Source organism: Semicossyphus pulcher, unplaced genomic scaffold, assembly GCF_022749685.1.
Source record: "Semicossyphus pulcher isolate SPU_LCO1_2020_fin unplaced genomic scaffold, fSemPul1.0.p SCAF_14, whole genome shotgun sequence".
Classification (NCBI taxonomy): domain Eukaryota; kingdom Metazoa; phylum Chordata; class Actinopteri; order Labriformes; family Labridae; genus Semicossyphus; species Semicossyphus pulcher.
Genome location: NW_027211648.1, coordinates 5,092,449 through 5,164,036, shown reverse-complemented (window position 1 = coordinate 5,164,036; position 71,588 = coordinate 5,092,449). Strand labels below are relative to the sequence as shown.

The 71,588-nt window shown below is 40.6% G+C and overlaps 4 protein-coding genes across 4 annotated transcripts; 2 read left to right on the top strand and 2 right to left on the bottom strand.

Moving 5' to 3' along the window:
• Window positions 1-23,931: 23,931 nt before the first annotated feature.
• cfd (complement factor D (adipsin)) lies at window positions 23,932-25,562 on the top strand. The gene is made up of 5 exons (XM_069661673.1): window positions 23,932-23,995; window positions 24,267-24,423; window positions 24,774-24,915; window positions 25,021-25,311; window positions 25,398-25,562. The coding sequence occupies exons 1-5, from the start codon at window positions 23,932-23,934 to the stop codon at window positions 25,560-25,562; spliced, it is 819 nt and encodes a 272-aa protein (XP_069517774.1).
• A 220-nt stretch (window positions 25,563-25,782) lies between these two features.
• On the bottom strand, window positions 25,783-28,876 carry LOC138591414 (GTPase IMAP family member 5-like). Its single transcript, XM_069662005.1, has 3 exons — window positions 28,788-28,876; window positions 27,807-28,646; window positions 25,783-27,369 (listed from the first exon to the last, which is right to left on the bottom strand). Exons 1-3 carry the CDS (start codon window positions 28,795-28,797, stop codon window positions 26,657-26,659), a joined length of 1,563 nt encoding a protein of 520 aa, XP_069518106.1. The 5' UTR covers window positions 28,798-28,876; the 3' UTR covers window positions 25,783-26,656.
• A 1,196-nt stretch (window positions 28,877-30,072) lies between these two features.
• dnaaf9 (dynein axonemal assembly factor 9) lies at window positions 30,073-51,966 on the top strand. The gene is made up of 37 exons (XM_069661471.1): window positions 30,073-30,218; window positions 30,986-31,065; window positions 31,241-31,366; window positions 31,455-31,579; window positions 31,953-32,049; window positions 32,222-32,328; window positions 32,496-32,573; window positions 32,822-32,923; window positions 33,227-33,282; window positions 33,393-33,528; window positions 33,850-33,931; window positions 34,137-34,173; window positions 34,286-34,370; window positions 34,458-34,534; window positions 34,652-34,696; window positions 34,858-34,903; window positions 35,030-35,141; window positions 35,409-35,479; window positions 35,683-35,730; window positions 35,838-35,928; window positions 36,076-36,179; window positions 36,378-36,521; window positions 37,763-37,848; window positions 38,057-38,158; window positions 38,786-38,903; window positions 39,050-39,138; window positions 39,264-39,398; window positions 39,682-39,807; window positions 42,322-42,359; window positions 42,953-43,088; window positions 43,497-43,583; window positions 44,315-44,421; window positions 44,718-44,792; window positions 45,627-45,808; window positions 45,899-45,964; window positions 46,645-46,738; window positions 46,884-51,966. The coding sequence occupies exons 1-37, from the start codon at window positions 30,163-30,165 to the stop codon at window positions 46,988-46,990; spliced, it is 3,453 nt and encodes a 1,150-aa protein (XP_069517572.1). The 5' UTR covers window positions 30,073-30,162; the 3' UTR covers window positions 46,991-51,966.
• A 1,554-nt stretch (window positions 51,967-53,520) lies between these two features.
• Window positions 53,521-59,848, bottom strand: ky (kyphoscoliosis peptidase). The gene is made up of 7 exons (XM_069662235.1): window positions 59,796-59,848; window positions 58,250-58,848; window positions 57,483-57,597; window positions 57,272-57,389; window positions 55,977-56,168; window positions 55,509-55,699; window positions 53,521-55,245 (listed from the first exon to the last, which is right to left on the bottom strand). Exons 2-7 carry the CDS (start codon window positions 58,826-58,828, stop codon window positions 53,927-53,929), a joined length of 2,514 nt encoding a protein of 837 aa, XP_069518336.1. The 5' UTR covers window positions 58,829-58,848; window positions 59,796-59,848; the 3' UTR covers window positions 53,521-53,926.
• Window positions 59,849-71,588: the final 11,740 nt, after the last annotated feature.

The window sequence follows — 71,588 nt, the reverse complement described above, 5'->3', positions numbered from 1 at the left end:
CATGGAACCTGTGATACATTATACGGATATGAGGAGGGAAAGGACAAGAAATAAATCGTTTCTTTTGTGGGTTTACTAACTGTAGATTTGTCAAAATTCGTATAAAGAGAAAAAATAAATCACTCAATTCCGAAGACTTTCATTTAAATAATTGTCTGTTAAGTCACTAACTATCCCCGAAAGAGGTAACACGATGGTGACAGAGTCGATGGCCCACTGATGAAAGCCTTTGCATTTGCAGTATTACAGACTGGGTGTCTGAACAAGCGGCGCCCAGTTAGTGACACGTTTTCTATCACCCAGCAGGGATTGGTCTGCCAGAGAGGGTAGGCGGAGCTAAGCGGCTGTTTTTCCGCTCTCTGCAAGTGTTGCGAGTAAACAGTAATCTACTATGGCTGAACAAACAAAGAGAAGATGGATGACTACAGATACAACTTCAAAAATAAGTGAAAATACAAAGACAAAGAAACAAACTCGACGCTCAGATGAAGCAAACAGTCTGAAAAGGAAAGCGACCGTCAGCCAGGAAAGTCAATTACCGTTTATCGGCATAGATGCCGCCAAGGAGAACGAAACTGAGATCTTCAAGATTACCACTTTAAGAACAACAGTTTTATCAAATATCTCCTTTAAAAAAAGGCAAAAGGGGCGCTGGTTTGGCTCAGTCGTTAGAGCAGGCGCCCCATATACAGAGGCTACAGTCCTCGACGCACTGCTCGCAGGCTCGACTCCCGGTCTGCCGATCATTTGGTGCATGTCATCCCCCTCTCTGCTCCCCATGTCCTTCCTGTCCTTTCCTGTCTCTCTTCAGCTGTCCTATCTAATAAAGGCAAAAGGCCAAAAAAATAAAAATAAAAAATAATAAATAAAAAAAGCAAAATCACAAAGTTGGCATGACAAAAAAGTCAAAAAGTTAACACAGGTCATTGTGGACTTTGCTAAAATATTTTAAACTCAACTTCTCCAGAGCTTTTAAGAATATCTCTTGGCCGTCACTAGCGATTGGAACTTGCTCGGGTTTGTTACCTGACGACTGATTACTCACAAATTGTAATTTGGGGTTGAGATTCCCGTGAATATTCTCTGAAAAAGGCCGGGATGCTCGAGGAAAGAGCTTGTAAAAGAACTTTAAATAAAGGTAAATTATACTGAATCAAAAAGCCCCACTCGGGATATTAGACAGGCATGAATTGCTGATCAAAGCAAAGGAACAAAAAATAAAAGCAAAAAGTGTGAAAATTCCACCAAAGTTCATCTTTCTGTTGTGGTTTTCATGTGATGTATAAGAAGTGTAGAGGTCATCATCTCTGCCCCTGACTCATCTCTGATCCCTCTGTCTCTTAGTGAGTCTTGACATCTCTATAGGCCTATTTGTCACCACAAGAAAAGCTTCTCAGCAGCCCGTGGAGCCCCCCCCATCCTTCCCCTTTAATAACCCAGGTTTGCATAAGACGTCATTCATGTTGAGAAAAAGCGCTCGGGCCGGGCTGGAAGAGACTCGCGGCGGAGCATGCAGCAGCACACACCAGCCACCGTCTCTTCCCTCCGCATCCTGGCCCCAACCGAGACCCAGACATCAAAGGCAGGTGGAGTGAAACCATGAAATTACAGGTAAGGTGTCAATTACCCTTTGAAACCAAGCACTCTCCAAATCCAGGCAAGACCGAGCCGGTCCCTGGAATTAGAACAAATAAAGAGGAACTGAAGGGAGAACGGCAGAGGAGGAGGGGGGAGGAGTGGAGGAGGAGGTTTTACGGGCCGTGTTGACAATATAGCATCAGTATAAAAGGTCCTAATTCAGCTTTAAATTACCCCCCTGCACTCCTCTCCTCACACAACTGTACAACCGCCGCCTGTTTGGGTGTGTGGGAGTGCCTCGTTTGGGAAATAAGAGGGGAAAGGACGAGATGCAGGTAAAATCTGGATCTGTGCAATTGTTTTTACTGACGTTGACTTTCTCCTGCAGAGTTTTTGCAGGAAAAACAATACTTTTCCACCCAATTACATCCCTGGTCTCGCTCCCCTGACAACATCTAAGGCAAATTTCAGCATGTAATAGAAGGTGAATCCAACCGAACAAGATCTAAATTACAGGTACACCTTTTTATGAGAGACATAAAACTTTATAGGGTTTATTACACTAAGTAGCATCCGATTAATCTTAGTGATTCAAGTTTACAGTCGTTTAGGGAGCGAGAGGCATAAAACTAGCTGTCGGCTTGTATAAAATATTGATTTCTTTGTTTATATTTGAGTTTTTAAAGGGAAATTATTTCAGAAATTGTGCTGAAACAAACAAAAAAAGCTGTGGTAAACACCAGCCTTATGATAAAAACACAACTATCGCATATTTTCCTCAGATTCCAGTTTAAAAATATCCTCGATCTATTATTTTCTCATAAAGAAAACTGTCACTGTGGGAATTAATTGAATTAATTATTGTTCTCTCTCTTCCCCTCTCTCTCTTTCTTTCTGCGTGCCATGAAGCCAGTTGACAGCTCATGTGGGAAAAAAATCCCACCACAGCTTTGGGTTACACAACACACACCCGCCCGCTGAGCCACAGACAGCGCTAGCCCGGTCCAGCCCAGACGATGCAGAACACCCACAACGCTTCCCCCCGCCCCTGGCCTGCCAAACTCTGCCAGGTGGCCTGCACCGAGCCTGGCTCTCAGCTATCTGGAGGAAGGTAAGGATGACCAGGGAGGAGGGAATTTACAGTATATGTGCACTATGTTAATCTGCATGTGTGCAGGAGGAAAGGTGAATAAACCTGGGAAAGCTGAGGTGATGAAATTGCTTACACTGAAAGAGATGAAAAATGTAAGTTATTAATCATCCTATTTACTAAAGTTTAAAGTAGAGCAACAATCAGAGCAGTATAATTCACACATGGTGCATGTTCGCATCATAATTGTAATTTACAAGTACACTTCAAATCACATAAATGCCTACAGGTTATGTTCGACAGCAAACAAGAAGTTAAAGTCAAAATTGTATGTCAGTGTGTGTGTGTAATTACAGACTGAGTTGGGAAATGTGGGTTTTTGTTGTGATCTTTTTCCACATTCAGAGAAAAGCTCAGGATCATAGTGCCATAAAGACGCACCACATATTTGGATTGTATAATACAGTTAAAATTTTTAATGTTTTTTGCTTCATAGCTGAAATCTTTACATTTGAAATGGGTTTAAAAATGTTTAATTAAGAAGCTACTAAATGGACCTTGTGGTCAACGTCCTTTCTCACTATTCGAAACGGCTGCAGGCACTTCATAAGGGCCTGTGTCCACTAACAGCTTTTTTTGCACCCGCAACCTCAATTTCAGAGCGCTTCTAACCAGTACTCACTGTTGCTAGGTTACGGAAGTTGTCTGGTGTCACTTCCTCTTCCCTTGGTAGTGACCGTTAAGTCTGTTTAAATTTTAAATTGCTCTGTGTGCTTCATATTTGCTTTATTCAAAGTTTTACAAAGAAAACAAAAACAATGGAAATAGTGTGCTGGCATTAGCAGCAGCTCTACACCTGGGAATTGTACCCTCGAAAATACGACAGGATTAGCTTCTCCTCCGCCATTGCTGTTGACAAAGTTGATATTAGTCCCGCCCCTTCTTGGTTTTGATTGGTCGGTGAGGGAGAAGTGACATTGACGAGCGCAGCGGTGTTCCAAAAGTTGAACTATTTTCAACTGTGAGCCCAGCAACAAAAAACTGCTGAAGCAGAGGGCGCTTAAAACGCTGAACTGTGTTGGTTCTGTATAGAAAATAGGTGCTGCCAGCGCAAAAAAAATGCGGTTAGTGGACACAGGCCCTGAAGCAAAACTGCTTGGATAAACCCACTGCATTTCAGTTGCCCAGCATTGAACAGCAGACAAACAAAGTTAGCTTCTAGCTGGTTAACAAAGTAGACCTTTGGCAGCTGAGTGTAGTTAGAAACACAAATAATATCCTCAGCAGATGGTGGAGACCAAAACAAAGCTGAAAGCAGAGTAAATAAAGGACTTGGTTGGATGGACAGAAACCTGACAAAAACATAAACAGATTGGCTGAACGCTCAAGAATAGTTGAAAATGGACCTTTATTAATAGATTGTTTCTTTAAGTATCCTATACAGGTAGATGTATGTATATTGTAAATAATCTACCAATTAGTTAGTGTCTTCTTCATGATATCATAATGCATGCTGTGTAGCCATACGCACCTTTATATCCTAATCATAAATAGCACTGCACATCAGTATTGTCAGAGGAGCAGCAGTTTACCTAAACTTGTGTGTTTTTGTTTGGTCTACTGTCAAACAGTGCAACTTGTCTGTGCTGTATGTGAGGTCCTTTTATTGTGTAACTTTCTTGTAATGTGCCAGCACCAATTAATGAAGTCGCATTCCTGGTACACCACTTAGGCTTGGCACAGGGACGCGATCCTGACAACAGAGCAACAATAAAAAGGCTAATGTCTGCTAGCTAACATTATTTGGTCATTAAATAAAATGTATTTATTTGTTAGATTAAATTATACAGGCTGGCTTCATAGTTGGTTGTGCTTATGCAGCTTAGCATTAGTTCCATATTTTTAATGCTAACCTAGCTAATAAAGTTGGTTATTTAGCTAATGTTTGCAAGTTAATGTGTGTTGTTATTTACATTAAATGCACCCATACATTACATCATGCATCATAGTTCCTCTTTAACTCTAATCTAAATGGGTCTTATATTAGCGAGCTAACATTGCAGTTAACTCTTCTAAGCAACAGTTACATCCTGCATTTACTGAGTGTAACTATCTGGAAAGAAATAATCACGTTGTGGGAACTGGTTTGGGTGGTTCAACCCGCTCTAATTTAGTAATGGGTACATTTCCACTACGCTAAGACTTTTACAGCTTGGAAAAGGGGCCAAGAGATGGTCCAGGGTCTTACTCAACACTAGCAAAGAGTGAGACAGTATATTGCACTATTGACGAATCAAACCCAGGTATCAAGAATTTTGCTTGAATACTCTCCGCATGTGTGTTTGAAGTGAGTTTACCTAAAAAAACAAATGGTTATAGACACAGATAGGGTGTGAACAAATGTTGAAGTCGTTAAATTAATTAGTAATATCCTAATAAAGGTGAATGGAATGTTAATAGGCATGTAAACAAACTAACAGAGGAGATGTAGACAGATCAGACACATCTGTCAACGGCCCCATGACAATAATAAGTCATCCACCTTTTCAGCTTCATAAACAACTTCCCATTATTAAAGATGGCTGTGATTCATTGTGGGCTGCGGTCTGCAGCTCAGTGCAGCCAAGTGCTTTATGCATGCGTTGTGCTGAAGAGTTGTGTGTGGCATAGTTTCCAGTGGCCTGCGCCAAAAATGTGTCAATTCATTTTACACTTCCTAATGAACATTTTGGCTTCGTGTCTCTCATCATCACGTGTTTGTGCCTAGACACGGACACTGGTTCAGTACTGGGCATGGATCCTTCTTTTAAGCCCAAACTTTGCTTTATGTTTTCAATTTGTTAAGCCGCTTTCCCGCTGGTCAAAAAACCCACTAATGCCTGCTAACACCCGGCTTTTCTGCTTAATGGGAAATGCTACAATCGGCATTCAGACCCGGGTCAAATGACTCTGCAGTAGACCCGGGTAATTACCACGAGTCGAGGTGGGAACACAATGGGATGGGAACACAAAACCCGTGTTGACACGCTAATCGCCGCCCCCTTTCCAGAGCGATGCTATGCTCTGTTGGTAACTTCTGCAACTCCTCGAGTTGAACATCGTTCCAAATTTGTCTGCACCGAGTTTGATAAACAGATTGAATGATTAATAGATACAATAAAGACCTAACCACCGTAACATCTTCACTGTTTACTAACCCTGTTAGAGACCAAAAGGAGTATACTTCACTGGCAATGGGAAAAGAGACAATCGCCATTTATAAGTGGGTCTTCCTGGGTCTGAAAAACGGGGGGTATTACAATCGTTCCCGGGTGGTGTGTCTGTGAGGTTTCTTCGTAGATGCATTTAATCCATAGCTGGTCACATGTTTAGAAATTTCAAGATGAGCTCAGGTGGCTAACTTTGCCTAAAACTAGTAGTTATCGACATTCCCATAAGAAGCCTTTAACTTTAAATGTCATCCTAAGTAACCCTTGATCAAGTAGCCGTTAGAGGGGCTGAGCTTTTAAACAAGGTGTGAACTCACCTTTGTCAGAGCAGCACGTTTAACAACAGGTGAGTGACACTTTTTGTCTATCTCAGAGGGGAAGTGATGCAACTTCAAGCGACGAGACTGAAAAACAACACGGAGCAGAAAATCAAAGGGGCCAAAGGCTGCCTCGCTGACAGACGAGGTGCTTCGGTGGAGGAGTCTTGAAAGTCTCTTACTTTGGTGTCACTTCTCTGGTGTCACTCACACACATTTAGATCTGTCTCTAAATGGCCTCGGTGTTGATATCCTTGTGTGCAGAAGCCAAACCTCTTGGGCGAATGCGAACAAGCTCCCCAGCTGCTTTCCTACGCAAGTGGCTGTGTGTGGTGGATTTCCATTTTATGACTCAAACATAAATTATAGATCGAGATTACAAAACATCCCATCACTCAAGGTGTGATGAGTAAAATGCAGCTGAAAACAAGTGTTACCACAGATAAACCCCTAGAACACACGTATATGAATATTTTCACTCTCTGGAGGTCTGTTGTTGTAGCTCAGCCGGCACAAGACAGCTGGCCCCGTGCTGTGCCCTTACACTGAATCCCAGCAGTAATGGAAATAACCTGTCGTTCTGGACCAGGTAGCTCGACAGGCCCATAAATCAAACCAGCGTTTTTCAGGAGGCGGGAAGGGGGGTGTCACGGGGCGGGTGGATATAAGAGAAAAAGTAGGGTAAGGAAAAGAAGGGAGGAGTTTCCTGTGCTTGTTGACAGGCTCAAACGAGGATTGAGCAAACAGGCTCTTCAAGGTGTAAGGAGCTCAGACAGACATGTAGGAAGACAGGTTCGAAGCAGGGAGACAGGCGGAGAAACTTTAAAGTAGTCCATCTGCAGCTTATGGAAATAGGAAATACCCTAGCAACAGCAGCAGGAAATGAGGTTAGGGGGGATAGGACTGTTCAGAGAAAGTAGAAACTATTGGCAGGTATGCAATGTCTTCAGTATGTACCAACCAAAGACAAACCATCCTAGGTCATGGATTTAAATCACCTGTATAGAGCACCACTTATTATGGCACTGCTTTACTTATTACTGCACATATTGAAATTAAAACATTCAGATGCCCCAAATTAGACAATTACAGGACGTACATTTTAAAATGGTTGGCCTGACAGAGTCTCATATAAACAGCATGCAATTCAGATATTGCATCATGCAAATCTTAACTCCAAAATGCTAACTCTTACTCACAACTTGTCAACAGCTTTGTACGTGGCCCTTTGCTTAAAACTGTGCAGCTGTGGGCGTCCCTGTAGCTGCGTTTCTGGACATTCACAACAGCCAGAAACCACAATAGAGGGACATTAGACATGCTTTAGGTGTAGGCTAGAGGGACGCTGTAAGGACACTTAAGCCTAATGCTTTTATTTTAATGCAAATTCCTGTGATGTAGCTTAAAAAGTCAATGCTAGGAGGATGTCGGGATGGTTAGATGGGTCAAAAACCAGATCACCAGACTCTTCTTTTTATGTTACGTTATGTAATCTACTAACAGACTCTTTTAATCCAAAACATGGCAAGTTGGGAGAAGGAATGTCTTAGATTGCCCAATGTAACTGTGCTAACATGCTGAGGTTCTGCCGGTATATGTCCACAGTCTTAGAACACAAACAAGCATGCTTGTAGCAACAGCCGCTACTTAGCATTAAATGCGAAATACTGCAAAGGCCGATGTGAAAGTCTGGTATTTGATCGTGAACCAAAACCAGAGGAAACCCAACTCCCGCCTGATGATGGCTGGATGAAAATTCAGGATTAACAAGGATTAAAGTGACTGCACTTCATATGTTGGGGTCCAGAAATGTCAGAACGAAATTTCATGGTAATTCATCAGATAGTTGTTTTCATATTTCAGGCTGGACCAAAGAGCTACATCGCTAGCATTGCTAACAAAAGCTCAAATTGTTTCCATGAAAGCAAAATAAATGAATGACGGTCTTATCTGTACAACATGCAGTGCACCACCCCGACTCTCTAACCTCAGAGCTTTACCAAAATCGTTGGCTGTTCATAATTAGCAAGCAAGCGTACTCATCAGTGGTTTGCTTTGAAACAATTTGTCAAAGAGCAACTTGTGGCAAAAGACGATCTCAGATTTGTTTTACTTGGTCGGGATTTTGGTGATTTGTCTCTGTAAAGGGGTTTGAATAGCTGTGGTGATGTTACTGAACAATCCTACCACTGTTCCTCTTCCTGAGTTACGGCTTATTAGGCATCTAATTACAATGTTGCAAACTCAAGGGGGTTGAATCTGTGTGATCTCTACGGTTTATGTTGATTAGCGATCATAATGTTTCATTGTTTTGGGTTTAAGAGAAAAAAATGTCAAATGTTTTTGAGTATCTGCGATGAAAGAAAATGTTACAACACATGCAGGACTTTATGATGGAATTAAGGACCTGACAGCCAGAAACAATCTCACATTCAACACTTAAAGAAGCAGCTTTGTACTGTCATGCAGAAAATATAAAAGACAACCTCAAAAAGAAGCAAAGAAAGAAACTTTAGCCCACAAAATAAATCCTATTTGCTAACGATTTAAGGGATGTCTCTGTAGTTGAACACCACCCTTAGTTAGGGTAAAGCCAATATCTCCTGATACCTCTACCCACGACAAAAAGCGTGATCTGTCTTCAATATAACTATTCTTATAATGTGTCACATTTTTTTTAACATGACACAAAATGTGTCACAACATTAAAAAAATGGTTCAACTACATTTTTAACTTTTTTAAAGATAATGGTTCAAACAAACCGACTTTGCTTTAGGTAATAGTTAAAGTTGTCTGCTCTATAAGCCCAAGCATCAATGTAAACCTCCCCCAAACGAGCACATGCAGACATGTACGTGGAAGCTACAGGATGGGAAACACATAGAGGAACAAATAAATAAGACAATTATGTTTCCAAATGGCAAAGATGTGCATCAAAGGGCCGAATACACTCGCAAACAAACTGTTGTACAGTTTCCTCCCATAGATGTGCTCACACTTGCAGTCAGTGCACAAACTACATGGGGACATGTGCAGACATTTTTTGTGACAGGCTGGTAGACAGGCACGTACCCAAGTATAATTTGTGCTAATAGAGTTTTTGTGTGTCTGTAAATTTCAAATACAAGTCATTAGTTATGTTACTAAATTCAATTCTTTGACAAATTTTAGCGAACCTTTGAAATGTTGCAAAAAGAAATGCATATTTGAGCGTCTCCACCAAATAAACTACGCTCGGTGCAGAGTGTAGGTTCATCAGGAGTGATATTTATTGTACAGGCTGCGCTTTCTGCATGGCTGTTATCATCAAGTAAACGTCATCAACCCATACGACAGGAGAGAAACCGAACTTGTGTATTTGTGTTATGGCAACTTTTGATTGTTCCATCTTGTCAGCTAGAATAACTCGTGTTTTAATGCTGTCAGAAGACAAGTTGCAAGTTAAATATTAGCTACAGTGCAACTTTCTCATTTTTAAATCCCATTAAGCATAAAATCTTTTTCAACAAACACAAAAAACATCTCAAGCGAGAGTGAAATGATTTGCCTTGTTGAGGATGTTCTCTTTCTTTTCCATACATAATTAAAGCAAAAGCTCAACCTCAAAATGCACCAAACAAGTTTTTCAAAACACAACTAATGACACTTGATTCTTTACTTCTGTTTGCGATACCTTTCAGCTGCAACCGTAACCAGTATCAAAGCATTACATGCAGTATATGTAAATAATTGCTAGTTTTGGCAGTGTGTGTGCAGAGATGAATCTAATCCAACTGTGAGGATGATCCAACAGAGATTTTATGTTTGTGAGAAATCCAAAGGGAAGCCACTTAGAGAGCCGCATTAATCACTCCCATTAGTAAAAACCACTGAGAAAAACACAGGCGGTTACCGAGCACAATGGTGCAATTGTTTCTGTCAGATAGGGAGGATAATATTAAGTGATTTAATATTCACGTATATCTGTTACCAGTTTGGATTGCAGGCTTCCCCTCCTTTCACAGGAGGTCTTGTTTAGCACAGAGCCCTGCGGGGAACAGGTGGATGATAGGTGAGTTCCCTCGCTGCGTCTGCACAAACCCACACACACCAGGAGACCGCATCGCAGAATGGATGGCATAGTTCAAATGTTTTTAATTAGCTAGTAATAGTGCCTTTGTGTCCCTGATCTGAGTCATTTGCATACCTCATGAGTCGGAAAAGGGCGATTATGTTCCATCATGCCACCCATCGCTGTTTTCTTTGGGCATGCGATGCTATGTGTGCTTGGCAGGGGTGCCAGGTTCCTGTATTTCAACACAAAACATTTTGTTTTAGTGCTAATTACACGGCAGGCAAAGGCAGATGGGCCCCGTTTCTTCCTCCCCTCTGCGGGTGACAGTTATTGACAATCTGCGCTGTCTAGCCATAATACGCCAGAGGCACTCAATAAACCACTTCCAACGTCAACATTGCAGAGAGAGGAGCTTCAAATGGGGCAGATTTTACCCTGACAACTGTAACTATGTTCAACAAATTAGTCCCAGAATCCCCAGGTGTTTACACTCCTTGAAATGAAAGAGATTGCCTTTCCTCTGACTGACACCAGGAATCCTTCAGATTTGGAGTTTTGTTTTCATTGCAGCGTTTGTGAATGGGCACGGCGGATGACATCCACTCCAAGATGCCAGTCTGATTCTCCAGATCTGACGTGTGACTTTGATTGTGTATCGGTGATTGTGTTGTATTGCCAGAGGGTCAAATTGTATTTGTAAATGGTTCTTGGCATTTGTTTTAACCTGTTTTGCATTCCAGATATGAGTCAAAACTATTTTGACACCATGTGACAACATGGTGTCAGTTTGGCTGTCGATTAAAGGAAATTACACCCAAGTTTATTATTCAAACAAATCTCCCATGAACACTTTAATTTCCTGTCAGTAATCCTTAAATATTCTTCTTGCGTCATAAAGTGTGTTAATGTCCTTGACGCCGGGATCAAAGATCAGCACCACAGCTCTATTTACACACAAAGATCGTCGGTGTCTTTCCCCGCTGAGTGACTCCCAATCCTGTGTGAAAGCGGTTGGAAGGGTCAGCGCCTGTGGGTGACCCTGAGCCTTTCCCTCGCTCCTCTGATTGTCCCACGTCTGCATCAAACACTTACTCGCACCAGCTTCAAAGCAGGCGGCCCGTCGCAGCCCGCACATCAAACACACACCGTGGACATCGATGTCAAACTGCACAAGTCAGAGGAGTCAGACGCACCTTGCAAAAGCACGCACAGATGTCACATCCTATTGTCCTGAATAGATGGAATACAACGTGGACAATGTTATATTGGTGTGCCATGTCTTCCTGGGAATTGAACCGGCAACCATTTAGGGACAAAACAATGCAGCACATTTAGGTGCAGATTAGGGATGTGCATTTAGATTTTAATATCCGGTTAACCAACAAGATTAAAATGAGACAAAAACAGATTAAGAAAACGAGCGGCTTGTCTCTCCCTTGGTGAAAAAAAAAAAAGCGGTTGATAAACTTGTGCTGGACCCGCCGGTCTGGATGCTTGTGGATGTTTGCTTCGCATGTGGTATTGCATTGTGCTTGTACCACCGCTGTATTTAAGCACTGCATTGCACAATTTACAAGCAACATTGTCGTCGTCCTGGGTGAAATTGTCCCACATGCCGCTTTTTTTTTGCTGGCTACATTTTGTTCTCCTCTCAGGCTCAGCTCAGCCAGCAACAACACAACATGTCTCCCATATTTATATGTGTATTACAAAAAATAAAACATTTTATTTAACCGTTTAAATGGTAGTATTAAGCGGTTAAAAATTCTGAACAGTCGGTTAACGGTTAACCGGTTAAAGTGCACATCCCTACTGCAGATACAAAAACATGTCACTGTGTAACCAAATGTTTCCCTTTGCAAAAGGAAACAGAGCAGCAGAACATAATTTGCCTGATCAAGATGACTATACACTTTTTTTGTGAAATCAAAATAAAAGCAGATAAATAACTTAAGTTGTTTTCTCATATTTTCTACTAGATGTTGGCTTCAAGAAACTGCATTGAAGAGAATGGAAACCTTTAACTTAAGCCAATAAATTCAAAGTCAGTTTAACTTTTAGTCTCAGTATTAAATCGAAACTTTAAGGGGTGCTGGCTCAGCGCTGTCTGTAGAGCAGGCGCCAGTGTTTAGAGGCTACAGTCCTCGTTGCACTGATCGTCACACTTCCTGTCTCTCTTCAGCTGTCCTATAAATAAAGTTTCTGATGATGCCTATGTTAAAAGGGCACTCCACATATTTAGCTTTGCCCTTTAATTAATTTGGGGGACTCGGATATAATTTAAAAAGATGACAGGATAAAATAGCCAGGGTATCCTCCTGATTGAGGCTCCTCTGGGTCAGCCCATTTCACAAGCTCAAGCTCAGTCCTTTGACAGCTACCAGCTGGTATTTCTACAGGTTATTATGAATGTTTTTTTAAATAAATATTGCTCATTAATACTTTCTGTTGTCCTTTTTTTCTTTTTCATAAATTTGTTTTGTATATTGTTGTCAGTGCCATTCAAATCAGAACACTCTTCTGCTGCTTTCATTAATGGAAGCGTGTGATTAGTTAACTTTTTCCTTTAATATTAAGAGAGAATTCGAGACAGAATTTCCATATACTGTGAAGGTGACCTGTGTTACTTTTAATGCCTGCACCATATGAGAAAAATCATACTATGTTAATATGCACGATAAAGCGTGCATATTAGCTATAAATCTTTGTTTCTATGTCTCTCTGCTGCTCTGCATGTTTGACACACACCTGTGTTTGCAACATGTCCCTCCTGAATCCAACACAAACCCAAACAACTGAATTTTTCACCACTAAATTGACTAAATTGAGTTTATCTGAGGGCAGCTTGTTTTTCAGCTGATCGCATCAAAATGGTGCGAAAGCATAGCCGTCATACCCAGTGCGTTTATAGCGAATTTAATATCGCGATAACAATGAAATCGTGATTAATTGCGCAGCCCTAATTACTTATATATGGATTGTATTGAAACTCTGTTAACACCTTACAACACCTTAGGAAATGGAGCTTTTTGTAACTTGGCAGGAATGAATGCAATACCTCATTCTTGGGAGTCTATCCGAGGAATTTCAGTTCTCTCTTTAAACCCTTTATCTCTTCCTTAATCTGTTCCTAAAACCAAAAGATGTATAAAAAAACAGGACGAAAAATAAAAGGCAGCAGAGACACAAGAAGAGGGAATAGAGAGAGAGGGCAAGAAGGAAGTAGTGCCTCTATCTACAACCACCTCAATTAAATCATTGACAGCTCCCAATCGATTCATCTTCCTTAGCACTGACAGCTGCTTCAGGCCCTGTGAATACCTCGGGGCTGAGACACACACACACACACACACACACACAGGAGGTGTCAGTCTGTCAGAGGAGCACTGCGAGCCGTTTCGGGCCTCAGATCTCACGCTTTAGTAAAACAGCGGTTTTCTCTCCTCGCTCTCAGGAGTTTGGAAGTCGCTCACATGAGCTGAAGTGCAGGTGGTCCGACATTCTGCCAAAGTGATCTGAATCTGTATCTGCGTAAATTACAGCGTCTGAAAACCTCACTTTCACGACGTGTTCAGACGAGGCTCGCGGCCACAGATCCTTCTCTCTCTCTCTCTTTGTCTGCACGCTCAGGTTGTCTTTGTTTCCCTCCTGTTTTTCTCTCTACTTCTGCTGTGCCTCTCTCTATCTGCTCTTTCAGCCTCACATCACTGATGTTTGCTTTGGTTTCATCTACATTCTTAATTAGTCGTCCACGTTTTATTGCTCTTTCAGAGAAGCAGTCCAAACTACTAAAAATGACCTTTTATAATACAAAAAGGTCAGGGTCACCTCTGCCACCTTAGCTTATAATTAAATATGATATTTTATTAACACTGAGCACAGCAAGGAAAGGGACGTGAGCATCTATCAGTACAACAATTAATCCCCAAAGTTAATTGGTGTATTAAAATGTATTGCCCATGCTCAGTCTTACATCACACCAATCAATTTATACAATTATAAGTTATTTATTGATTTCAGTTTTACATGCATTATAACATTAAGGTTATTTACTGATGAATGATTGGAGTGAAAAACTTTCACTTAATAGAGATTCCATTTAAAAATATAATTACCCAAAATGTTTGTATCACTTTTGTCACACTTACCCTGTTTATGTTAAGTCACAATTCAGAACCCAAATCAATACAATAATTCTACTTTCAGACAGATTGCATGAGTAATATAAAACATATTTACTTAAGCACACATGAATCTATTATGACTTTATTATTTATTACAATGAATCTATAAATTATTAATCTAAAATGTACACACACAGCAAAAGCGACTTCATGCAAACATCTCTGTTAGTGCCACAGATGCACTATTACTAATAATAAAATATAATAACTACTTTGCTTTCAATTTCTTTAATACATATTTTTCTTTGAAACTCTGAAAGTTAGAATTTAGATGGCAAAGAAACAGTAATTTCACAAAAGATAAAAAAGTAAATATTTCTTTGTTCAAGCCGATTAAAATCTAAGGATTTGCTGCTTATATAAGATGAGATAAGATAAGATAAGAAAACAAGATATCATAAAATAAGATAAGATAATTCTTTATTGATACCCATAGGGGAAATTCAGGTGTTCAGCAACACAAAGACAAAAATAAGTAAGTAAATAAATCCAAAATAAAAATAAGAATAGTTAAACTACATTAAATAAGAGTATATACAACTGGTATACAAGTATTATGTGTCATTTATGATAGTTGAGATAAGATAAGATAAGCCTTTGTTCGTCCCACAACAGAGAAATTTACAGTGTCAACATTACAATAAAGAGCATATAAAAATAAGTAAACAAGAGCTAATAAGATAATACGGAGCAGACCAAATGACAAACTAAGTCAGCAAGTGTACCGCATGAATGAATGAACAAATGGACCACCTGATGTAAGTGAGATGGTGATATCGCACATTAAAAAAAAGGCTCGTCAGTGAGCAGGACGCCACGTTGGTTTTTGTGAAATTGTAACGAGCTTTTTTCACAACATTTTGTCACTTAGACCAGACGAATAGACTAAACTTTAATCATAAAATCATGAAAATAATTTGCACATTAATCAATTATGATAATAATTGTTATTGCAGCCCTTTCAAATGACATTAAATGAAGTAGGTAACAAAGTTGTAGCAGGAATGTTGATGCCCTCTCACAAGAGTTTTCTCTGTTTTCAAGCCTGCAGTGAGATACTTTGCTATAGCTTCTTTCCACAGATTATTTTCAAGTTCGGTTGTTTATTCAAGGATTAATTTTTAGTCCCCCAAGTTAATTACATGTACGTCTCATCATGTGTTCTGTCTGAATGTGTTCAGAGCACATCCATTGTGGGAATGTGAGCAGACAGTTTTCATGTTTGTGGGACTGTCAGGCGTTCTCAGCCTGCTCTCTGGGTGTACAAACAAACTGAGCGCTGTGCGCAGATGGGGACAAAAGGCAGGCTTATGGGCGAGGCGAGGAGGAGTCAGGTGGATCAAGGAGCCATGTGGGAAAGGTGGAATCTCCCGCCGATCCTGCTGGGACCACCACCAGGAAGCGAAATGTCAGATTTACAGGATTCAGAGCTCTCCTGGGAAACAACGAGGCTTTGACGCACGATTGTACAGAACGGGCTTACACACACGTTTACTGGGAAAATATTGAAATAGCAGATAGATGCTTTTGCACTTTTTTACCAGTGAGCCTGAGAATACAAGCTGATGTATTTCACACACAGGCAAATTCAAACTTGTGCAGCCGCACATTTCCTCGGAAACCTTGCTGCAATAGTTGGCATCCTGTTGTCATGTGATTATGCAACTATACTAAAACACACTCTCACCTACATTCATAAATAACGTCAGAGAACAGGAGGAAAAAAATTCAATTTCCATGTTCAGAAATGGAAACTGAAGTGTCCGGTTCCTTTATTTATATTTTAAAATGTAATTTATTTTGTCTTATATGTTAGTTAAAATGTATCTATTATTTAATTATTCATATTTTAGCATTTTCTTTCAAAGTAAAAGCATATTTCCATAAAACAAAGTTAATCTAAGTGTCTATAATCCAAGATTTATCATCACCCATCAGCCCTTAAATATTGAATTATTTATTTTTACCTAAGGAGAAAAAGGAATACACACGCCTTTTAAAAGTGCCACTGTTTCCTAAAGTGAAAATACAGGCTGTCATGTGTTTCAAAGGTCTTTAGGAGAATTATGAGTGCAAGAACGACACGTCTGTGGGACCCCGGCCTGCAGTAGTCAGAGAGATTAGAGAGATTACAGTTAAAGAGTATCTCGTCCCGTGGAGCCCCTTCTAAACACCGGCTCCCATCAGAAGGGCCTGGACTGCTGGAGGAAACAGCAGAGATTATACCCGTTTAACAGTAATCCTCCAACTCTGGAGCAACGCCAGCACGGTGCAGAAGACCACCGCTCGACTGGAGAGACAAATGGAGGCGCAAAGAGACGCTGAAAGTCCACTTTTTAACTCTTAACTTTTTCAACAGCTGCATAAGGCCGCTCCGCACTGGAAGAGTGTACCCCTGATGACAACTTAAAGTAGATATCTTGTTTTATGGAGCTTTATACGACGTTGATTTCCTTCCTGAGATTTGTCATTTCTTGTTACCTTCTCCAGTGCAGGTCCTTTTAGGTGTACATCCTTAGGCTAGGCTACTATTTGTGCAGTTGTTTTGGATGGATAACTGAACGGGCCTACTGGACACAGGCTCAGGTCTTCAGGTGGTCCCTGAGCCAGAGCTATTCATGTAATAATGATAATAAAGTCTATTTTTAGAGCATCTTTTACTTAAGAAAGGCAGTATAATGTGTATTTTTACATGTTAAATCCATGCACTACTGCTTTCATAGCCTGGGGCCTAATTAACAAAGGCTGAACCCCCAATATTCTTAACTTCTGTTGTTAAAACCGCACAGACATCGGGTTCCTGGTTGTGTTTTCTGCTTTAATATTGAATATTTAGTTTCTTCATCTGCAGCATGAATTTAAAAAAAACTATAACAAAGAACACAACAATTGCAGTCCTTCTGTGTCTCTTTAAGTTTGGGTGTAATGCTCCTTTTATATCTCAAGGGAGCCATTGTCTCATAATCTGTCCATGTGCAGACTGTCTAAAAGCCCTCTGCAAGAAACTTACGTGGCCATACAAGCTCAGATTTCATTGTGAGTAAGTCTCAGTAAGGTGGGATGGGAAGCTCCCTAATGCAATTGTTGATCCTCAAGATTATGACTCACAACATAAAACATAACCGTAATGTGGCTGAAGTCTATAATATCCCCTTTGTATTACGTAATGGTAGTTTTAGAGACTGCACATGTAATTTCTTCATCTGTTTCTCGCCAATGATTTTTTTTGTCTGTGTTGTTATCTATTGTTTTTGACACTTGTCCCTTAAATACATTACTTAAAGTTTGAGTGACTAATGTACCAGTGACTCTGTAATTTGTGTAAATCACATATGACACATAAAGCTACACAACTGAGTCATCCTAAGTTAAATATTTCTGCATATATTATCACAGCCTCTGACGTGTCTATGTTTTAGGTTTCCCAGCTGAAAAATAATTGTATTTAAAGGCCTATTTCCACGATGTAATAAAAACATTACTGATTTGATTCTGCCTTTCAATCTGCCTTTAGTAGTCAAAACTGATGGATTTTAGGCCTTCTTTATAAATAAAGAAAACTGTCTCTTTAGGCCTTTTTAACATATCACAGTAGGAAATGCTCAGGTGTTTATAGTAGCATTAAAGATGGCTGTATTCCATTTACCTGCTTCAATTTCATGGCCCTGGTTGTGTGCATGCTGACTGCCTGACATGGCTTTCTCAGACACCTGAATAGAACAGAACTATTGTTAAAGTTAATATTAACACCTCTGCTTTTCCTCCTGTTAGAAGTCGAAACGTGAACATGTGAAAAAAGCCCATTCAGGTGTCTGAGTAAGCCATGACAGGCAGTCCGCATGCACACAGCCAGGACCATGAAAGCTAAATGGAATACAGCCATCATTTACGCTACTATAAACACCTGTGCTTTTCCTACTGTGATATGAAACTCTTATGTGAAAAAGGCCTAAAGGGGTACACAACAACAACTACTAACAATGAAAACACCGCGGAGCAAAATTGGATATGATGAAGCAGATTTATCTCCTGCTCATTTAGATGAACAACACACAACTCCAGCTCGCGAGAAGCTGCTTGACAGCTGTGGCTAACGCTAGCCCGAGGCACATGGCACATAACAGCACTCGCGAACTTTCAGGTAATGATGCTCACTCACAGTATCAAGGCAGCTCGTGCAGGCAGTCCTCTTCTTCACCGTCCTCCTCGTCCTCATTATCCTCATGCTTGGCACATTAGCCTCCTCAGGTCTGAAATTAGACATCTGTGGTCGTTGTGACGAACATCATCATCAACTCTCCTTCGTTTCTCATCATAACAAAATCCTCTCATCCTAAATAAGCTAATTAGCAAGAACTCAGTCTACAAACTGTGTGCAACATATGTTTATGTTGTCCCACAAATTCTTTGTAAATAAATACAAGCCAGATCGACGAGTCCATGTATAGATATCACAGTTTTTACTCTATAAATATCGTTTTCATAACATTAAAATTAAAGAAAATTGCCTGAGGTTGCTCAGCCGTTGACCGTTGGGTCGATTTCCGGGCGGGCACTTCCGGTCATCCCCACCACCAGCCATAGATATAAAAACGTATTCATATCTATGAACGCCAGCAGACACACATCACCGAAGCAGTCAAATGTAAAACAGCAATAATTTAAATATAGATTATGATTCTGTACATTGGCACCTTTTGTATATTGTTTTTAAAAAAAAAAGTAAAAGTGAAAAAAAATCCAACAGGTCGAAACTCATGATAGATCAAAGACATAAACAGAAAGACAAACTGACTGTTTAATAAAAAGACCGACAAGCGGAATAATTGATTGATGGATCGAGAGCCTGCCAGACAGACTGACAGGCCCGCTGACTCAGCGTCTGAGAATGAAAGTTGAGGTTGGAATGAGTGAGCGAACAAGGCAGGAGAGACATAGAGAAAAACAGAGAGAGAGAGAGAGTAATGAAACATTAAAAAAAACATAAAGTGGAAAATGACTCTGTTAACTCACCTCTGATAACTGGTTCAGTGCCAGACCACACACAGGGTGAACTGATATGGATGTCGACACACACAGATATACACACATATGTACACATGTAACAGACAAACATACACACACACTGCATACCTGGCTGGGTGGGCCTGGTTGCTTCAGGCTAGTACAGTTGTAGTTGTAACTCATCCTCATGGCAAGGACAGCAATGCTCAGAAGTTTGATACAGTGCAGCAGAGCAATTATGAGCTGATGATCAAAACATACAATCAGTTTATACTCCTACACCTTAGTGTATATTAATGAACACATACGTTACTTGTGTATTGGTAAAAATATAACATACATAATGAACATCAATCTATAAAACACAACATATTATTAGGTTTTAAGTTTTGTGATTGCTCTCGTTGAAAATGTTTTTATAACTAGATTAACTCATCATCATCATCCTCTAGGTGGATGAAGATGTTTTTGTCAGTTTAAACCTATAATTTCTATCTTTTATGTTCTTGCTAACTGGTAATTGTGAGTAAATGAGTCACGACTTAATGGTTCTGAGTAGGAACATTTGATAATTATTTCCCAATTTTACAGTAATTTGACCACATTGAAAGGTCAAACCCCCGAGACATTAAGAAAGCTCTAAGTATAAGTAAGCAGTTGTGTAACTTTAATTTTCATAAAAGTTCTATTTCTAAGAAAATAGACTTAATGATATAAAATTGGCGTGAAGTTTAACAAGCATTTATGACATGACAAGACATTTGCTCATGTAATTAACAGTTTGACATGTATTCCGCTTACTAATTTAACACAGACTTTGAGCTAAATTTCCATTATTGTTTCTTGTATTTTAAGGCAGTAAGCATCTCTTTCATTAACGCAGATGAGCTTGTTTTTTTATGTAAAGTAATCATATTTTCTAGCAGTACTTACTTGTGCCTGCAGAGGGCGGTGCAGGTCTAGAATTACAAAATGTCAGCCCTGTGCTGTTTTCTGTCTCTGTCAGCGGTAAACCAGCACAGACCTCAAAACAGATCCCACGGCTTTATTTGAAAAAAGGTTCACTTGTAAATTGTTTATGTCATGTGTTTTAAATCTCTGTGGAAATACAAAGAATGTTTGATTGGTACTCTTCCAGTTATCCCGTGTATACTATTTATTAACACCATGTGCAGTATTAGGAGCAATATAATCTTTTTTTTTTAATAATTCATAATCTGTGCTCCAGAAGTTTTTTACGTTGTTGCCGAGCAACCCAAACATTCTCCAGCACTCTCTGTCTACAGGTTACCACAAATCAGCTGTTTATCATGTACAGTTATCTGTTTTAAGTTATCATCAACCAGTGAAATAAGAGTCTGCTGTGTGATTCAGAGGTACCAGGTTGGTCAATGTAGACACACACCGTCTGCTGTAATGTTAATTAACAGTATTCAGAACAGCTGGCTGAGGCGGAGTGATACACAGAGTGAAAAGTCCCAGTTTTTTTCTTTCTATATCGCCACTCATGGAATGCCTCTTGTCCAATCAGATTACTCGGTCGGAACTAACTGTTGTTTAATATAAATTAATGATACTTGAAATTCTATTAAAAAAAGTTTGAGATTAATTCACTGTCAGTCTTTTTTGATAAAATAATAAAATTGAACTACATTTTGTGATCATTTTGACATGTGTGTCATGTCTTCTTTTTTTGTTTGTTTGTTTGACAAGTCACAGTAGCATCTGTTGTTGTTCAGATAAGTTACCTTTGCTTTATGTCACATTTAATCAGAAAGACATTTATTGTTTACGGCGATCTTATCCAGGTGTACAGTTTGAAGGTAAAACAGCTAAACTTCCAGCCTGACGACTGCGTACATTAGTGCTTCGAACATGTGACCTTATCACTCTGGGAGTGTCTCCAAACACACCAAACTCCTCTGCATGTGAACTGATGCAACAGTGACCAAAACATGAACTGGGAGGCAAAGGCAGAGAGAGGAGCCGAATGGCACCGAAATTCTCAGTCCAAGAATGTTGTGGATGGCACGGTGCTGTGCAGTTTCCTAAGAACAAATAAAGACATAAGCTTTTATATATGTGTATCTACACACACAAGCTGCACAATGTGGTGGCACAGATAAATCATGCTTGACATCTACTATAATAAGTTTCTCTGGCTTAAAATGTTTAACTTCTAAATCTCCTGGAAGGCCTCTCTTCCCGCTGTACCTCCACCACAAATATAATCAGCCGAACAGAAAAAAAATTCCCAGCGAGCAAGGGCAATATTTCTTTTTTAAGTTCCCAACAAGATTATTCTGTCCAAACAGCAGCCGACGGGAGTTTCAGTTAAACAAACATTTCTCAGAGCTGCTGTGGAAGCTGAAACAAATCCATGGGCTGAGTTCTGTTCGAGAAGCAAAGTTCGAACAGCAACATGAAACTGGTGCCAAGATTAGGTACAGCAGGTAAAGGCAGGTGGAAGTAAGGGTGTAATATTTAATTCATGACATAGGTTGGAATCATTTAAGACACGACTATTATGGTCTTCAGCAATGAGAGCAGTTAGACACTGCATATAAATCCAGGCTAGCAGTTGTGCTTAAGCTGCGTTGACGGCTTTATGAGGTCCATTATGCCTCACACTGAGAATTATTTGTTATTTAGAAAAAATAAATGGCATTTATCTTCAGCTGTCTGGATTCTCAGGGGTCCTGGTATCCTTTGTCACATGTATAACTAAGCCTTGTGCCGGGAGTGTCTTTCACCTGGCTCTGTTTATGTCTGGAGGTTTTTACTTTGTCAAAAGGTGCAGAAGACAATGGAGAACTGCACTTTACCTGCTACAGTATCTCTGCTCAGGTGCTGCTGCCTCCACTGATTTGCAAATAAATGATAACTTAGTTGTATTAGCCTTTTTGGAAAGTCAAAAACACAACAGACCAACTGGACTTGACCGGACAGAGACTGGACATCATTTTACACCCCACTCAATCTTGTTGCATGCAAAATGTAGTGTTTTGCTTGAATCCCGTGTTAGTCCGCATGTAATTGATTTGAGTAATTGAGAACTACTTTTTGGGGCACTGGTTTAGCTCAGTGGGTAGAGCAGGCGTCCCATCAACAGATTCTTTTATACAGATTTAAATAATTTGCAGTTCATTTTGCAACAATGTCCCTCTGCAGCAGCTCTTATTCTTGAGTCCAAATATGCTTGAACTTTCATTCTTAAAGGAAAAAGCCACTGTCAGTCAAAGCTGGTGTTCTCTGTAATTGATAGAAGCAATAATATTTGAAATTGGCGCCATAGCTGTTGAGAAAGTTGTACAAACAGCTTGTGGTTTCGCCCATTCTACATTCCTACAACACCCAGCATGCATTGCGCCCCTCTCTCTGAAAGGAATGGCCCAGCGAGAGACGCTGCAGTGAAATACTACCGTTTTGCAGCAGGCAATGGCTCAGAGCGGTACAGAATCTGAAATTTGAAGAGAATATACTGGTGGATCGTCCGCAAAATCTTCGCGTCTGCAGTCTACATTTCAAACCTGACGATTTTGAACGAGGCATGACATCAGAGGCGGGCGTCCTAGATTGAGGAAGTGTAGTTTAGCGAGCTCCCTGGCCTCCGCCAGATGGCACATTTTACGTCGTCTGGAGGAAGTTTTCCAGGGCCCATTGGAGAAGTGGATAGCTATAATAGCATGATAGGACTGAGGTTGAAAATAAGTGAACTGGCCCTTTAAGTGTTTTTCTCAAAGATGTCAGAGACTTGTTGAATAATCTTAATGAATTAGTTACAGGAAGATTTTAGGGCCTCTAAAAATAGTGTTGTCTACTTTGTACTTGTTCTATATGCATTGTACTGTGCAGTGCTGAACACTGGATTTTGCCTCTTGACCTACTGTTTTCAAACAATGTTAAAATGTTCTTACTCGTTCCACATTGGCTGTGTTTCATGTTTTCCTGCTGGATTTACAGGAAGAGAAGCTAAAGACAATGTTCTCTTCCTGTGAGTGCTGTGTTTAAGTGCATACGGTCAAGTAGGGTTCATCCAAATCTTCGCACAATGTAACCTTAAATTAGGTGATGAAAACAACCTGCTGCTGTCAATAAAGGTACACTTTCAAAGAGAGTAGTTCTCTGTAACAAAGAATTAAGTTTATCATTCTGACTTAAACCCACAAGTGAGGCCTCAATGAGTGATGGGGAAAATGAGAAGGAACACACAATAGCTAAGCGTGAACTGTACAAAATGCCCTGAATGAGCAGTGTAGTTGTTCATGAAAGAAGCGATATTAAATATAAACTCCATACAGAATTTTAAGTGAAAGTATCAAAGTAAAAGTTGTTTGCTTTCCTGTTTTTCTTCCAGGAAACAGGGAATGGGAGGATCGTCAGACTCCCACTTGTGTCTTGCACCATATCTCCTTGATTTATGTTTCCTTTCTTTCAAGTGGCAGCCTTTAAAAACACCACAGTCTGTAGTTTTGGTTTAGTTCAACCGACATCATGGTGGCAGAGAAAGACGCTCTCGTGGTTGCTGCTGTTTTTGTTTTAGCCCTTATCTCACACAGTAAGTTTAGATTTTGCTTCTTCGTAATTCAGTTTACATTTTTATTGTATTTCTGTCTCTGTATTGTTGCATATCTAGACTGCTACTTTTAAAAAATGTGTCTTCTTTATTATTTGTTCTTTATTCTCTAATTCTACTGACGGAAAGTTCCTGGCATGATAACCCTCTAAATAGCTATAGGCGATGTGACTTTACATCCCTTGCAACACTCTTGTATATTACAGTATACAACCTGAAATTTTTTTGCTGTGGTGTGTGTTCATCATTTCAGGTGAGGGTATAATTGGCGGCAGAGAGGCAGTGCCGCACTCTCGGCCCTACATGGCCTCCATCCAGGTGCAGAATGGAGAGACCATGACACATGAATGTGGAGGGTTTGTGATCGCAGATCAGTGGGTGATGACTGCAGTTCACTGTCTGCCAACAGGGTGAGGAAACGTTCTGCTAGTATGATAAACAGAGTTTCTTTATCGTATTTCCTTCAGTTTCAGAGCTGACGTAGCTGGCGGATGCAGCCTTCGGTTGTGGAAAATTTTTGACAATATTGTAGGCTAATTATGTATTATTTTTGTGAATTATTTTGTCATTAACGATCATCAATTATTTTGTAAAATGCTATGTAAAATAAGTATATGGATCTTGTTGTCAAGTGTTGGACATCTAATGAAACATGCAGTTTTAGCATTATTTTTAATGTGTGTCTTTTTTTGTGATTATGATGTTCATATTATAGAAACTTTGTTATCATACAATTGTATGTATGTTGTTTTTTTCACAGGCCGAATGGAAGGAAAGTCGTGCTGGGTGTCCATTCTCTGAGTGAACCTGAAGAGACAAAGCAGACATTTGATATTTTGGAACTTCACAATCACCCGGCCTTCAGCCCGTCAAATTATGACAATGACATCGCTTTAATAAAGGTAAGTGTATATTTTTGTCAGCTTACAGTTTTAAAAAGTGTGTAGATTATCATGTTTGTGTTTTCTAGAGAAAGAGGCTCGGAATGACTTGTGTGATCTTTGCAGTTGGATCGTCCGTACAACGCCTCTGAAGCGGTCAGCGCAGTGGAATACCTGCGAGCAGGTGGAACAAACCCCGACACGGACGCTGAGGTGGAGACAGCCGGCTGGGGCTCCCTCGATAACCTGGGCGCCAGACCAGATAAGCTCAAAGAGGTGGTGGTCGAGGTGGTCAGCTCGACTCGGTGCAGACGCAGCGACTACTTTGGCAGGAAGTTCACCACTAACATGATATGTGCTCAAAAACTGTGTCCAGAGCCCTGTGATCAGCCATATAAGAAAGAAGACAGCTGTGATGTAAGTTTGACTTCCTGACCTTCTACTGAATATTATGTGACACAGACTGCTTACAGTCTATGATTTCTCTTTGTGTTGTCTTCCAGGGTGACTCTGGAGGTCCTCTTCTGTACAATGGCATCGTAGTGGGCATCACTTCCAATGGAGGAATGAAGTGTGGCCAGGTTAAAAAGCCTGGAATTTACACTATTATCTCTCACTACACTGAGTGGATCGACAGCATCATGGCCCCGCAGCCCTCTGCAACATAGGTCCATGAATAAAGGAGAGCCGGCGTTGCAGTTAGAAGAGGCACATGACAGTTTTTAACGCTAGCAAGGTTTCCATTACAGTCCTGCTTCCACTGAGTCACAGATTACTTGTCATTTGTTTATTTGCTGAACAGAACTAGTCCTTTCTCAAATGTTACTTATGCATGGCTTTAGAGATAGATCATAAACCTGTACAAACATATAAGCTAGAATAATATCATTCACATTGAATCAAATCACTTTATTAAGAAATCAATAAAACAGTTTATTAGATTTACACGCTGTCCGTCTCTTCTTGTCATCCTGTACATTAAATTCAGATGCATTATTAACCAAGGAAGATTTCCAGATATGAAACATTGACACAATGATCTTTAAAAAATTTAAAAGACGGCTATGCATACAAAGATGCATAGATATAATAAGTCTGCATGTGTTTGCATTGTTTGTTTTGTTGTTTGTAACTTAATACATCTGAATAGGAAATAACTATTGCGCAATCACGATATCAACAAGCAAATCTCATGTGTCAGATTCGTCCCTGCACGGTAAAAGAAAAAAACAAGTCAAATCTGCAGGCGTCTTTTTTTCCCCACCTCTGCTCTCTGCAAGAAACACAGACATACATATTTCCTGTTGTGTTCTGCTCCGACGTTCAGGTTGGAAAATCCCCACACCACCACCATTTTTTTTAATTCACAAAACATTTATTCATAATCTACTTTCTAAACACATTTTACTGAATGCGTCAGTTTGGCATTAAAAAAAGGGAATGTTAACTGCATTTGATACATGAATGTTTGGTTTGAATATTCTCTCTACAAAAATCTAAATGTAAAGAAAGATAATTCCCTTCATTGCAATGGTTTGAGATTTTATAAAATTCATGCACATAGAGCACCTGCACCAGCAACCTTCTGCAAGAAAACCATGATTTCAAAAATCAGTAAAAGCAAGAAATTTGAATTGAAACTAAATTCTGAACTCATGCCATGTCATCCTGGAGTAATGATATCATAGCAGGCCTGTGTTTGATTTATGGCATTGTAAAAGTGCTGCATTCATTATGTTAACACCTGCCGTGAGTGTATAAATCAAGCATCTCTTAGTAAGTAGTTCCCTTCAAAACCCCCCTCCTTTCTCTCCTCAATACTTTTCATCCTCTGCTGCAGCTCCTGCACAGAGAATCTCCTCACCGTGTATGGCTGGCCTCCATGTGAGGCCACCAGTTTGTTGATTCCTGAGAGCAGATCTTTCACCTGAGAAAAGCTCAAAGCATTCTGGGACTTTGTAATATTCAGCTCATAATAACGGCTCCCACACTTCCTGATCAGATCCTGGAGGGTTGCATGTGCTCCGGTCACATAGTCGTCGATCCTCTGAGGCTTTTTCTGGCTGCAGTCAAAGCTGACGAAGAGGACGATGGCGTGCTCTGCAAGTTCTCGTCCAAAGATCTTCTGAAAGAGCGCAAGCATCTCGCACTCGCCCTGGGTGAAGCGGCCCACTTGGAGCACCAGCAGGAAGACGTGGGGTCCAGGTAAGGCAAAAGACAAGCAGTCCTTGACCAGCTCCAGATCCTCCCACCCGTCCTCGTCCCACAGCTCGGGGGTGTCCACCAGGATGAGTCTCCTCCCTGCTGCGAACACCTGCTTTCTCTCACAGGACAAAGTGGGCTGCGGGGGCTCATAACGAGACTCGTTAACTGAGTATTGATTACCTGCTCTCTCTAGGATTAGATTTAGAGCAGAGGACTTCCCGCTGCCGGAGAGACCCAACAGGATGACCGACATGTTCTTCGTGTCATCATCTTAAAGCCAAGAAAGAAAAGGAAAATGGCTGTTACAAAGCATTTTCAGAAAGACTGAACAAAACTCTACTACTCATTGCTTTCTTAACATTTCTGTCATGTATATATATATATATATATATATATATATATATCCCTGAATGCATTATTTATAGGGATTATAGGGATAATTCCCCATAGAAAATGTTGCTTCACTGCCCCCTAGTGGCAAAAGTTGCTGCATCAGAGTTTTCTGTTCTGTGAAATGTGTGATTTTGTGAACAATTTCCTCTTAAAAAATTATTTTCGTAGGTGTCAGATGAAATTAAGGTTCATTAAAAAATAACACGGTCCTGTTCCAGCAACTAAAGTCCTATATTTTAGCAGTTAGTTCATGTTTGGAGGACAGGAAAGAGATTGATCTATGTTGGCATTTATCTTAGCTAATTAAGTCTTACCATCAGTGGCACTCATCTGGAGCTGCAGCATGGCCCTGTGGCTTATCACAGCCTCCTCCAAGCTGTCTTTTTTAGTCTCATGTTCCTTTTTTTCAGCTGCCTCCATCTTTCTTTCCTCTGAGTGTTTTTCCTTCAGATCCTCCATCTCTCTGGCTCGTCTCTTCTCCGCTTGCTGAACCAGTCGCTGGAGGGCCTGCTCCTTCTCCTCGACCTCATGCACCTTCTGTTTCAGTATCTTCATGGCTGAGTCCTCTGAGCTCCTTTTCTTAGCTTCAGTCAGCATGGATTCCGTGTAGCCAGTCGCACAGTTTTCAGTCAGCATGTGGTCGGCCATCTCAAGTAAAGTGCGGAGTTTGTCACTGGCTGTAGATGATGTGATCTGGCTGTATCTCCCATCGCACATCTTTATCAGCTCCAGGAGGCCGTCATCCATTGTGTCAGCAACTTTACCATTTTCCAGAGAGAGAACAACCAGGTATTTTAAAGCCTCTGGCCCAAAGTGAGCCTGCAGAATCTCCGTCATTCTTCTTTCCCTCTTTGTATAGTGTCCACCCTGGATCAGCAGCAGAAATGTAATGATTCCATTTGTGCAAGACTTAAAGCAGCCCTCTATCGCCTGGCTGATGTCCTCCTCTGTCATGTCTTGTTTTAACTCTGCATAGTGCAAGCTGCCCGAGCGACCACCCACTGTCAGGTCACAGACTTGATTTGATCCCATAGATTTAAATGCTTGATGAAGATGTTTATCCCCAGAACAGCCCTGCAGCAGAGACTTGAAAGAGATCCATTCCTCCACTGTGGATATGACCACCATCATCTGACTTGTGTTAGTTACGCCGTCTGCCAATAACACAAAAATGAAATGTCAATGGTGCACAGACCTAATTTCTATATTTCTATTTCTAATATTGTAAAATTGTTTGTGATTTTTGCGGCAATCGATATGTTGGAAAACACACAATTTACAAAATAATTACTTACTGTGCGTCATGTCTGTTGCAGGTGCTCTTACTGGTCTGCTTTAAGATCCTTGTCAGTTCAAGATAACTCCAGAAACTGGAATCTCTGGCTCTGACGAAAAAGCACTATGAGGGCAACAAAATAAGATGCTTCCTGATTTCGACATGTCTTGTGACACTCGCAGATTTGTTCTCAAGGAAGTGCATTCCACAGCAAAACCTGGAATGAACAAGCTACTGGTTCAATGTCTTCCTCATGTTTCACATCATGCACGAGTATTCAGAAGGAAGTTCTTCACTTTAACACATCGATTTACTTACAAGTTAGAAGCACTGCTTCTCAAAATACCTTTGTGCAATTTAAATCAAGATTGCTTTGAAAATATCAATGCCAAAGTGTGGAATACACGGCATTAATTTACTTAATTTCCTGGAGATTTATCTAAGATTAACTCTAATTACTAAGTGAGTCACTATTAAGTGACAGTGAACAGATTTCTGTCCAAAAAATGATATTGCATTATATTTATAAAAGTGTTTTAACAGGCATATTGGAGGTGAATAGTTCAGCTGAGAGTATACTCGTTATCAGTTGACCTGGTTTAGTTTCCCTTTCATGGCTGATTCTTTTAAGGTGCTGCCCTCTGCACAATAAAGCCAGTCTGAAAGGCATCCTGTGATTCTTGTTTGAATGATTAATGAGTTAGCCTCACTGAAAATCTGCCACCAAATTAGCAGCAAAGTACCATGGCATGCAGGATAATGATGTGAACCAATGTTCAAGGGAATATGCTAATTTAAAGAGACCAAAGGGAAAATCTGTTTAAAACTTCTCAAAGTAAGAAATAAAAATACTTCTGATGAAGGGAAGGGAAACAATTATGCTATAAAACAACAAAACCAACGACAAAAAACAGGATAGGCTATTATCACTGACAACTCAACCACTGTACACGAAGGAGTTCCCCTACAAACACAACAACTGGGATTACTGAGGGATTGCACCATCTCTCTGTGCAGCTGCGCGATGGTTCCTACCACTGAAACGGCCCAAAACAAGACAGTACTACAGTGTAAAATGGGGGAAACCGACTGAAAAATCCGGACACTTTCCGATTTTTTCATTAGCTTGATTCGACAAATAAAAACTGTGGTGTAATGTATATTAAATTAATTGGAAATCATAACAATTAGTGGTGAATATTTTGTCACTATGTCCCCCACAAACGTAATGATATTCCTGACGCCCCTAAATCTGAAATGGTTAGCTCCGTTGCTATGCTATTTTGTGTAGACGTTCTCCAGGGTGATGGAGAAGATGTAGTTTATTCGGCGTGAAAATTCACAGCGTTGTTCGGTTTAAAACGTGAATTGTGTGAACCGTTACAACAATAACAATGGCTAGTATAAGGAGAGTAAACGGAAAATTCTCTGGAGTCAACCCAGCTGTCAGGTAATGTCGAATTGTGTTTACAGAAAACGCTTCAGTGAAGCTGTCAAGCTAGCCTGGCTAGCGTTAGCGCGAGCTGCTGGCCGTTAATTGTCAACGTTCTGACACCAGTTACCGATAGTTAACGTTATTAACAGTGCTAACGTTAGCAAGGTGTCTAGCGAGCGACAGGTTACATTACCAATATTAAATAGCTGGCTAACCTAACGCTATATTTTAATTTAACTGTACGATAACATCCATCCATAGACATTCCCTGCACCGCTGTTAAATTTTTCTTGTTATTTTCAAATCCCAACGTTAAATCTGCCAAATACATTGCGTGAGATCCATGGGAAGTACTGCATTTCCCATAACACAATGATTTAAACGCTAATTATGACACAAATACTTGATAAATAATGAAAAACACTTATGAATCACATTATTTCGTAGCTAATTATGAATGTCATTACCTAAAATAATGTCATAATTGTGAAGTTGTGTGTAAAGCACTGTCACGTCGCTATCTGTGGCACTCATTAGGGGATTAACATTAACATGGATCTCATAATTGTGAGTTACCTATGGAATCTTATCGGTCATACTCATATATGTACTCATGTAGTACATTTTCCAATTCAAGTAAGATTGTTTTTAATTAAATTTGCTCAAGCTACCAAACTTCACCCAAGGTTTCTTTTTAAGAATAAACCTCAACACTACCTGAAGCTATAGTTAATAACTAACAAAGCCCTGACTATATAAACTTTACTTTTTATCTTTTTCAGTTGCTGTCGCCTGCGTCAGGTCCAGTCTCTGCTCTGTGAGGGGGGGACCGCCACTCCTGATGGCATCCTGTGCTCTCTTGGTATGTTAAGTTGCAAACGTTTTTATCTTTAACCTTTATTTCTTCAGCTGACCTGGTTAACTGTACTGTCACCTGCAAAGGCTAGAGGAAACAATTTTTTAAGAAATGATGATGAACACAATCATCAATTTAATCAATTGTGAACAAATATTCATGTATTTTTTGTCACTTTTAGGAATTGACAGCAGATATAATGATGGGTGCACTGAGCTGGCGAAATACCTTTTCTATGGGCTATATGGAAGAAATCCGCTGATTCTGGAACATGCCTTTGAGGAATTTCCTGAAGAAATGCTGGATGGTGAGTTTTTTTAAGTGTTCAATAACTTTTTTATCATATTTTTGTCAAGTTTATTTTTACTTTGACACATTACTGATCTGCTTTCCAGATGTAATCCTGCTGATCAAGGCAGAGTGTGTTCATCTGTACTGCAACCCAATGAACTACGGTTACCTGTTGCCCTACGTGTCCCACTGGAGGAACCTGCATCTGTACTGCATGACTGAGTCAGAGGTAAAAAGCCCTCTTCCTCCTCAACTAGCTTATCATTGCTGTCAGTCACAGTTCCTGATTGCTTACGTTAGAAATAAGAACATTATCAAGAGTGATAGGCATGTTAAGTATCCACCTTGCTGCAATTTTAACCCTTGCAGGTTACAATTAAGCTTTTTCAGGCATTTTACTATTAGACAAGTCAGTTTAAGTGATGTATCAGTTTAAGCATTCATTTCAACAGAGTGTTTTACCAACCTGCAATTATTAAACACCTGGCTATTAGTTGTCTCACATTGCTTCAAAAACTCGCCTACGAAAGTTTGTTTGCTTGACCTATGTTATTGCCTATCGAATTTGTCTACCTCTGTCCTTTTTCCACCTCCAAACACAGTATGAAGATGAGGAAGCAGCAGAGGAATTCAAAATCTCCAGCTTTGTCACAATGGTGCAGGACTGCTATCGTATTGGAGTACCTTTCAGCTCCCAGGGTACATATCATCACAATTTAATCTACACATTCATTGACTACGCATGTTTTAAAGAGATAACATTACATCTTAGTAAGCCAGAATACAATGTAGCTTCACCAACTTGACAGCGAGCAAGTTATAATTACACCAACAACACAGGTAATTATACCTGCTCTCTTGTTTCTTTTAGGACACATCCAGAGGTTTGATATGTTCATGGTGGAAAAGTGGCCCTTAATTCAAGCATTTGCCCTGGAAGGCATCGGTGGAGGAAGCTTTTTCACAATGAAATACAAGGTAAATTCAAACTAAAAAAAAAAATATATATATATATGTATATTATATTTAAGCTTGAAATGTTGCAAACTTGAAAGATATTTGATATAAAAGCATTTGTAGCACTACACTGTGCTTGTGTCTACATTTCTTGTTGAATATTGTATTGGATATTCTTGCTTTTCCAGCTAATGGACATGAGTGAGAAGCTGTGGCAGGTTTACAACAGACTCGACCCAGTGTCCCTGGATAACGTCCTCGCAGAGGTAACACCAGGCTTGTTTTTGCTGTTATAACGCTTTGAGAATTCTGTTGCATTCCACCACGAGGTTTCCTCCAACATCTGGACCTCTTCCTCTTAAATTGGTCTAGAAATTTCCATTTCCAGAAATCCATTGTGGTTTTAACTGATCAAAGAAATGAACAGAACATGTCCTCCTTGTTCATAAAAGTTTTAGCATTTTTCAGTATTTTATATATTCTAACATTTGTGTTGTTGTTTTTTGTATTTTAGGACTTGGTTAACTTTGAGAAACAGTGGAGTGGCTTTTTCTCCAGCATGGAGCTGGAGAGCCATCTTTCTATCTTGGAGCTATCTGAAGCACAGGCAGGAGAGGTCTGTTATTGCCACATATTCCTACCAAAAATCTTTGGACAATATTTTACAGCCTAAAATGTATTGACTACATTGAATGACCAACGAGCTCTAGATTTGAGACCTACTGTTTCGTCATCTGTGTATGTAAAACATCACAAAAACAATAAGATAAAGATGAACCTCACATTTTGATATTTGGTTTAAAACCCAGTGTTCAGTATGGGACAGGTGCATGAAAGGATTATGTGTGCAGTTATGATCAAAATAATTAAAAGCCAAGTCATGCTAGAATTAGTAACGCCTATTCTTTTCAATCCACAGGCATTCCGTACTTATTACTCTCATGGACTGATCTCAAGCAACATCACAGATAAAAGGTTTTCATCATGTCAACAGTATACTGATGCTAAAATTCTATTTATCTTTAGTGTTGTAGTTTGTTAAATGAAAAAATATCATTACTTAATCCAGTGTTTCTTCATTTCAGTAAAAGCCAGCAGCCCTATGTGTTGTTTGGGAAGCATTCCTCCTTAGAGGATTTGGAGAGCTATTCATTCAACTTTCCCTCAGAGAGTCATCAGGTCCGCAACACAGGGCGTCAAGGCTCTACAGCCAAACACATGGTGAGAAGCCTGATAATATGATTCATGTACTCTAAATAAATAGTTGAAGAACTGCCACTGTGACAATTGCAAGGATTTCAAATGGCGTTTATTTTTTTAAATTAATGTTAGTTAATGTTTTATATTGCTTAAGTTAAAACACTTACCTGCAGCACCACCTGGTGAAGTCATTTGGTACAATCAAAAGTCAATGATGTGCAGAGCAGTGTTTTTGACATATCATTCTGAACATCCTACACCAGGAAACAATTGTTGTTTAATCATTTGTGAAGAGGGAACATGCCATGATTGTATCTTTTAAAAGCAACATTCTTTTGTTAGATTCTGCAGTGTGTGGCTCCCAAAGGACCTCTGGCATGCTCTCGAACGTATTTCTTTGGGTCAACCCACAATCCATACCTTGGTGAGATTTTACTGTACCACCACACATACGTAAAAATCATATTTCAGTTTAAACTGTTGCCCTAAGCATTACATTTTACGGATGGCCCAGGTACAGAAGGGATCAGAAAGGGTTTACCTGCCCTGGTGTTGAGAGTATTCTGAGAAGCCCTTATTTTATTTCAATACGATACAACTTGTTTATACTTGTTGTATTTCACCCACAGAAAATCAAAACACAGAGCAAAAGAAAACAGAAGTCTTGTAAGTTGATCTCTTTTTAAACTCACAAATAATATTTCTTGCCTTTTATTTATTTATCTTTTTATGTTTTTTAAATGTGAAAGAATGTCTGAATTATAATTCTTTTTTTCAGACTTTTGTCACAGATTTATTCAGCTGCTGTTCAAGCGGTCCTATCAGGAATCAAATGCTTTTCCTGTACATCCAGCGCTACCAAGGTAAGAAAAGAAGAGTACCTATCTCAGCATTAATATTTCAGTATGTAGCATGTACAGTCACTCATGAAGAAGTTTGTTTCATTGTAGGCTAAGGACGTAGCAGAGAACACCTTTCTTATGGGGTTGGACTCAATGAATTTGAGTCAGTATCGCTCGTCTCTCAGGTAGAGAATGATTTATATTCTATCACTGTCGTCCAATGTGTGAGACTTTCAATGAAGCATGAAATGAAATATGAATGATGCTTGACTTGTTCTGATTTTTTGTTTTTCTCTCCTCAGGTCCAAATGTGAATTCAGCATCCAAGCAGTGAATAAGCAAGGAAGGTAGGTGATAATTAGTCCTTATTTCTCATTTGCAACAACTTGTATTTTCTGACACAGCTCCTTGAAATTTTCTTTGTATTTAAAAAATACAAACTTATTGTTGCTTTTTTAAAAACCCTTTTGAAAATATGGGAATTCAGACCAAAAGTTTTAATTTTCAGGATCATTCCACTGACTGATGAAGAAAGTCGTTATGGAGTAAAAACAGTAAGTTAGAGAAGAATTTTATTTTTTCCTTATCAAAGAACAGCAATAAAATGATTTGTGTTTTCCTTTGAGAATCTTTTTTTTCTCCATCTTGACTACATTTTTACACTTCACACTTTTTATAAGGCCTCCATGATTGTCCATGACATCCCAGACCTGCAGTGGGACGGTGGGGACCTTGGCTCTGTTGTCTTCTCTGAATCCTTCTTGGAGTCCAGCATCAACATTCAGCAGAAAGGTACAATATTGATTTGATTAGGGTCTAATTTGAATGGATTGCTGATTGATTCCACAAAGTGAATTTGATGTGAATAATAAGCAGGACAAGTCCCCAGTTCACTGTTTACATGAAAAGGCAAAAGTCCTTTTGAAACAACAGAGCGCTATTCTAAAAATAGACCATTTCCTGCCCTGAGGATCAGATCTGTGATTCATCTTCTGTGGTTGTCATTCTTTGGCTCTGTTGTTTGTGCTTCATCTAAACAAGTCTGTTTCCATCCTGCAGATGGCACTGTGACCTCAGACAGCTGCTACACCATCCTGACTACAACTGTGCCTCGCTACGCCTGCTGGCTGGTACGTGTGGGCCTGGAAATCAATTTCAGATGAATATAATAAACAGCCTGAGTAACTCAATCTGGATTTTTTGTTAAAATATACCAAAATTATTTTTAGTCTTAACACAGATAAACATTTTCCGCCCTTGCTTTAAGAAATAAACAATTTCATTGAGTCCAACATTGTTTTGTGTTGCCAAAAGTCTCATGTTGTTGTTTTAGATGGAATCTGATGTCAAACAATCTGAGCAGGCCCAACATCTTACTAAGGTAAGTTGAGAAGCTTCATTAATGCACTATAGTGTATTATACATGCCTATGTATATATGAGCATGTGACCTCCCACCACCCTTTATGTACGTTTGTGTCTTAAACAGAAAGAGGAAGGCACTTGTTTGGGAACTGCTCTGACTGTAGCGGATGCTGCGTATGTGTTCTCCAGCAGCCAGCTCTCCACACCTGAAGAAGGTGACACTCTCCATTCATATTCACCTTTCTGACATGTAGTTGACTTAGCCTGAAATCCATTATCTTTGATATACCATATTAAATTGCAATTTAAATGTGATGGTAGATTTACCTTACTTTTTTTTTTTTTAACGTATTTTGACATAGGCAAAATAATTTTCTTCTCTGAGGGAATCCTGTTCAACCATTCTCAATACGGAAGCATCACCCTGTCTAAGGATCACATCAGCACCATCAAGTTCTATGATCCGGTAATATTTACAGTCCAACTAAATGACATGAAGTAATCCATCTTTCATCATATTTCATTAGAGTTGTTGTTACTTTAATGTTTAAAAAACTGTTCTTTACGTGCTCTACTCATACCATGGTAAAAGATCAAATTAATCCATATGTGTTCAATGTCTGATACCAACATGTGTCTTATTTCTGTGTCCTTTTAAAACCAGGACTCCAGTGCTGTGGCATCCCTCTTTGTGGAGTATGAGAGCACATTACTCCCCCACCTTCCCTTCCCCCTCCACAGCCCCGACCAGTGTCTGGTCTTCGCTCTTCAGCCCAGGTCCAAGAGTCACAGGGCCTTCTATTCCAAGGTAAGTCCTCCAGTTAGTCACCTCTGATCGGGTTAGAGACTGAAGATATGACAGGCCATTTGAGTATAGTTTATTCGGACTATCATCATTCCTATAAAACATTAAGGTTTTGTTTTCGGTGGTAAATTGAGTTACTATTAGTAGTAATTCCATCATTATCTCTATTGTTCAAAATAACATGTTAAAAACATAGAATCATGTTTATCTTATTTAGATGTTCTTAGGGTTTCTATGACAAAATGCCGTCATTTTAGAAATATATATGTTGTCAGGAATTACTTTGTCACTAAAACTACAACTGAATATGTTTGGTTTAATCATGTGATATCACTGATATTGATCATTGAGATATATTGTGTTTTTCATAATGAGGATCAAGGCATACAGAGTAGGATTTCCATTTGTGATGATTCATAGATGATCCCTTATGACCCATAGATGATTACATTACTTTTTATTTTATTTTATCGAGCAGATACATTTATTGTACAAGATGTAGCAAAGAGCGGATTTTCGTCTATTGTCCGAAGGCAAAGGCCACTCGTGATGCCCAGGTTACAGGGGTTAAAAGATCAATCATTGTAAATCAAAACTTAACACTTTGTTAAAAAAACAAAGAAACAAAAAAAACCCGATAATGTTATAATAAGTTTTATGCTCATTAAATTAATAATTTAGTAGATCTCTATTTTGTTCTCTCTAGTGGCACCTAATGGTGATAAACGGTAATAGCGGGGGTACACTTAATTTAACCAGACGTCCACGGTTGGCTCCGGTTGTAACTCTTGATTTTCCTTGCTGACGGTCGCTTTCCTCTTTAGATTGTGAGCGTCGAATTTGCTTCTTTTTCTTTGGATTTTCACTTATTTTTGAAGTTGTATTCGTATTCATTGGTGTTTTCTTTGTTTATGCAGCTATAGTAGATTACTGTTTACTTGCAACACTTGTAGAGACTGGAAAAGCAGCCGCTTAGCTCCGTCTACCCTCTCTGGCAGACCAACCACTGCTGGCTGATGGAAAACGCGTCACTAACTGGGCGCCGCTTGTAATTTTTTCCGCGAATGTCGCCACAGACACCCAGTCTGTAATACTGCAAATGCAAAGGCTTTCATCAGTGGGCCATAGGCTCAATCACCATCATGTTACCTCATTCGGCAATAGATCGTGACTTCAGACATTTATTTAAAAATCTTCCTGATTATATCTTTAAACATACAGCTCCTTTTCTCTCATGGTTTCAGGTTTTGTCAGTGTGGCAAAATTCTGAATCTCAACTCAAACTTCAAATGGTGGACAAGCAGCACCTGACCTGGAACCATAAACACATGTAAGATAACTTAATCTTCTTTTCAGCTTTGTATTAGTTCTCTGTATGTTCCATTTTTATATTCTGTCTGATACATATTAATACTTTTGTGTTCATGTTTGTGATTCTGTTACACAAATCAGTCTTTTAGATGTTATGTAAGGTAGTGTTTTTAAGGTTAACTCTGTTCAGGGTGACATAACAAATCTTAACGACTTTTTTATTTCAGGCACACTAGGCTGCAGAAGCTGCACGACAGTCAGGAGCCACCGGTGGCCAAACGCAGAGGCAGCCTGAAGACATCATACTCCCAGCTCCCAGAGCAGGACATGTTAGTACACACTTAAATCATTCAGTAGATTGCTTAACAGTTGGGCAGGACAAGTAATAGAACTTGATAGTAGGTATTGCTTAATCATGAGTATGTCCTCCCAGAATAGCATTTAAGCCAGTGTCTCTTGATACTGTGTATTAATCATTGGTGATGATCCAAACATAGTATTTATTTCTGCAGAGAGAATATATATAAGGCTTCATATAATAGCTCTGAATATACAGTGAACACAGAATTCTCTTTCCTTTCTATATTGCTCAAAGAAAGAAGACCATATGCAAGGATAACACATTATCTTTTGGCAGCTTACTCCTCCCAAATCTGCCCTAAATCTGTCACCTAATATAATTAGATACCAACTGTTTAAAGCATTTGCACCCAAAGCATATCATGCAGTGCTTATGAAATTAATCACTCACTTTTGGACGATTCTGTTTTATCACTCTCATTTTTAAGTGCTCTGTTCAGGCAGTCATGGAAACAGAGTTTGTGCTTTGATATACTGTAATGATTTCTGCAAAAACTGAAACAACAGGAATTAAATTTATATGTTTTTATCTAGTTGTTCCTGTCAGTTGTGACCCCATTTCTGCTGACTGATTGCTGTACTCTGGTCTATGCCAGGTTTTTACAGCACTTTGCCTTGAGTAGTATTGGTCAGGAGCCAATTCTGTATGACCACCTGGGGGTGCTCTTCCCCTCTGCCGAGCTGAGGAATAAAGTCAATAGCCAGGGAGACAAGGTGAGCATATTGAATACAGTACAGTGGAATTCCTTATTTAAAATGCAGAATACAAAAACATTTCATTTTCAGTACTTTCTCCCCAGTCATCCTAAATTTAGCTGATACTATTCAAATCTGATGTGGGCTTTTTAATGTGTGAATAGGTTGTCATTACCGTCATCACTGGATTGCCGGGAAGCCATAAGAAGAGACTCTGTGACTTCCTGGTCCAGCTGAACAAAGAATGTGGGAGGTGAGAGAGATTTCATCCAGCAAGGTTTCTTTCTTCTGTCGTGCTATAGTTATGTCATTGTATTAATTATGAAAACATCAGCACAAACAAAAATGTTGTAATGTTTTCATCGTTTTTATCCGTAGGTGGGTGGTGTACGAGCCTGGTCCTGACAGCGCTGACAGCTTCTCAGCTTCACACCTGCAGCAGTATTTGTCCAGCTTCCTAGAGAGCCAGAGAGGCCAGGGAGGCAAACCCCGTCTGTTGGTGCTCTCACCTGGGTAAGGAAGCCTGCTGATCAGCTAGATACAGCTGGGAGCTCAGAGGTCAACACTTACAGAGGAATGTAATGAGGAAACATTACAGACACAAAATACAACAGTTTAAAAATAATGCTATCTTCTATCTATCTATAATGTCTTTGACTTCTAATAATGTCATTATAATACATAAAAAGATCTGGGAATCTGAACCTTTTGAGAGAACATGTCTGTGAAGGTTCTCTTTTGAGGGAAGAAATTGGAAAGAGATTTTGAATTAGTGTGTTTTACTAATTTCTTACAGGTACACAGATGTTCTGGATGTGATCCAGGCTGTGCTTTTTCACCCCGACCCAGTTGTCCAAGCGTGCTTCAAGATTGGCGCTGTCACTGCTTGTGTGAACCCCCTTGCATCCTGTATGGAGCACAGGTGAAATTTCTTTTCCAGTCTCAACTCTGCTGCTGTCAATAGGAAACAATTCAGATTTATTTATGTCCACTGACATTAAACAATTTGACTTTTTGGATTTTCTAATTAGAAAAATGTTAAATCTTGTCTAACTGAAGTAGACTAAACAAACAAAGACGTTAATGTACGATTCAAGCTGTCCCACACACACAAGAAAAGTTCTTACATTATTAATAAAAATTCTGAAGGCTGAAGAAGGCTTTTAGGTATATATGAAAAATTTATAAACAACACCTTTAAGAAAAGTTAACCAAAAATCCTTCCAAAGTGTAGCAAATACTCATATCTTGTATTCGTGGGCCGTGCCTCAGAAAGAATTGTATTTTGCGTAACAGAAGATGGTAGTAGCAGTCAACCAGGATTGACAGTTTTAAGAATGCATTTGGTGGCCCAGTTTCGCAACAAAAAACTACACAGTTCACTCCTGCAGTGCTTTCTGTTTGAATGCTGAGTATTCCCCAAAACATGAATTTTCACTTAAAGTTGCTTCTACTTGTTCTTGCATGGTTAGTTTTTTACACTTTGAATTGCATCCTCTGTAAGTAAATGTAATTACATGCAACAAAGATGAGCAGCTAGCAACAAATGCTCCTTTAGTTAGAAAGGTTACATAAGCTAAAACACAGCAGTGACAAAACAACAGATGTTTGAGAATATATGGATGCCTTTCATACAGTTTGTAAAGGATTTAGATTTAACAGATGGGCAGGTGAATTTCTGTGGACAATGCAGTTTCTGAGCATGTAGAATTTTTCCTTTAAAAACTTTCTTTATTCAGTATTTATTGCATTTGTATACTTGACCATTTTTTAAGACAGGAGAAGCATTTTTGTTTTGTAATTGATATTCATCATGTTTTGTTTTGTTGGTCAATGCAGCAATTTTATGTCTTTCTATATATTATGTGAATTTAAAAAGCTATATTTCATGGTGCTGAAATCTAAATAGTAATATTGTGGGGGAAAAAAGTAAACTTATCAGAAGATGACAGACAGAACTGGATGTTGATAGAGATTTGAAGCACCAGAAGTTTCCAGCACGAGGTTACATGACACTTTTAGCTATTAAAACTCAAGGCAGGGTCCCTTATACAGATAGGATCAGTCCTACATTTAATCTCACTCTCCTTTTGTTACAGGCTTTAGATCTAGCTTACGGAGTTTCTCACTGTCGTAGATTGACTGAGCTGCTCTACACAATATGACATACCACTCCGGTTAATAGGCTGTTTTCCACTGCACAGCCAAGCTGTGTTGGACATTGATACTCACATACAGATGAACTCGGTCTAGAGAGTCTAGTTGTTACAACATTCTTGGAAAAGTTCTGCTGCTATTGTTTTTTACAGGAAATGTTATAGTTAAGTGTTTAAACAAATGCCCTGGTTCTAGTTGAAGAATAATAATTTGATCCTGCAGAGTAAAATTCAGAATTACTAGAGCATGTGTGCTGGAAGAGCTTCTATTGGGAACTTCACCACAGTCTTTCAGATGCGGTGATTGACTAGCCAGCTGAGCTTTGATAATAAAATGAAATGTGTTTTGGATCCTGTGCTATAAACATGCTGAGATGACTCTCAAACTCACTCAAACTCTGACAAGCCCCACTTGGCTCAGCAATGGAAAATGTGTTATAAGAGGTTTAGTTAGCAATGTGGTTAGCACTGACTTTTCCATTTGAAGCATCTTCAACAAGCCCCCTATCACTGTCTGTTGCCATATATTGTGTAGAGGTCTGTGGACCCCCACTATGGCGCTAATTGGGGGTGGTTAGCCAGCTTAGGCCTGACCTGCCTGTCAACCCCCTCAGCAGAGCCCTCTAATCCCCCAGGTCCACATGTGGGACCAACACACCCTCCTCAGCGAAGCTCATCAGTCAGTCATGATCCATTCTTTGTGATGAATTTAGACAGTTCATTACATCAGGACAGGAAAGATAAATGCCTTTCAAATTGCTGATCCTCCAGCCTGCTGGCTCCCTAAGAGCTGCAGAGGAGGCTCTGTGGAGGAATTGGCTTAGAATGGTTATTCAGAAATTGGTGTATAACACTGATCGATTGGAAAGCTGAGGATAAATTATGTTAAGATTAAATGAGATTACAGAAGCGACTACATTGGTCAGTTTTCAGTCATAGCCATGATGTCATCCTATGATAAATGCCCCACGACTGATAAACGGATTGCTAGGCAAGGCCCATAACATGGAATTATCGTGTTTATTGCAGCCCAACTTTGGCAAGCTCCCATTACTCACGAGTAGAGATGTTATAAGTGACAATATTGTGGAAAAAGAAAAGGGTTAAAAAATGAGGAATATTAACTTAATGAATTAAAACACAGCTTTTTCATGCGTGTTAAATGTGGTGACCGCCTCAATCAAACTTAAATTGCATTGAGTAATGGCTGGCAGTCAACCTTCACCCTGTTCTCAAGTACATTTATCTGAAGTTCTTCTCTTTCTTGTCTATCACTTTAGGTTTGCTTTCCCTAAACTGTTGGAGCAGTGCAGCCAAGGTGAGTCGCATGCTTCCCTGCAGTTTTCCCAAAACAAAATACATTGAAGATTCTCTCCTTGTACACTGAGGAACCAACAGATTGATATTCATTGCCATTGATTTTTTTTCCAGAAATGTCATTCTCTTCTCAGCCTTCCCAAGCAGACATATGTCATCAAAATAACCGTTAAAGGTCAAGCAATGTTAGGTCTTTGTCAAAATCTTAAAAGAATGTGAGCATGATGAAAAAATGTTTTGTAATATTAGATATTATATACAAAAATCATGTTAATTATATATTCGTTTACATTCTTACTGAGCAAGACCATCCTTCTTCTTTGACTGTTGAAAAATTCAACGTTAAAATATGAAGGTAATTTTGTGTTATGAGCATTGAAGATATCAGTTCACCTTGAAATAACGTTGTCTGTTTTGTTGTTAAAGCTATTAGATGGAGTTTTACACAGATATTGTAATATCATCAATCAGACCCAGTTTGAAATAACAAAATAATGTCTGCAGTGGCTACACAGGCTGTTATTTTATCTTCCGGAAAGTGAGCCAGTTTTCCCTGAAATTCATATTCTCTCTTTGTGCCTCATTTTATGTCAGGTATTGTGAGTACAGTAGTGTTCACCGGGCTGACAGCAGAGCAGAAACACCCTCTCATGCAGCATGTTCAGCAGTTGGTACGCTCTGCCAACCCCACCGCAGCCTTTATACTGGCAGAGAGAGGAGCTGTCACTAGGTAGGTGCCCGCAGAATTGTGATCAATGCTGCCAACAGTCATTTAACTGCTTCAATCTTTACCAAAAATACTCACTGTAGTCTTCATTTTGTTCCGCTTCTTGCTCTGAATTTGTTGAGTCAGAGTTCTGCTCAGTTAGCACACTGATGTGGAAGGAAAAATTTCCCAATGCATTGTTTACGTAAATATTCAAATCAACTGTAGATAAAGGATGTATTCATAAACAGTTATGTGTAATGCTTTTTTTTTTTCATTTCATACACTACCAGTCAAAAGTTTGGACACATTTTCTCATACAAGTGAGTGAAAGTGTGTCCAAACTTTTGACTGGTAGTGTATGTGCAAACATACATACAAATATTTATACAAGTTCTACCCATTTAATCTGTATTGTTTTTCTTTTATTAGGAACGAAGATGTGAATCTGATATTCTCTGAAAGCAGCTTCAATGAGCCCCAGATGCTGAGAGCACGTTATGTTCTCTACCCTGGATGGTGAGAACCTCCTCCTATGTTCCAATCTACTGCTTGTGACCCCCGTGTGTCCCTCTGTGTCCACACTCAACCTTTTGACCGCTGAGTGTTAGATTGGGGTTGATTCCTGCCCTGCTGTCCCTCAATCCTGCCTCTTCTCCATCCCTGCCATTTAATTGCCACTCGGCTACAGTGGTGGGGGTATCAGCTGCTGATTGCTGTAAAGCCCCTCAGGGCATCTTGTGTTCTATCGCCAGCTGCCTTCTGGCAGCACAGTAACAAGCTGTTGGCCATGCAGTTGCCATGTACACAGAGGGGGTCTCCTTCCCTTTGGACCTGGTCCAGTCAGCCTTCATGCCACAGTGGTCAGCCTAATATGAACCTCTGCTAAATCCTCCTGTCAGATCATACACTCGATATCTGTCCAGAGTCTGGTTCTTCTCATTTACTCATCTTCAAGCTCTATTTTCTGTGTACTTGTGTGGGTGTTTATGAGATGCTTCTTACACATACTTAGCTATTTGACCAAGACCAGAACCTCTTTCACCCAGTGTTGAGAGTATCTACATGTACAGATTTATCCTCCACTTCAACAGTGCTACAAACAAATTGCATACACTGGCCTCTTTCCTGTGGGCAGCTGGTAGAGTAAACAACTTTCCAGCCAAAGACAAATGTAACACAAACATTTGGCTTGTTCTTAACTTAACTTTCTCACCATTTGTGTAATGTGCACGTGTTCTGTGTTTTAGGTGCAAAGGGCGCTTCTCCTCTGGTTCTGGGTCTGTGGTCGTCACCCAGCAGCGCGTGGCTTTCAAGCGGCCCCTGGAGAGGCCTCTTTTTGTCACCCGCTGTAAAGGTGAGATGGAAAGAAATTCCATCCCCCCTTTTTTTGACCGTTACACGTGACAGAAGCTCCAGATATGAGCTGGCAGGGTTTGTGGATGATTACATAAGCTGCCTGTCCTTCCATATATGGAGACGACTGAGGTCTCTAAGTGTTTGTTCGCCTTTGCTGTGCAATAATCTGTATATACAAAGCATGCACTAATGACGTCTTGCTGTCAGATTTGCTTTTAAGGAAATTGTTAATTAAAATGAAACTTGTTTAATTTGTTTCACAATAACGTCCAAAACTCTCATTTTTTTGTGTAGCATTCAAGTCGTCACTGCGGTCAAGCCCCTTCAGAGGAAATGTGTACAATGTTTGGGGAAAAGTCCGATTTTCCGGTAAGAATTACAAATTAACATTTTATTCCAAACTTATTGAACACATTTTAACTGTTGCCAACTTTTTGATCATTTCAGATTTTGAATTCTAGAGAACTCGCTTTTGTTAAGTATTACTTAACAAATGTGACATGTTTCCTTGGTATATTATATTTGACCTGCATTTGCATCTCCCAGTTTTGGGAATAAGTAGAGGAAAAGTTTCCCTCAAGGCAGGCGAGAAGCTCCTGACGGTAGGAATATTGCTCGGTTGTTGGTCTGGTGTCTGGTGTTTAGATTTCAGCTCATAGTCCACCGGTTTGGTTTCCTCCACATAGTTTTCTCACTCTTTTTTCATTTGAAGACCTGTGTAGTGTTTTGCATGAGGAGAGAGGGACGATGACTGTGAGGATATGTGCAGAGAGTGTGCAGACATTGTAGAGAGGTGGGAAGATGCGACAGTATGGAACGAGTGTGGAGATTGCGTGATCCTTATAGTGACATTGCCTTCTTGTGACGTGTGAACCTCAGTCACTGTCTTTCGGGTAGTGAATCATAAACATCACTTTATATTTAGTTATTTTACTTAATTTAAATGTATGTATTTAGATGTTTCACTTTTAAACATCCTTTACATTTTGTTAGGACATACATGTCATGTCTTATCTCGTTCTTTTTACTGCACGTGAGTTCTGTGAGCCATTTTGGGACCAGAGAGGTTGTATGGATGCTAAAACATTAACACCCCACCAACACCATGCTGTTACCATATGAAGCTGCTGTAGCAGGTGTTACACAAGGTGTGAACTGTATGTGCGACTTGGATGTGAGCCCCTTCATCTCTGGACCCTCCAGACTCAGACCAGCTGATGGAGGTGAGCTACAACACCGTGAGCGGGAGCCTGAGCATTCTCGCAAACAAGAAACCAGACCCTCTGACCCCGGGCCCCAAGGAGACGGCCTGCTTTCTCGTCTTTGATGGTGTTGGCCTCACCGAGGACGGACTGAAGGACTGGCTCAGACTGTGTGCCAAACAGGTAGACGTGAATGGCCTGCTTTTTTTAAATGGCAATGCATTCTCATAATAAATAAAACCCAAGCCTGCTGTTTCTGTTTGGTGTTTACAGAGGCAGTCAAAGACGCCTAAGAAGACTAAAAATAGTCTTTCACCACAGGAAATCAGGAGCATTCATGTAAGTGTGTTTTGGTTTATGTTTAAATGTATTATAATGTTAACCAGTGATGGAATTTTGTAAGGACAGAACTGCAGTAAAGGTACTCTGTGGGGATCTGATGGTTAGGAGCTCTGTTTTATGAACTAGCACCCGCTTTGTTTGTACCCATATTGAATTACCGGCATGCATGCATAGCACATATGCACTTCCCTGCTGATGGTTTCATACATAGTGGCTGTAAGGGATATAGCAGACAGCAAAAAGGTGGGGGAAAAAAACTCCTCTAAACCTGGATGGAAATAATTCAACACCCCAATTCAGAGACCCCCTCTGTAATTTGCTTTGCAAATGTGTGGCATGAAATGCATCAAACACATTTGTTAAGCCTCAAGAATGCATGGATGTGTTTTTGACAAACATCAAATGTAAATATAACTGTGTTTGTTGAAAAACTCCACAGGCTACCTTTAACATTTTTGGTCAATAAAAGCAAAAGCAAAAAGAGTGTGAAATCTTTGATGTGAGATACAAGCTTGGCCCGACATTCTCTGATGTCCTCTTGGCGGTCTGATCTTTTGTTTTTTTGGGAGGTGTTACTTATCTTCTAAGAGAGCTTGGGCTGGGTCAGGAACAGTTATTGATGCAGGCCTTTGCAGTCAATAACCTTGAGTGATGTTGATATTTTATATTTCCTTCAGCTGACCAGGCACTTGGACCCTCTACCAGCAGGCTACTTCTACAACGGGTATCAATATGTTGACATCTTTGGAGAGAAAAGGAACCTCCATCCCAGTATCCTTTCTAACAGTGGTCTCAATAAATTGTGTTTGTGACCCAAAAGAATCCTGTTAATAAATCATGATGTAGGTTTTCTTGCATCTGTATTGTTGCGGGTGGAGATTGTGGTGCTTCTTTCCTTACATTGTTCTTGCCGCAGACATGGAAGAATTTATCAAAGAGTACATCACCGAGGCCAACAAAGAGATCGAGCACTTCAACCGTCAGCTGGAGCTGCAGGGACAGCGCGACCTGTTTGACCCATGATAGAATCTCTGTGTATGTCTAATGCCTCATTTGACCAAGTCTTATTTTACTCTAAGGGAATCACTGTGGGAGGGGAAGGGAGGGTTATGGAGTGAACATTCCACTAGAATGGTCAATGTGTGTTCACACACTGCACGCATCTGTAGAAGGATCATTCATTTTCTTTGTACTGTGTCACCTTTTTCTTAATTTGGTGGCATAAAAAGGTTGAGTGCAGCTGAGCTTTTAAATAATGACATCACCCAACAAAAGCCGGTTATGTCATGGCATGGCTGTTCGCCCCACTTCTCAGTGCAACACCGGTAACTGTACAGTTAGCGCCCCGGCGAGTCAGGTATCATATGTATCAAATGAAAGTGGCAAATTGATGGGGTCACTTGTGTTAATTGAAATTAGAACATGTTTGTCAAGAGATGAAAGTCGCTCACAACAACAGACAAATGTGAAACATAACACAGCACAGCTCCATCTTTGTGGAGGCTTGTGTGTGATGTGATTACGCCACAAAGCCTGCGAGTTATGAGACTATCACAATTGAAGGGAATTTCCAACCGCACACTCCTACAGCTTGTGCGTTTCTGTTGATCACAGTTGGCAAATTAATGCCTCTATTTCTGGACAGGCATGGATAGCCGTGTGATTCTGGTGGGCTCCCTGGTGGGGTTTCTCAAGAATCGCTCCTCCTCTGTTGTCACCCAATCCATGGCCCACCTGTTATCTTGTCTGCGTGCCACACTGCAGCAGAGGGAGCGCTTGGCCATAGAGCTGTAAACATTGGACAGCCTGTTGGCTGCAGACAACTGATGAATGATACCATTAATCACATAGCTAAACACCATCTCAGTGCTTTATTTTAAACTCCTAAAGTGAATCTAATGAAAGTGCAATAAAGCAGACTTCAGTCTCGCAGCAAAGTGTCGTAGTTGTAAAACAGCTGGGGCTGTCAAGACACATTCAATCACAAAGGTTCCAGAAACGTTCCTTAAGCACTGTTTTCTGTTTATTTTAATGCTGCTAGCAAACAGTGAGAAACCCGGTAAACAGAGGATGTTAAGCTAAGCCTCAGTGCAGCTAGGTGTGGATCACTCACATCACCATTTTGGTCAAATGTTCATTTGTTGTAACATTTGTTCTAAATGTGAACATTCCCACATTTTGTTTTAATTGTTGGGACACTGCTTTTGGGTAGGAAAAGGGCAAAGAGAAAAAGTCTAGAAAACCTAGCTTGAGTTTGGTTCGGTCTGGGTAAACGAGAGTCGAGCTGTTAGTGAAAGACTTACGGTTTTGTAACAGCGGTGTGATGTTGCAGAACCTCAGACTTTCCGTCTGGTTTAAATGAGTATCTGTGTCACTGTTTGCTCTGTGATTGTGTGTCACACTAATGTTCTATGCATGTCTTCCTCTATTCAGGGTTTCTACACAGGTTTTTAAATTCTATGCCTGAAGAAATTGATAAACTGTGCAAAACTTTTTCTGTAAAGCTGCATATCTGGCTCGTTTAGGAGCAACTTAAATTCCATAATTGATGTCTAACCACGCCAGTATTTCAAGTTAAAGTGTGGTAAATAATTGGAATTTAAAAGCTAAAAATGTGAAGGAACCCTGCTACAATCCCTGGAGAACCGGTGGCTTTCATTCCTTATGGGGTCAGCAGTGTGGACTTGTAAACACTTGAAGTCAATTGGTGCTAGATTTGTTTGATTTGAGTGAAGTGACACTGACAAATGCACATATAAGTGTGCACATACTGTTGCTACTACAGTGGTACAATATGTTACATTAGCCTTTGTACAGTGTACCAAAAAAAATCCCATTACTCATTATTGAGTAAACTGAGATTTTTACCAGATAAGAGAGGAAGGGTGTTTCAGTAAGTATATTTTAAGTCCATAATCTAATTCCCAAGCAGAGCAGGGAAAACACTTAGTGACTGTTGTTAGATTCTTATCCAAACGGATATTTTTAGATCAGTGGTGAGCTCGGTGTGTTTTGGGTTGCCGCTCACATCGCTGACTATGCCATGTTTTACATGTCTGTGTGTCAGCGCTGTCAACAGCCAGTAAAATTCAAAGAATCAGTCGTTTTGTTTTTATCTGGCAGACAGACAGACAGTCATAACAATGTCAGCAGGTATTTTCCCCAAAGCACCTGTGAGAATCTACGGATTGAAAAACTGAACTCAGCCCGACACTGCTGGCCCCATCCGTCCTCTCAGTAGACTCCACGTTGATCTGAACAAGCCATACCACCTTACGCTAGATGTGCCACTGTTTTTTAGAAGATAATACTACAATGCATAGAATAGCACATTACATAGCGATGAAGTATGCCTCTAACATGTATTACCCTGGCATGTTCGTTCTAGCCAGCAAAACGGGGGTTCACGTGGAGAGGAGGATCTCACCCCGAGTTACTCATTCCATTAACTCCTCTCTTACAGTCCTCTTACTCTATGAAAGAAGTGCAATTGTTCACTGTGTGTTTTTATATATTCTACTTACAGTACCCTCGAATAGCTCTTTAAGGACAAAGATGATCAAACAAACGAGCTGCTAAATTTTCAGTCTCTCGCAGCTTATATTCTGTGGCCTGCTGGATTCTGCTCAGTTCCCATTACACCAAAAAGGGTCTTAACAACAAGTGAAGGGTTTTTCTTGCATAAGGGAGATACATTACCTCTGCTTCCAAATAACCGATGCAATCAGATTACAGTGCTATTTCTTAAAGTAGAGCAGCATAATATGTAACATAAATCCTTTGCTGACAAAATGATGACTCTTGTTTTAGCCGGATCCTCCGTTTAGCATTTCAGAGATGCACTCTCAAAGCCGTCTGTTTTGAGCAACAGTTGCTGTCGTTCTGTAGTTATGTAATACTGCAGAGAGTTACCTTGATTGACAGTGAAATATTTGTGAGGCTGATGTATGGGAGACTGAGGAGCCGCGAGTCTCAAACCGTCCATACACGTCAAAGAGCAGAGAAGCTGAAACCGAAATTGGCCAAGAGATCAAAAAACAGTCCTTAAAGAGTTGAGGGTTATGTAAGATGTTTGTGATATTTAAATCAAATTACCACTAACAAATATACACACATATACACACTACTACTACTAAGTGCGTCCACACTATTTTGCATGTGTTGAGATGTCATGTGAATATGATACCGCATATATTCTGACAGAATTGCCTTTCACCAAACTGGTACAACTAAGAGAGAATAATCACATTTATTTTACATTTCTGCAAAGAATTTGAATTACCTCGAAACGTCAAATAATATTTTTGTAAGACAGTGATTTGAAGCAAAACGTCTCGTCTCGCACAAGCTACAAAAAGCAGATGCAGATTTTTTTGTAGAAAAAAAAAAAACTGAGAGAATCTGATCGGTTGTGAGACGTCGGGTTTCTCTGATCCAGCAGTGCCTTGGCTTCGGCTAAGAAAAGCAGAGATTAAAGCTGCATTCGGAGCTCCATCCCTCTCCCTGTCACTGGGGGAGGAGGTGTTGTCAGGCAAGGATCCGTCCTTCAACAGTGTTGGTGAAAGGAATCCATGGAGTCGTTCTTTTAAAGCAATGTGTTTTTACTAAGCCAGAGGGCAAAGTAGGCCAGGTCACACAGGGGGAGGCTGCAGGAGGGCTCAGGAGATTCAGGTATTCTTGCAAACTAACCAAAAAAGATGTTGGAATATGGGCTGGGTACCACAGTGAGTACTGACACCAGTATACTTCTGATACTCACAATTTATTTATGTTCACACTGGTACTTTACTTGGCTGCTTATTGTTTTGTTTATTACAGAAGATTAAATTTAGTTTCTTTACATTTGGGAAAGCTGTGTTTTTGTCCATCCAAATCATTTTCCCATGCCCAGCCCTAGTTGGGATACAAAGCGGTGAATCAGTTTTGTATCAGAGTATAGACAAAAAGAGTTTGTGACTAAAGTCGGGTGACCTCTTCTTATTGCACATTGGGGGCCCGAAGAGCCCTCCACAAGCCTCTCAGTGCGGCAACTACGCAGCTCTCTGGCAGACCGAGCACCCTGGTGTCTTCATCCTGTGTGTGGAGGCTAGCCATTTTGTAGCTGACGTTATAGGACAAAAAAAGAAGTTTGGTGTTAATTGGTTTTATATGGAGATATATGACGTTCTCGTACTGCATCGTGATACGCAGTGTGAGAGGACTCTGTTCTTTTCTACCTTCAAAGATTGGCACCAATGCTCAAAAGGGCCAACAACATGGAGCGTATTCCCTTCTTGAGGAAGTGGATATTTTTGTTCTGATTGGAGGAAGGCGGCTTAAAAGATGACTTTTGACTGTCCAAATATTTCTCATTCCTCAGGGGACTATTGAGACTAATTGTTTGGGTCGTTCTCTCCTATCGAGGTTAAAAGGGAATCACAGGCTCTTCACCCCCACAGTCCTTGCAGACAGCTACAGGAATTATCTCAGGTGTACTTATTATTTCCATTCCTGAGATTACATATTTGCCCTATCAAACCCGAGTGTTATGGAAAAAGATAGGGGTGAAATTGTGGTTAATATCTTCTGTCTGTAGCATAATAACACCGGCTAGCCACACAGCCGTGTACAAAATAAGAAAGTTATTTGTGTCAAGGAACATTTACAATACAAGTTGGGTGGTGTTTGATGTCGGATGACAGAATTAGAACTGGGAAAAAAAGCAAAGGGCTCCTTTTTTCTTCCCTCTCCACAGGCCGTCCAAATCAATGAAACCAACGTTTATAAATAACTTATTGTCTCTATTGTTATAAGAAGCAAAAAAAAAAATCAACTAACTTTAAAAGTGCCAAACTGACCTCCACATTTGGTTTTGAGGATGTTCACAGCTAGTGAGCAAAACTGAATTTGCATTTGCACAAAACTACTGTAACTTCTGTTTTTTTTCCTGTGACTGATGCTTTTATAATCTAACTGTTGTTTTTATTGCACCACGTAATCCATTAAATATTTATATGGTTGACCAACTTTCTTTCTTTTATGGCTTAATGCAACATGCACTTAAAGGTCTGCATTCTGTTTTTGTACTCTGATCGTGTGTTAGCTGCTTGGTGCTCAGATATCAGCAGCCACACATGCCGCCAGTTCAGCATAGTAGTGGATTTATCACTTGGTGAAACAGCATGGATTCCCTCTGTGCTTCCAAACCCTGTATCATCACCAACTGAGACAGGGGGCTCTCTGTTATTGGGAGAGGTAGACTAAACAGAAAATGTCTGCAGGGTGTGTGTGAAAGCTGGTGTGTGTGTGTGTGTGGTTTGGCTATTAACGCGCTTTGTTAAAGAGAAATGGCAGCTGAAATAGTGCTAAGAGAATGTGAGGAGTCCTGCCCACATAACACAGTTTGAGCCCGCTGTTTCCTCACCCTGTGTGTGTGCGTTTCTGTGTGTTTAAAAGAAAGGAAGATAGAGTCTGCGTGTGTTTGTGTGTGTGTCCTTGTATTGTTGCCAGGCAGATAGAGTCCTCTGCATGGCTAACCTCTGACATCAGCGTTTCCTCGCCTCTCTGCTGCCACCACTGCGCCGCCAGTTTCTCCCCAGCGACTCAAGGCAAGACCCCCCCCCTCGCCCAGATACACTTAGCACACTTAAAACACACTCTTACCGTATCGCTCCCACCGGTTACCGCCCCTTTTCTCATCCCCACCCCACTATTGTTGTATTTTTACTGAGCCAGTGAGCTGAGGCTATTTGTGGGCTATTATGAAAGCCACATGTAAACACTCATCACTCTCACTGGCGTCTGCCAAAGCCTGCAGAGTGGACCCAGGTCACTGCAACAATAGTACAATGCACAGTGCAGGACTTGGAGTAATCATACCTGTAAACTTCAGCAAATATGATGATGTGTTGCATATTGTGATGAAATTTAAGGATGTCACCTGCCTTGACCTCGGTCTTAATTCATGTTAACAGTGACATATACTCCTTTGCCAGTTCATTATGTAATGCAGTCTAATACAACAGCTCTGCAATTATAGGTTACACTGTTCAGTTTTTATGGAAATTGTTTTTCAGAGGTGTTGAATCAACTGCATTGCCATTTTGGAGGCTATACATTTAAAAAAAGTGAATGTTTTAGAGTTCAAGAGCACCACAATCTACATCCTCTGAATCCAAACTTTATAACCTTCATTGATGCTATGATTTATTGCAGGACTTTTATATTCGACTGGGTGTTTAAAGCTATTTGTATTTAATAAATTCGGAACTTAGTCCCTACAACTTGCTAACTACTATTTAAAGCATGTTTGGGTAAGCAGGGTTCATACTAGAAAGGGGTTTTAGGCATTGACTGTGTTTTCACATAGTCTGTACAAAGAGTTTCTTACATTTTATAGATAAAACATTAAAGTTAATTTCTAGAACTGTTCTTTTGAAAATCTTAATATCAAAGATAATTTTTCGGCCTCTGTAACATGAGTAATACTGATATAAAGGAAATGTAATTTGCTACATGAGTCGCTGCTGGAAGAAAGAGTAGTCCCAATTTGGATATTGTTTTCACATTTTATTTTTATTTCATTCCTTTCGACAACATCATCATCATTCCAAAATGCAGATTACCTTTGTATGACATAACACCAATGATCAAATGCACTCTTTATCCGTATTATATCACAGTTGAGCACCATTGTCAGTATTTTAAAATTATGTTTTACCGACTACCTTGATAAAACAATAGCTTCCAAGAGAAATAGGTACAGGTAAGTTCAGTATTGCATTTTCATCACTTAAATGCTACACAGTTTACAGCTTCACAGAGTCACGTTTCAGATTACATTTTTCATGCACCATCTGTGTTATGTTGATGCAGTTAAACCTGAAAGATTTGAGTCAGTCCGTACCAGTAACTTCAATAGGCAGTGTACAGCTTTATTCCAAGAACAATCCATCTGGCAGCCTTTTGATTTCACTCTTCTCAATCCACCTGCTTGATGTCAAAGGTCATCAAAACATCCATGTCACTGGACTCCCCTGAGGCGGCTGCTAGTTTAAGTTGTTGGAGCCCATTTCCACTGAAAACCTCAGCCTCCCAGACTCGGCTCTTGTTCAGTTTCAGATCAGTTCGTGTCTCCCCCACTACACTCACCCTCTGGGCCCCAGGGACCCTCACCCTGAAGCGGACCCATGAGAGGGGTTCCAGCAGGCCCACGCGGGGCTCAAAGAGCACGCAGCCTTTTCTCCAGGCTGAGTAGACACTGGGGAAAGGAGGGCACGGCTGATCACAGCTGTTCCTCAGAACAAAGTCACACATGGGGTTGAAATCTCCGCCGGGAGTGATCTTGGCATACAGGGCCAGCCGATACACCCCAGCATCAGGAAGGCTGACACTCACCGTCACCTTGGTGTCTGTGTATGTGCAGAAGAGGTGGCGTGAAAGCGGGATGGCTGCCGTTTTATTCTCTTCTCTGCTGAGCACAGTGTGAAGCTCAAGGTCCCGCTGGTTGTGGAAGGTGATGTTACACTTGCCTTGCTGGGTACTCAACAGTGCAGTCGTGTGGCTAAATTTGGACAGCCCTGCCTCTGTTGTGCGGGTTCCTGGCCCGCACACTGAACCCAGATTAGGAGGGAACAACTCCTCCGGACTGACCACCTTCCCTTTGCAGTGCAACAGGAAGTTTGCAGCATTCTGGAACTTGAGCTCTGTTTTTTCATGATCCCGCACAAACACCGTCAGCCGGTAGAAGCCACGCAAGGGGCACAAGACGTGGCAAGTAAGGACATTTGGTTGAATCTGAGTAGCCAGGCAGCGCTTTGCCACGGCAGCTTCCAGTTCTGGGTGGACAAGTTCACAAAGAACCATCAGAGGCCTGGACGTCTTCAGCGCCAACTCAAACACACCTTCTTCCACCTCAGCAACCTCACTGCCCTGGCTGCTGCCTGAGACACCCAGAGATCCTGCAATAGGCTGCAGGCCCCACGACAAAAAGGGGTTCTCTGGAATCTCCTCCATGGCCCTGGGTGTTGGACACTCGACTGTGAAGGAGCAGACCCAAAACAGAGGCGTAGTGACCGATTCAGGTCTGGCGAACACCTTCACGTCATACACACCGCTTGCAGGTGGCAGGAGCTGTAGCTTCATGCTCCGATGGGAGACTGTCAGGAGGCCGTAAGAGGAGTTGCTGGACTCTCTCTGCTCCGAAGCTCCACAGTGAAGAAGGTCCTGGTGCTGTGTGATCTCATAGGTAAAAGTCGCTGGTCTGGAGAAGCCAAGGCACACGTTTGCCTCTCCATCATCTGAAGAGGTAATCAGAAATGGATTTTTAAGAGGACTGAACACCATTTATCTTTCATTGGAAAGACAGAGCAACAAGATTGATAGGTGAAGTTGGGTGGCAAAATTCAAATGTATCCGATTGCTTAATTTCGGAGAACATTCTGTATTTGCTCATTGTGGGACAAAACGTTCGACATGTCTTTATTAACAATGTTTTGTGTGTATAAAATTGCGATAAAATGAAAGGAACATGTACCCCTTGTAAAATCAATAAATCTCAAACCTGTGACGATGTGAGAGAGATGAGGCTGAATCAGCCTGAGCCCCATGGTGAAGAAGGTCGAGGTCTTAAAGACCCTCCTCCCAAACTCCTCAAGGGTGATGGGCACGTCCAGGAGCTGCCATTTCTCCTCGTCGGGAAAGTGGGAATCTATGAACTCCTCCGGGTCCGTTAGAAAATAGAAATCATCGAACCTTGGAGGCAACAGATGGAGACAGCAGACTGAGTCAACTCGCTGCTGGTTTCAAGTGTTGCAAATAAACAATAGAGCAAACTTGTACTTGTCACGATTGCATTGCAGTGGTGCATTAATGGAATTGTTGGCAGTAAAAACAAAAAGCTATTTGCCCAAACCCGCTTTATATTCCCAGACTGGGTGTATTCCACTGAAAACATTCAGTCTAATGCTACATCTCTACTGAATCACAAATGTGGTGGAATCGTTCTCTCGTCCCTCTTCCCCTTTCAAACCTTTTGACAAAGGTTTCCTGCTCCATATCTACTCGTCCTGCTCCCCAACAGGCGTCCAATAGGAACCACTGTTCTCCCAGAAGCACGGCGTTCCACAGGTGATCAGATTTCACATTCTTGAGGCTCTGGCCCTGACGGTACCCAATGCCCTTACTGTGGCCCGGAACTTCTTGGCAATCAATGCCCACCTCTCTGTAAACACAAACCAAACAGAGCATACTTTCATTTCATTTTAAATCCCGTGTCCTTAAAGAGAAGCTCAAGTTTGTGCTGCAGATCAATTCAGTGCACATTATTTATACTTGAGTATTTATAAGTCCATCTTGACCTCAGGTTGCTCACCAAGGTTGCAGAACGCAGCGCAATATTTCACGACTGCATGAAAGAATGGAATTGAAAGAACACCTGCTGTATAAGCGTGTATACCTTCATGTAGATGAATGAAAAACTTTGAAACGCCGTGGAATCATTTTGTTTGGTTTCTCCATGTACAGTAAGTTAATCTCTTATCTGAAAAGCTTGGTAGCATCTTTAGGCTCATTGTTTTGGTGTTTGGCTCGCCATTATCATTATCCTTATTTCCACTGCAGTTGGCAAACGTTACAACACACTACTTATCCAGCATCAAACGGCAGACAGACAGTAATTAGCTAGTGAGTATTGTTGAGAACTTGGCAAATGTTTAGCAGAGCCAGATGTACGGTGGCCCTGAAGTGAAAAGGTAGGTACCCTCGGGCGACATGAAACGTTGCTGATTGGTCCGTCCTTTGAACAGGAAGGACATGGTTTAGCGCCTTCCGGTTCAAAGGACGGACCAATCAGCGGCGTTTCATGTCGCCGGAGGGTACACCTTTTCCGGTTTTGTTAATGTTGTAGTGTTTTCTGATTTGCCGTTGTGATTAGCACTTCAGGGCCACCGTACAGATGTTTCCCCAAACAGAGCTACGCTGAAGTTGAATATCACAATTAAATTTGTAACTACGTCTGAAGCTAATAGTTTGCTACATGTCTTCTGGATTTGTTACAGCTATCATGTTAGCCATAACGACGTGATGATATGTCGATGACGTTTACTTAACTTGTTGTGCTGCCGCCAAGTGGCCACATATCAAATAATGCAGCTTTAACTTGCAGAAACACTTCACATTTATGGTTTGGAAATTGTTTGACAGTAGGTTTATATGAGTTGTAATTTAACAGCTGTGCTTTGCATGTGTCTGTGGTCTAACACATTGAAGAAAACCCTTTCCCCCCTCGTGTCTTACTCATGCAAAGATTCGTTTTGGTATCTTTACCTGCACATCTCTATACAGAGGTTTGAGTAGCCGCAGCACACACCCCGACCGGTCGCTATCACCTCCTCTGGGGAGCTCAACTTCTCTGAGTGGCCGAGGTATCCACTCACATCATACTCTGTATAGACAACATTCATTTTAGTCCAGAACAACTCATAAATAAACCATCTGCTCTTAAAAAAAAGTAATAAGAAATATGTGAAATACCCACCAATGTTGTGGCACAGCCAGACCCAGATGGCACGGACCTTCTCCAGCTCATTCCTGGCTCCTTGTGTGATGCTCTGCGCTATGGTCTTCACATCATACACACACTTTTCCTTCAGCTGAAACACAAACAGACTTACTGTTTGATAAGATTCACATATGTATCCAAACATGGAGGTTTTCACATTCAGCCAGCATTGAAAACTTTCACGTAAGCGCTGCGACAGTTTTGTTTTTTTATTTCTGTCATCCTTGGACATCATCCTATTTGCAAGCATTTTTCAGTGTCATGGCGTATTGAATAAACCGAGTGACCATTCATGCTCAAGGATGTCAGTGCTGCCTGAGAGCTGCAATATTTGTTATGGTTTTATTGCAAAAGATGAGTAGATGTTATCATTCCTCAATGCTTTTCCTGCAGAGCTCAGGGACACACAGACCCATCTCTGTCGTGTCTTTGTTTTGGTTCGTCTTACTTAGATTTGGTTCGATTTTATCCTGCTGCAAATGTCCTTCTATTTGGATTTCCCGACAAGGCTAAGCTGGCTGCATCTTTCTGAATCCTTTGCATTAAGATCTTTTGTATGGGAGACGCAGAGATGCCACTGACTATAAACTGTGACTCATGGATTTATGTTAGTCATTCTTGAGGTTGAAGTTACCAATGAGAAGTCAATGGTAGGGATATTTGCACTATGGCTGGAAAGAGTACAAATGTTAGCACTTTCTATGTTATGTAATGCTAAGATGATACTGTATAAATGTTGTCACCTCTGCTCCTGCCCTGATGGCGTGTGAATCAACCCTGTGGAAAACCTCAGAGTTGCTGAAGAGGTCCTTTCGACACTTCCTCTTCCCTGCCGCCAAAGGGCACGATGACACCCTCTGTCCGAGGTGTGTTTTCGGTTTCAGGTGCCTCGTTTCCTCCGCCTCCTTCCTCACCGCACTCTTCTTCACCACGGTGATGGTCCTGGCTGCACTCTCGGACGACAGCTGTCTCTTTGCCGCAGGACGCTGATCCTCATTTTCAACCGTCAGTTTCTCAAACACGCCCCGCCTCGAGACCACCGCACTTTGGGAAGCTTCTGCACAGTCCAGGACCTGGGAAGCAGCCATGCCTCCCATAGGGGGGCTCTTATGACTCTCCTGGACCCGGTTCTCATCATTAACCAGACCTCCTACCACTGCAACAAGGTTCGGTTCGCTTATGATTGGGTTTTCCTGAAGGTCGTGCAGCGCGAGGGCCTTCGTCTGTATGCATCCCTTCTGGGTCACTGCATCTTGCTGAGAAAGGCGTGCAGCGCAGGAGAAGGGGAAGGAGAACTTCTGAATTGCAACTTTAGCTGACATTATGCTGGAAGCATGGCGTCCTAACCAGAGAGAGAAGGTAGATACTATTCAGAACACATTTGCCATTTTCTCAGAGCTATTTTTAGCAACTACTCTTAATCCTGTGAGCAGGTAGGGCTTCAGTACTTTGTTCAATAGCTTAAGTTGCTGTGGGAACCCTTCACAAAAGATCCAGAGCACTATTGCACATGCTGCACTGGGCGAAGCAGAAAGTATATTCCATACAGTGGTAAGACAGTGATGAATTGGCAATTATATCATGTCTATTCATGACCACAAATTAACACAAAGGTTGGATTCATTAGTCACTGTCAAGGCTAAAAAAGCCTACACCAGATTAGGACGACCTTATAACTTTCTATATGTGATGTGGTGAAGCTTCAGATTGATGGCTGTATGTATGCAACATGTGTCAACACAACTGTGAACATACTTTGTATGAATCTATTTTTATTCTTTCAACATGTCTCTCTCGACGTATATAGAAAACAAGATGTAAATCTCAATAACGGCTCTGCAGCATGGCTGTTGAAAAATGTATTTTTCAGAGGAACAGCCTGTGGGCACGGTGGAAATACTGACCCTCCGCAAACCAGACGACCCAAGCTGAAGCCCCATTTTGGCATGTATCTGCCCAGCTCAAGTGTCCCACAACAGGCCACTAAGTCCCATCAGCTCAGTGGGCAGTATGCTGCAGCTGACCCTGACCTTCGACCTTCCTGGAGTGCAACTAACGTGAAGGTCCCAAAGGATATCCTAAGGTACCACCCCTAATGTTGGAAAAAATCCAACCCATTATTGTTTTTTCCCCACAGAGAAATCAAACAGCATTCTAGTGCACGTCCTTAAATGTCATGCTGTCTCTTCAAAATGACGGTTTAATTCAGATTCACCTCACAAAATTAAAGGTAGGTAAACCCGGTCTCAGAAGGCTGCATCCCTAAAAGTCGATTAGGCTTTTACTCACCCTGAGGGGATTTGAAATGCCTGCTGGATGTTCGCTGGAGTGCCAGGCAGAGATGTTTCCACTGTGTGTTAGTGGTCCCCACTTGCAGGGGGAGCTTATATACTCTCCCAGTGGCCTGCCAGGACAGGCCCCAGAATAACAGGCCTAAAAATACTACAAAGCAGTTAAGACCAGCCAATAGAGTAAGCCCCAACTCAGGAGTGTGACGTCTGTGTGTGTGTGTGTATCTGTGAGTGTGTTTGAGTGTGTGTGGTTTACAGATGCATGTTCTGATGTACTTGTGCATGCTCTGTACATGCATTTGCTAATCAGTGCATTCACACTACAGCATATACGAGCGCACGAGGGGGTGTGAATTTGTAAACGTGGGCGTGTCAGGTTGTGCGTGTCGCCATGTGTCCGTATGGATCGTGAGTGTGAGCGTTTGTGCGGCATAAGCAGGCGGATGGAAAGTTTGGCGCGTGAGCACGTGTTTGGTGCAACAGAGGGGTCAAGTGTTGGTTGTTCAAAGAAAGGGACAGAAGGGTTTATGAATACGATAACTGCCACATGAACATCAAACACGCTCAGTCAGCCCTGTTTCTGTCGCACGCATATGGAGAAATACACAACGCGTCTATTTGTGCACTTAGTGGAGCCACACAAGCTGGTGCCACATTGTGTTATGCCACATAGTAGATATGGCAAACGTACGCAAGCTTTTGCTTATTTACACATCCAGCAAATAAGGGGATTTTTTTTTGCATTCATTTGGAGCAATGTTTGTGGCCACCTGGTGAGTGACTGTCTTGTGACTGTTTACTTTCCTTTTTGCTCTGCTTTGGTCTCTACCAACTTTTGAGAATGATTTTAGCTCTTCAAGGGGCACCAGTTTTGCACGTAAGTATATTCAAGTCTTACCCCTCGATCCCACAGGATCCGTCTCCGGCGCGTTCCATCTGCGCCGCGTTTGTGGTCTGTCAGCGGCGCGAGCCCTCGCCCACAGGAAGCGTGTCTGGTACGCAGCGCAGCGGAGCGCTGGCCCAAGCAGCTGGATTCGCGAGATCACAAGATCGCGGGAGAACTACGTTATAAAAATTGCGCGAGAATTGAGAAATCACGCAATAACATCAATGTTAGCAGAGCAACACACAAACTACAGTTCAGTTTGCACATCAGAGGTTGATTATTTGCTCATTTGGAAATCATTCCGTGATTTTTGTGCTTCTACCATGGAGGAGTACACTACTTAATTAAAAGTGTTCTTTTTTCGAGATTTCAGTGGTGATCTTATAATAAACGGAAAAAAACTGGGGGTCTGTACCGGTCTGAACATGGTGTTTTATTTTTAAATGACTGGATGCTGTATGCTGCTTTCGTGTGTGACTTCCTGTTTGGAACGATCTGCTCTGTTCAGCTTGACGCGTGTTTGAAGCGGCCTCCGTCAAAAATAGACCCGATGCGAATCTTTAGAGGAGCAGAGCGGAGACACACTTCTGGGACGCGCCAGAGACGGACCGCGGCACATGCTGTGGAAACACTATCATTGACGTGAATGGGCGCGATCGACTACGGAGGTTGCGCCGCACACGGAACGCGCCTGAGACGGATCCTGTGGAATCGAAGGGTTAGGTGGCAAGATTGGTTACGCAAGCAATGTTGATAGCATGTAGTATATAATCCCACATCACAGGTTTCCTCATATCATGTTGGCCTAGTTGGAAATAACAAAAGATGTCAAATAAAAAAAAAGTCTGAGGGCAAAAAGTGACAGAGTTCTCCCTGACATCTCTGGTCCTGTTCAATACTTTCTGATACTCAATGTTTTTTAAAGATGATTTTTTTGGCTTTTGCCTTTATTAGATAGGACAGATGAAGTGAGACTGGAAACGTGGGGAGCAGAGAGCGGGGGCCGACATGCACCAAACGGATCGGCAGGCCAGGAGTCGAATCCGCAATCAGCACGTCGAGGACTGCAGCCTCTGCGCCCGCTCCACCAACTGATCTAAACCAGCACCCCATGATACTCAATGTTGATGTCCATCGTAAGCAGACAATCTCGGATGCAGTGCTAAATTAATGCTAAGCTGCAAAGTTTTATATGTCGCCGCCTTAGTCTTTGGTAGACAGCATAAAACAGCTGTTGGCACAAACTAGCTTAAAAAAAAATACAAATAAATAAGAGAGAGAGAGGTCCACTTCCTTAGCTTAACCAGTTTTGCAAAAGGAGATATACATGTGGTAAAACTAAATTACAAAAGATTAAACACAAAGGAAAGACACTGACACTGTCCCAAATGTGTTGAAATCAAAGCACAGTCCAGTGTATCATCTTTCATCACTGCTTTGAACTTTTAAGCTCAACCAATTTGATGTTTTACTCACCTTTACTTTGAACTCAATTTCTGTACGTGTAAACATATGAAGTGCAAGTTTGAACCCAGCTTTCATCAAATTAAATCACCACAAAAATGGAGAGAAAAAAAGGAGAACTTGTTGGATGATCACCATAAATATCACCCCACAGATACATTATTATGTAACACAGCCATATGCTAGTGTTGATGTTGACGCTTGGGCACGGCGGAGGGATAGCCACCTCCGCCGGTGGTGGATCCTGAGCCAGCTGACTGTGAAACCGAGGAGTAATAATGCCATCTGGAACAGCTGTCAGCCAAGGAATCTCGCTCTGGCTTATTAGGGAGAGCAGAGGGGGCAGGGGGGGGGATTTTCTCCAACTCAAAGAGAGGTGAAATACATGGAGGGGAGATGTGAAGCATTGATATGGCAGAGGAATGAAAAGGAAATCACTGCAGGCTGAAAGGAAAGGAGGAACGTTAATCTGCTTCCAGGCGGCAGTGAATTTCTTATAGTGAGAAAATATAGATTTCAGTTCCTTTTGAGTGCATGAGCTTTACATGTAGGAGTCTCTTTGTAGTTTAGCCTAAAACCACTCACACTATACAATCAGCAGATATAGAAAGGTTACCTGTCAAGGTGGATTTCTAATTTTACAGTACAGTCGTCACTAAATATGCATCCAATACTTGTCTCTGGGATCAAACACAAAGACACATCCACTGCTTTGTTTTTCTGGAGTTTCAACCACGTCTCGCTTTCTTTCTCTGCAGATTTTGCCACAGACATGGCGATGGTTTGGTTGTAATCATGCAGAAATTGAACTTCTGTCATGTGACAACAGATCAAAATTACAGTCTCTGCTGAGGAAGACCATAAGATGTGGTTAAAATCTTCTAGAACCTTGAGTGCAGTCTTTTCTGTTGAATTACATAGATAGGTATTCCCCGTATTAACAATGCTAGGGCTTGGAAGCTGATATGCTGTTCAAATGTCGTACTGTTGATTTCCAGGTTTGCAAATTGTATAAAATTGGGAAATAAGACAAATTGTTATAATTCAACCGCTTCTCGATTGTTCAGCAACTGAAAAGACACTGGGTAGTGAAAATCTGGACCATATTTCATTACTCGTAGCATTCAACCAATTCCTAGCTTAACATTAGCAGGGAAAAGTAATGTTCGCTAGGAAGTCGTTCAATGCTAACGTTAGCTGGCGTGCTAACGAGTTATCAGATTAGTTTTTTACGGCGGCCCTGAAGTGCAAATCACAACGGCAAAACAGAAAACACAACGACAAATCAGAAAACACGACGGCAAAACCTACTGTCAAACCATTTCCAAACCATAAAAGTGAATGTTTCAAGTTTCTGCAAGTTAAAGCTGCATTATTTGATATTTGGCCACTTGGAGGCAGCACAACAAGTTAAGTAAACGACATCGACATATCATCACGTCGTTATGGCTAACATGATAGCTGTAACAAATCCAGAAGACATGTAACAAACTATTAGCTTCAGACGTAGTTACAAATTTAATTGTGATATTCAACTGCAGCGTAGCTCTGTTTGGGGAAACATCTGTACGGTGGCCCTGAAGTGCTAATCACAACGGCAAATCAGAAAACACTACAACATTAACAAAATCGGAAAAGGTAGGTACCCTCGGGCGGTTCAAAGGATGGACCAATCAGCGACACTTCATGTCGCCCGATGGTACACCTTTTCCGGTTTGGTTAGTGTCGTTGTGTTTTCTGATTTGCCGTTGTGATTTGCACTTCAGGGCCACCGTAGTTTTTTACCTTAGAATATGGCCCGGTGTCCCTCTGTATTTTAACTATCAATCTGGTTTGTTCTGATCTCATCAGATCTGTTGAAACATGGCTGAAGTCGGTCTAGACCTGCTTTTTTTGTAAAGTGTCTCGAGATAAATCTGGTTATGATTTGCCGCTATACAAATAAAATTTGATTGATTGATTGATTGAAGTTCCCCGAATAGGTAACACGATGACAACATCACCATCTCCATTTGCAGAGGAGGACCGTGAGATGTGGTTGAAACTCCAGGAAGTCAAACAGGTATTTTTTGTGGGCATTTTATTCAAATCTGAAATGCAATCCTTTGCAATTGTTTTTGCAAGACAAATTTAAAGATGAAAATAATAGAAGGAAATAAAATAACAATGCATTGTGGGTAATGAATCAATAGCTTCTACGGGAAAATAAGATCTTCTGAAATGTGGACATGAAAGCAGCTAAAGTTTGAATGCATCATCAGGTGGTCCTGAGTGTGCAGCACTGGAGCTAAATGCATCTTTACCATATTTGCTCCTGACTTGGGGCACAAACCTGTTTCCTTGAGATCTAAGGGACCAACTGAGTTTATATTTTCAAACATCAGAAACATATTTCCCCCTTGGGCTGTTATGTGATAAAAACTAGCAGAAGAACTTTGAAATCTGTTCTGTAACCAAGTTTGAGCTGGTGTTGTCTTGGTTTCTCGTTATTGAAGCAGCAGCAGACAGAAAGTGTTGCGGTTTTCTTTTCATGAAGATCAAGAACAAGAGATTGCGCCCCGCTGGAGATGAAGGCGTCAATCAATCTCACATGGACACGAGACCTCTGACTGCAGATATTTTTAGATGATAAAAAGTTGTAAGTTATTATTGTGATAGCGTTTTGTTTGTGTGGCAGCTGCGTCTGAGTCAATTAAAACAAGAAGATTTTAATATTTTTTTATCAAAGGTAAGAGGAAAAATAGAACGTTTCAGTCTGCACTGATCAAACCTTTGACTCCCACCTACAGATACAAGACGATTCTCCTTTGTTGACGTGTTTGAAGGGTTTTATGTCTTAGGAACATCTACCTGAGGATTTGTGGCATAATTAAAGTACCCCAAACTGGACAGCTCTTCCAGCACTCAGCTGATAGCAGTTCTCCCTATTTTAACTGGTGTATGAGGCTTTAAAACTGCTTGATCTATACTGCACAGTAATTTTGACAGTATAGGCCTCATACTTACACGTGTTTGCATGAGTAATTCAGGATTATTGTAACGTATTTGCGGAATATAGATTACCTGCCCAAAGCTGTTGGTACAACTTTACAAGTTGTCCACACTGTGCTTAAAACTGAAAAGCCCAAATAGTACTGAACACAACAAAAAGCGTCCTAAACAATAAAGAATATACAATATTTACACCATTATAAACATTTATGTATTATATTTAATTTTAAATATACTTTGTTGTGTTATTACAAACACTTTTATTAACAAATATTGATTAATCATTTCTTTTTTTTCCATCCAACGGACAATATTATACAGCATTTAAGCTAGCTTAAGTCATTTCCTCATTAGACCACGTACTTAAAGCAGGTTTCAATCATGACATCTGTGTTTAAAAGTAGCATTTTAATAGATTGTACCTTTACCTTCATTCTACTGCTATGATATCAAGACATGCTGTAGCAAAGCTGACAGTCACTTTCACCATGAAGCTATTAGACATGTATCCACTTAGCTTGATGTCAAACTCGACACTTTTTGACAGTCCATCACTGACTGCTCTGCACAAGTCACCGGTCTCGTGCCTGCTGCGAGCGATGGGCGGGGTCACCGGTTGAGGCACTCGGCGGACGAGTGCTGTCATCCACACCTGGTGATAACCGTTGATTAGTTAATGATTCGACCGTTACTTTAGTTTTTTTTTTAAATGTAGCGAAACAAAGTCAACACCGCTGTTTTTACTCTTTTCCAGAGGACAAATAAAGAAAGAATATAATTCGACGTAAACTGGAGATTGGTGACATTATGAAAAGTGTTCAAGACGATGGAGAGGTGATGGGGGTGACAGAAAATCGATTTACAAGAGGTAAGATGCTATTTTTCTTCTTCTTGTTCCCCAACTGTCGTGTCATTAATGGTTGTTGGAAGGGAGAGCTGTATTCACCCTTGTTTTTAAAGAAATATTTAATTTTATCAACTACTGCTGGGGCTACGTTTTATACATAATGACATGTAAGTTAGCTAATTTGCTACACTTTGTTTAACTCCACCGTGTGTGAGTGATGGGGGTAAGAAAGAGGGAGAGACAGATGGAGGGAGAGATGCTCCTTAATTAAATGGGACACACAAACTGCACCAGAGGAGGGCTAATTCACTAAAGAGGAAAATTAGATAGCGTGGAAACAAGACATCATTCTTGAGAAACAGGCTCCATTATGGAGTTTGACTTGCTTATTAGTGTTTTTGGTTCATTTTTCTAAACCCTCATTACAATAGGAAGTGCTGCAAGAAACCAGCAAACTACAAACTGTTGAAATTGTCTTTACTGTCTGGGTCAATAAATAAGACGAATAGCAAAATTATCTTGTTTTATGACAGAGTGAAGGAATTGACATGACTTATTACAGTTTTAGCACAGCTGACATCCTTTGCAAACCACACAAAAAAGTCTCGCACAGACAGCCACAGATTTTCACTAAAGACCTGTTGTGAAATGTCAAAAGAGATATGTGAATATTGCAGCAGAACTCATTATATATGCATGGAGGATATGTTTAACACACAAGCAGAGTAAACAGTGTCACTGGTGCCAGAACACATGTAAACAAGCAGCTTTAAACCGAACAAACAAAGTGAAATGTGGCATCTTGAAAACGCAGTGCTTTGGCAGGGTCTGCAGTCCAACATTTACATTTTAGAGCCTCTTTTCTGTTATATAGCAGTAAAATATCTAAGATGATCATACTTTTTAAACAAGAGACAGCTGTGAGAGCACAGGTAGGTGACAAAAAATACTGGATTTCTCTAATCCAGTGACAAGAGAAGGAATAATATGCAATATAGGATCTGACTTTTCTGAATTCTGGGATGAAATCCAAGTGCACCAGCATCACAAGAAACACATCAAAGAGCCACTGAGAAGTAGGACGTCTATCTATGTACGTATATCTATAAATATATCAAATACAAAACATCAAGGTAATTATGTGCAAAATTGTTTTTTATGGCAGTTACATGTGTGCCTGACAACTGTGCTGTGCTGAGATTGATTCGGAGCACTACTTTACAAAACTACTTTTCTTTATCACCTTTGCAATGTTTTCAAACAATATGAAAATAAGTTTTCATATGGGTGCATATCAGAATAACATACTCCGATAAATATATATCTGTGATAGGCCCATTTCGGCAGATAATATTGACCGACCAGTATATGCGGCAGGCTCTAGTGTTCATAATAGATTAATCATTCAGGGCATTAATCAAGCAGAAAAACCTACACATTATTTGGTAGCAGGTTCTGAGGATTTAAGATTTGCTGCTTTTTCTCACTTTCATATTACTGGGAATTATTAAATATGTTGTTGGCAAGGAATATGAGTTACAAAAGCTTCTGGGAGTTATTAGGTGTAATCTTACAGTTTGTAGATTAATGAAAATAATGAAAATAATTAGTTATAAGTGTGGCAGAAATCCAAACATTAAACAAAATAAATTACATATTTTAACAATTGTACTAAATGTTCTTTGTGGGGATGCATATTTGATTTTTTTGCCGATATCCGATATGCCGATATTTTCCATTCATTTAGCCGATTACCGATACCGATATTTTTTCCCGCACACCTAATTGCAGAAATCTTCAACTCTCTTCTGTATTGGAATTAGCGTACAGTATAATGGTGATACTCTTATCACATTTGTTACAACGGTCGGGGTGACGGGTCTTGAGATGGTTAATCAGGTTTGTAGTGTTGAAAGACTTTGCCTTGGCTCCTCCTCGCATCACCGAAGCTGAGCAGTCATTGCAAACAGCAGCTTTGCTTTGTGTTTCGGACACTTTGAAAAACTTCCACACCACGGACATTTTGGCTTCTAACTCTCTCATGCTGCAGGTAGACACACGTGACGTCATCACGCTGCGCAGCGCAGGTCTTCTTCGCACCGGGGACATTGCGCCGAGGTCGGGCATTTAATCAAGTATACAGCAGCCCAATATTTTATCGGTTAATTATATCGGCGTGTGTCGATAATATCGTGCATCCCTAGTTGTTTGATATATGAACAAAGGCCTATATTGAGAGAGTCAAGAAGAAAGGGTTTCCTTTATACTTTAGGCTACAATGTTTCCACATTCTAATCATATCAAGGTGCTTGTAATTGGAAGACTTCAAAGAAAGACATTATTAGCCTTTTGAACCGTCCCTGTCTTATCTTGTATTTTTAATTGCTTGTAGAACAGAAGCTTTGCAGACCTGAACCCGTCCAAAGTTCACAGCCTTATTTAAACAGATCTGTGTTCCTGTGACCTTGAATTTCCCCTCTAAACAATCACTTTTTTTTACACATCATCCTGTGTGTATTGTGTAACTGTCTTAACCGGGATTATCTCTTTTTTTTAATATGCCATTTGGCTGGCACTTTCATCCTGAGCTCCTGGTGGACTTGAGAGTGCATACATGTTGTTTTGTTCCGGTGGGAGCCGAGCCTCTATCTCTGATGCTGTTAACACTGTGTTCTACATGTTGACGCACTCAGGATGGTACACCCATGACCCTGTGAGTGCTGTACAGGGCACATTAAGAGAATATAGTGTAGGGGTCGAAGCATATGGGTTGATTACATTTTTACAGCCATCACAGTATAACCCCTTTATAACTTTTACTTTCCATTGTTTGTCTCTGTCGTTATATGTGAAAACCATTACAAGTAATAAGAAATAAGTTTTCCCCCAGGTACTACCATACTATGTGGTAGCATTAAGACCATAACCCTCAAATTCCACAGGATCCGTCTCCGGCGCGAACCGTGTGCGCCGCGACCTCCAGAGTCGATCGCGCCCATTCAAGTCAACGCTGGTGATTCCACAGCACGCGCCGCGGTCAGTCTATGGCGCATCCCAGAAGCGTCTCTCCGCTCTGCTCCGCTAAATATACGTTGCTGGATGGCTGTCTGTCAAACTCCTCGCTATGGCAACACGCAACATCAAAGCCCCCAAAGAGAATTCTCATCAGTCGTACTCGTTACTGCTTAATACGGTCTCAGAGCAGACCATCATCATGGCTGCGTCTGTGCCAAGATAATACAGATACAATTCATTGTCATACTTTTTGAACAGGTTATATAAATTGGCCAATAATATAATTATTTGACGGGCTGCTAACACCTTGTCTTTTCTCTTTATAAAGACCGGATACTACAGGTAAGAGTGCTGGATCTTGGGTGGAAAAAAGTGACTTGACTCGGGACTTGACTCGTCTGAACTAAGGACTCGACTTGACTTGACATAACCTGTGACTTGACTTGCCCAAGAAAAAATGACTCGAGACTTCAATCAATCCATTGAAAGATGCATGAATTTCAAGGTGTAGGTAATTGAGACAGGCTTTTTCACTTCAGATATAATATAGACCAAAAAATTTATTGATATCAAGAATAAATTAAAAAGTTAAAAAAAACAACAACATATTTTTTAATATGCTTTTTATGATAAGATACATTTAGACTTACACACAATATTATCTACCCAAATATCACAATTGGATATAATTCAGCAGCTGAACCAAGGTCTTCATAAACATATTAGAATTCATAATTGGTTTTTTTCTGTCAATCAGGAGCTCATCATACTTCCTCAGCCTCTTCTGTCTGTTTTTAAATAACGGTGTCAGGGGTGTATTCATGGACGCATGAGAATTTGGTTCACAGTGTTAATTGTTTGTTAAGTGTCATTCATTAACCGCTGTCAGGCAGGACTGCAGTGGATTGAAGCAGCTCCTGGTGAAGACATTAATCAATCAGCTCAGACACAGAGACTCACTTAGCTTCCAGCTCCCTCAGTTGCTCTTCATTTGCCAAGGTAAATAGATAGAGGATTCTACCTGTATTAAACTGGTATAGGCTTAATATAAAGGTTTCAATGTACACAAGTTAAGATGAACCTTAGCAGCAGTTTATGTTTAAAGCAAAATGTCTGCAGAAACACTGTTTGTTCTTTTTTCATTACTAATTGATTTATATAATCTTTGAAATGCCAAAAGAGTTTGTCTTAGCAACTGCACAGAAATGCAAATGTAATCAGTATTCAATGAAATGAGAAAGGCGACCATCAACCTACACTTAAGGTGCTACCAGGCGATGTTTAGTACTTTCTCTTCTTACATAATTTTCACAGAGAATCATCTTGATATTCATATTTAATCCCTGTCATCTTTCTACAGCAGCAGCTTAAAACAAAAATCCAGTGATACTCATCATAACAGACTGCAGACTAGCTTGATGGCTACCCCAATGTGTATATACCCGAGGTACTAAAACAATTGTTTAATAGTGTAAAGGTAGTCTTGTTTTAAGCTTCAAGCTAAAACATACCTGAAACATACCTGACCTGATCTCTATTAAGAGATGACACTCAGACGACCGTTTATTAATTTCTATGAACAGATATCTGCATGCAAGTATGCTAGTGCAGCTGACAATCCGTTCTAGATTAAAACTAGGGATGCACAATATTATTGGCACGTTATCGGTATCCGCCGATATTGGCTTAAAAATGAACTATGGGATATCGGTTAACACGCCGATATCCGCCGATATAATTAACCAATAAAAAAATTGGCTGCTGCATACTTGATTAAATGCCCGACCTCGGTGCAATGTCCCCGGCGCAAAGAAGACCTGTGTCTCCCTGCAGCATGAGAGAGTTAGAAGCCAAAATGTCCGTGGTGTGGAAGTTTTTCAAAGTGTCCGAAATGATAGCAAAACTGCTATTTGCAATGACTGCTCAGCTTCAGTGATGCGAGGAGGAGCCGAGGCAAAGTCTTTCAACACTACAAACCTGATTAACCATCTCAAGACCCGTCACCCCGACCGTTGTAACAAATGTGATAAGAGTATCACCATTATACTGTACGCTAATTCCAATACAGAAGAGAGTTGATGATCTCTGCAATTAGGTGTGCGGGAAAAAAATATCAGTATCAGTAATTGGCTAAATGAGTTGTAAAATATCGGCATATCGGATATCGGCAAAAAATCCAATATCGTGCATCCCTAATTAAAACTTTTAACTTGGGACAAATCTGCTCGACTCTGAGTCGTGAAAGCCGATCGCGTTTAGATGCTTCAGAAATGATGGACACGACTTCCGTTCAACAAACGAGCATTTTAAAAGTAGTTGTCTTCTCCTCTTGAGGACAGACCTGACAAAGCTTCATTTTAAATGTTTACTAATCTGCACCGTGATGTGGCTCTTTCAGCAAACTTAAGACCCGTTAATTACAAGAATATCGCTTTCTTTTTCATGTTTATATCGCAGTAGAAAGCCAGAGTGCAGCCTCTGTGTAACTTACCATTTACAGTGGAACTGAGACTCAAACAGATGAACGGGCGCTCCTCCAGAGGATGTAAGGAGAAGAAATTAAATGTTTACTTTGCTGACATATCTGG

Coding starts and splice junctions, on each gene's coding strand:
- cfd (XM_069661673.1), top strand. CDS start 23,932: ATGGTGGCAGAGAAAGACGCTCTCGTGGTTGCTGCTGTTTTTGTTTTA. Junction 23,996..24,266: donor TTTAGCCCTTATCTCACACA/GTAAGTTTAGAT, acceptor TCATCATTTCAG/GTGAGGGTATAATTGGCGGC. Junction 25,312..25,397: donor AGAAAGAAGACAGCTGTGAT/GTAAGTTTGACT, acceptor GTTGTCTTCCAG/GGTGACTCTGGAGGTCCTCT.
- ky (XM_069662235.1), bottom strand. CDS start 58,828: ATGTCAGCTAAAGTTGCAATTCAGAAGTTCTCCTTCCCCTTCTCCTGC. Junction 57,390..57,482: donor CTGGCTGTGCCACAACATTG/GTGGGTATTTCA, acceptor TTGTCTATACAG/AGTATGATGTGAGTGGATAC. Junction 55,246..55,508: donor TCTCTCTCACATCGTCACAG/GTTTGAGATTTA, acceptor TTACCTCTTCAG/ATGATGGAGAGGCAAACGTG.
- LOC138591414 (XM_069662005.1), bottom strand. Junction 27,370..27,806: donor CCAGATGAGTGCCACTGATG/GTAAGACTTAAT, acceptor CTTGGCTTTAAG/ATGATGACACGAAGAACATG.
- dnaaf9 (XM_069661471.1), top strand. CDS start 30,163: ATGGCTAGTATAAGGAGAGTAAACGGAAAATTCTCTGGAGTCAACCCA. Junction 31,367..31,454: donor TCCTGAAGAAATGCTGGATG/GTGAGTTTTTTT, acceptor TCTGCTTTCCAG/ATGTAATCCTGCTGATCAAG. Junction 34,371..34,457: donor GTACATCCAGCGCTACCAAG/GTAAGAAAAGAA, acceptor GTTTCATTGTAG/GCTAAGGACGTAGCAGAGAA.